This window comes from Diospyros lotus, chromosome 14 (genome assembly GCF_014633365.1).
Source record: "Diospyros lotus cultivar Yz01 chromosome 14, ASM1463336v1, whole genome shotgun sequence".
In the NCBI taxonomy this organism is placed as follows: Eukaryota; Viridiplantae; Streptophyta; class Magnoliopsida; order Ericales; family Ebenaceae; genus Diospyros; species Diospyros lotus.
Window position 1 is genome coordinate 6,181,322 of NC_068351.1, and position 58,312 is coordinate 6,239,633.

General features: G+C 36.1%; 3 protein-coding genes across 4 annotated transcripts; 1 reads left to right on the forward strand and 2 right to left on the reverse strand.

Moving 5' to 3' along the window:
• Positions 1-16,503: 16,503 nt before the first annotated feature.
• Positions 16,504-19,359, reverse strand: LOC127790164 (uncharacterized). The gene is made up of 2 exons (XM_052319461.1): positions 19,002-19,359; positions 16,504-17,051 (listed from the first exon to the last, which is right to left on the reverse strand). Exons 1-2 carry the CDS (start codon positions 19,357-19,359, stop codon positions 16,561-16,563), a joined length of 849 nt encoding a protein of 282 aa, XP_052175421.1. The 3' UTR covers positions 16,504-16,560.
• Positions 19,360-24,742: 5,383 nt separating this feature from the next.
• Positions 24,743-31,609, reverse strand: LOC127790165 (uncharacterized). The gene is made up of 3 exons (XM_052319462.1): positions 31,552-31,609; positions 26,920-27,099; positions 24,743-26,832 (listed from the first exon to the last, which is right to left on the reverse strand). Exons 1-3 carry the CDS (start codon positions 31,607-31,609, stop codon positions 24,743-24,745), a joined length of 2,328 nt encoding a protein of 775 aa, XP_052175422.1.
• Positions 31,610-39,795: 8,186 nt separating this feature from the next.
• LOC127790744 (biotin carboxylase 2, chloroplastic) lies at positions 39,796-53,027 on the forward strand. Of its 2 annotated transcripts, none has more exons than XM_052320396.1 (17): positions 39,796-40,029; positions 40,165-40,226; positions 41,186-41,511; positions 43,011-43,152; positions 43,483-43,581; positions 43,687-43,743; positions 44,354-44,425; positions 44,972-45,061; positions 46,675-46,734; positions 47,836-48,021; positions 48,122-48,214; positions 48,292-48,373; positions 49,780-49,886; positions 51,001-51,076; positions 51,960-52,006; positions 52,098-52,160; positions 52,304-52,681. In XM_052320396.1, exons 2-17 carry the CDS (start codon positions 40,182-40,184, stop codon positions 52,307-52,309), a joined length of 1,551 nt encoding a protein of 516 aa, XP_052176356.1. In that variant the 5' UTR covers positions 39,796-40,029; positions 40,165-40,181; the 3' UTR covers positions 52,310-52,681. The 2 variants fall into 2 exon arrangements, with proteins under 2 accessions (XP_052176356.1, XP_052176355.1); XM_052320395.1 differs by lacking the exon at positions 52,304-52,681 and adding an exon at positions 52,688-53,027 and having other exon boundaries at positions 39,797-40,029.
• Positions 53,028-58,312: the final 5,285 nt, after the last annotated feature.

Genomic DNA, 58,312 nt, shown 5'->3' on the forward strand with positions numbered 1-58,312 from the left:
CGGATCAAAATTGGGTCAATAATCCAACCCATTTCAAAATATGTGAATTATGAGAAACATTTATAATTTGAAATTTATATTAGGAATAATTTCTTAGTCACCAAAGTTGTCAATTTTAAAGTAAATAAATTTTAGATTATAAATTATTTTCAATTACCCTCAAACTTTATGTTTGATGATAATATTAAGATTATGCAATGATATTTGTTTATGGGTAAATTGAAGTATGTTTTATAAGACACTTCACGATTAATCTAAAGGTTAATTATCTATTATTATAATAACTAAACATAAATGTAGTGATTAGTATATTTTATTAGTTTTACTTCGCATATCCAAAGATGACAAAATAGTTCTAATTAGTGTATATATGATTATCAATGATTGTTTTTATTTTTGTACATCTTAATATCACTCAAAGGAGAATTTTGATATATTTTATGTTTATTTATGTTACATTTCGGAATCTGAATATTCATGTAAAAAATTTGTGACTCAAAACATTAATATAAGTACTTTAATTTTATTTGCAGTATTTGTACCTATTTCACTGCATTCGCATATTTTATATGTTCCTCTGTTTAATTGATTGAACTTATCTGATCAGAGTGAACAAGTCCAATTTCACTTAGGTGTTCTGGATCTTGATTTGGCTTTCAAAGCTAAGAAACCCGTTGTTATTATTGTTGAAAGTAGCGATGATGAAAAGACTTTTCATAAAACACTAGAAATAGCGAACAGATTAAGGTTAATGTTTATGCAAATAATAGTTGCGAATAACAGTTACAAACAACTTAAAGACAACTTTTCCTAAAATTGATAATACTAAGGAGCTTAGGAAACTTGTGGAAGAGCATTCTTAAACTACTGATAAATCATTTGTTGGTACATTAATGAGTAGTTTGATATCATGAAATATGATAGTTCATATACCATGCATGAGTTCATTTTTGAAATGATGACTTTACTAGAAAAGTTAAAGGCATTGGGAACGAATGTGGACAAGTACTTCTTAATATAGTTCATACTTAATTCTTTACCTCCTGAACAATATGGGTAATTTCAAATAAATTTATTTTAACACAAATTTTTGTAACACTCCGCATCGAATGATAAAAAGGTCCAGGACAACTTACCCTGATGGGCCTATACGAACTTTCCAAAGGGGTCACCCATCCTTGAATTACCCTAGGTCAAGTACACTTAACTTGGGAGTTTTTTGCTTACATTCAGCCCTAAAGGTATCCAGCTAGTATTGTTTCATTCTTTACTTATTCTCGATATATACTACCCTTATCTGGGCTCTTTGGGGTATTACACACATCGTGTCATCATCATGGAGCCCACAGCTATGGGTTAGCTCTCAATTATCGTTCTTCAACGACCAGGAGGCCCACCGCACTTATGAGCCCCTCAGTGGTTTCCCTTTGGGCAACCGATGTAGGATTCATGCCTAGGGGCCAATCAGCCCCCTAACTCCCCCCCCCAATGCGGGGGGGTGATGGGCGGTACCCTTGAAGGGTTCCCATAGACGGCGCCAAATGTTGATACACATTTTTGTAACACCCCGCATCGAGCGATAGGAAGGTCTGTGACAACTTACCCTGATGGGCCTACGCAAACTTTCCAGGGGGGTCACCCATCATTGGATTACCCAAGTCAAGCACGCTTAAGTTGGAGTTCTTTGCCTACATTCAGCCCAAAAGGTATCCAGCTGGTGTTGTTTCATTCCTTACTTATTCTCGATATATACTAACCTCATCTGGGCTTTTTGGGGTATTACACATCGTGTCATCATCATGGGGCCCACAGCTGCGCGTTAGCTCTCAACTATCGTTCTTCAACGACCAGGAAGCCCACCGCACTTATGAGCCCCTCAATGGTTGCCCTTTGGGCAACCGATGTAGGATTCATACCTAGGGGCCAATGGCCCCCTAGCCCCCCTAGTGCGGGGGGGTGATGGGCGATACCCTTGAAGGGTTCCCATAGATGGTGCCAAATGTTGACACATATTTTTGTAACATCCCGCATCGAGCGATAGGAAGGTCCGTGACAAATTACCCTGATAGACCTACGCAAACTTCCTAGGGGGGTCACCCATCCTTGGATTACCCTAGGTCAAGCACACTTAAGTTGGAGTTCTTTGCCTACATTTAGCCCAAAAGGTATGTAGCTGGTGTTGTTTCATTCCTTATTTATTCTCGATATATACTACCCTCCTCTAGGCTCTTGGGGTATTACATAGATCGTGTCATCATGGGCCCACAACCATGGGTTAGCTCAAGCTATCGCCCTTCGACGACCAAGAGTCTCGCAGCATTTGTGAGCCTCTCAGTCACCTTCTGGGCAGCCGATGTGGGATTTATACCTAGGGGCCAATCGGCCCCCTAGCCGATGTAGGGGGCCGATTGGCCCCTAGGCATGAATCCCACATCGGTTGCCTAGAAAGCAGCCATTGAGGGGCTCATAAGTGCGGTGTGCCTCCTAGTCGTTGAAGAGCGATAGCTAAGAGCTAACCCGCAGCTCTGGGCCTCATGATGATGACACGATGTGTATAATACCTCAAAGAGCCCAGATAAGGGTAGTATATATCGAGAATAAGTAGGAAAAGAAACAATATCAGCTGAATACCTTTTGGGCTAAATGTAGGCAAAGAACTCCCAAGTTAAGCGTGCTTGACTTGGGGTAATCCAAGGATGGGTGACCCCTTTGGGAAGTTCGCGTAAGCCCATCAGGATAAGTTGTCTCAAACCTTCTTATTGCTCGATGCGGGGGGTTACAAAAATGTGTGTCAACATTTGGCGCCGTTTGTGGGAACCCTTCGAAGGTACCGCCCATCACCCCCCCCCCCCGGCACTAGGGGGCCGATTGGCCCCTAGGCATGAATCCCACGTTGGTTGCCCAAAGGGCAACCACTGAGGGGCTCATAGGTGCTATGGGCCTCTTGGTTGTTGAAGAGCGATAGCTAAGAGCTAATCCGTAGCTGTGGGTCCCATGATGATGACACGATATGTGTAATACCCCAAAGAGCCCAGATGAGGATAGTATATAGCGAGAATAAGTAAGGAAGAAAATGACACCAGTTAGATACCTTTTGGGCTGAATGTAGGCAAAGAACTCCCAAGTTAAGCGTGTTTGACCTGAGGTAATCCAAGGATGGGTGACCCTTATGTAAAGTTTGCGTAGGCCCATCAGGGTAAGTTGTCCCGGACCTTCCTATCGCTCGATACGAAGTGTTACAAAAATGTGTGTCAACAATTATAATAGTATAAAAAATAAATAAAATATAAATGAATTGACCAACATGTTTGTTCAAGAGGAAACAAGATTAAAGAATCAAAAAGTTCATTATATTCACCTTCTAAGTCAGCAAGAGAACTTGGAAAGAACTCTAAAAAGAAAAAAGAACGTGAGATCATTATGTGTTACTTTTGTATTGAAATTGGACACTACAAAAAAGATTGTTTGAAATGTAAATCTTTGTTTGAAAAGAAATGTAAATCTTGTGCATTATTATATTTTGAATCAAGCTTTATTAAAGTTCATCGTAATACTTGATGAATTGATTCTAGTTTCACTATTCATACTTCTCATACGATATAGGAATTCCTTATGATCTAAACTATAAAGACAAATGAAAATTTTGTTTTCATGGAGAATAAAACCAAAGCTTCCATTGGAAGCATTGGCACTTATTGTTTAATTTTAGACACTAGATATTATTTAGATTTGTTTAATATTTTTTATGTGTCTATATTTTCTCGCAATTTAGTTTCTTTACAAAAATTTAATGTAACAAGATTTTCTTTTAAATTTAGTTCTAGATCTTTTAGTTTTTTTTTAAGAATAATAATAGTTTTATTAGTTTTAGAATGTTATGTGATGGCCTTTACAAATTTAAACTTGATAATATTTTTGTTGAGGCCTTAATGGACTTGCATCATAATGTTGGCATTAACCGCAATTTAGTTGAATAGAATTCTGTTTACTTGTGACATAAATGCTTGGGTCACATATTTAAAGAAATGATACAAAGATTAGAAAATGACTACCACCTAAAACATTTAATAAACATGGTGAAAGGATGGATATTTTTGAATTTCATTAGTTATATTGTATTATGATTCTATTAAATTTATACATTTAATACTTTGAGCTTATTCATGTGTTTCTGATATTTCCTATTTTCTATTTGTATACATAATTGTTTGGAGTGACATTGACAGAAATAGTTTTATAAGAAATATGTTAAAGTTGGATTGTTATGATTATTTTCATTAAAAGTTATATTAAGTGGAAAGTTGGACTGTTATGATTATTTTCATTAAAGGTCATAGCAATTGAAATATTAATGCCAGTCATGGCAGTTGTATATTCCTTCCATACAATTGCCATGACTTGCAAGCTCCCTATTAAAGCATCGCCACTGTGAAACCACCAATTGTCTCTGTCACCTACCTTTCCCTCTCCAATAACTATCTGTGGATTCATCTCAAGTGGCCACCAATGCCTTTTTTCGAACGACACCACAAGGCCATCGTTGCTTGAGGATTCAAATTTTCCTTCCTCTTATCATTGTTTTTGGATACAAGTCTTGTATTGCAATCAAAATTATTTTTACATTGTTCTTTAAATTTTTAGATTGAAAATAGCTTCATGTTCTTCAATATTATTTTTTCAGCAAAAAAAAGAAAATAGCTCCTTTTTTGTTGTCCATTTCTTTTTCTTGATCTTTTCACTTATTAGGAATTTGTTTATCAAATTTGGTGTCTTCACGGATGCACTCAAAATTTAGGAATAATTAAGTTGATTTAGGGTATATTTATGCAGAGATAAGTATTCCCTTAAGAGGAGATTAAAGATTCGAACATTGCAATTTGAAAGTTGGAACTGCTAAATATTAATGAACTTTATGACAGTGTTAATCAGTGATTTATAGAGGTCTTTTTGAGAAAGTGAAAGAGGAAAAGATATTAAATTAGGCGTTCTGCAGATTTTTTTTTTTTTTTTTGGGGGGGGGGCGGGGGGGAGAGAAGTGGGGGAATAGTCAATTTCGCACAGGGGCAAAATGGTTAATTTCTCTCTCAATAAATCAATATGTAAAAACTCTTCTGTATAAATAGCATAATTCTTAATTAATAAGCCACAATATACTGTACCGAAGCTTAATTTCATATGAAGCTTCTGCTAATAAAAAGAATTAAAAAGAATATTTTCATTTAATTCTTTAGCGTTTGAGAATTAGGAAAATGTCATCAAGTGGGTACAAATTCAAGTAAAATATTTGAGAAAAGAACAATACAAATTTTGACTAATTTATTAATTTTACATTAAATTATAAAATTATCAGTTATATATATATATATATAGTACACGAGATCTCCTCTCTCTCTAAGTTAGTGGACACTGGGGATTATGTTTGTGGCTCGACAGAGATGGCCTTGTTTGCTGTCAAAAAGTATTTTTAAGACTAACTTAGAGATTAAAAAAAAAAAGGTCTTTACAAAATACTTTATTGTGTTAACAACGAATGGTTTGTAGCTTCCCGCTCATTAAAGTATATATTGGCTAGATAATTAAGATTGGTTTAAGAGAGCTATATATGGAGACATTCATTATTTGATGATTGCACGAAAGGCGGGTGTGTGTGTGGGCCAAACGCATGCAGCTGGCACTGTTGTTTTCACTTTTACTAACTCAAATAATATAATTATTATGTTAACGGAAGTGAGAGTTCTGACTTCTGTCATTCAATGTGTTAACTTAATATTTAAGTCTAATATATTTAGTGTGATATTGTCATATTATTTATTTATTTATTTTACTATAATATATTAATATAAAATTATCACAGTAAATGTCATCTTTAAATGTTTAACTAAAATTTCTGTCATGTTAATAAGTTCCCAAAAATACCGCACTTACCAGGTTGTTTTTGTTAAAATATATTTAATTTTTAATCTTTAAATAAGTTGAAATATTTTATAGTACAATATATTTATTATCATTTAATAAAATATTAAATATAACTTAATGAGTACTGTGTTAGCAAAAATCATTTTTAAAATTAAAAAATAAAACATATTTATTGTACTTTTACACTTGTTAATGCAAAAATATTATTTGAACTATTTATGTTTCTTTACATTTATATTAACACAATATATAATATATATGAGACATTAATATAAAATATTATTATAATTATCAAATTTAAATATATAAATAATATTTATGTAATTAATACTACTGGATATTATAAACAACTGGGGCGAGAGATGCATATGTGGAACCATCCATCTGAATATTTTGGATAACCTTAGATCTGATTGGAATCCTGTCGGGCCTCAAAAAACGTGAGAATATTGAAAAATTAATTCCAAACTGCACAATTTGGGCCAACATGTATACATAAGAATAATTGTGGGACCGCTCCTGAATAGAACAATTTTATTTAAAGACGAATCGTTGATGCATATTTCCCAAAATAACAAAAACCTGCTACCTTAATTACAGGCTAGCTAATGGGCTTGAGGGATTTATCTCGTTTTCAGCAACAAGCTTACTAAAGCTAGCTATCTGACTCCACTCCAAGAGCGGCGCCGCCGCCCCCAGCAATAAACTATCATTAATATATTCCCGTTGGGCGGTTGAGATGAAGAGAGAAGGCAAGTTCATGGCAGTTTCGGGGCTAACCAAAGGGATTTGAGGTATGAAACTCATTCTAAATATATATATATTTATTTATTTATTTATTTATTATACTTTAATTTTTATTTTCTTGTAATAATTAACACATTACTTTTAGTCTTAATATATTTACAAAAATATACTAACATGAATCTTTATGACGTTTTCACGCGTCTTAAGGACACAAAATATAAAAGATATACACCCCTTGCTTTATTATAAATTCACCAAAAAAATAAGTCTATAATTATACAATACTCGTCCACCGAGCACTTGAGAATTCTGTAACAAATGAATTTGACTTTATTGGTCATTTGCCGAGACGTCAATAAGGTCTCTTGCCTGTTGGCCGCACAAAAACTATGAATTAGCCGCCGTAATGGGGAATCCTAGCTTTCTTGCAAAGTGAGCCACCTTTCTTAGCTTTTCAATGGAAAGATACTAACCCTACTGAATCAATAGGGATCCAATCAATCTGATTTTTTATTTTTTTTTTAATAACGTGACAGATTCACGTTAGATTCTAACTTCACCTGCTAATGGACGGCGAGGGTATATATGTATGAAATGAAACTCCTCGTGCATGATGATAAGTAATAAAAAGTAATTAGCTTTCTACTCATAAATATTTCAACAATAATTTCTTAATCATGCATGTTGAGAGAGTCAGAAGAGAGTACTTTATGGATCTTTCATTGTTTCGACCATCTAATTAATGCAAAAATAAGAGTCAAAGCCATGGGATTCTGCTTGATCATCATGACCCTATGTTCAGTTGTATCTGTCTTCTTCTCTTCTGGATTTGAGTTTCCTTTTTAATTTTGATTGATACTTAATTTATTTATCTGTCTCCGTCCTTGAATGTGCTTGATTTTGCAAACGACGTTAATTATTAATTTTAAAGTAATTATTAAAATTACCCTTTTGTTAAAGAGTCAAAAGAAGTTGCAATGGTGAATTTATAATCGAATTTAATTAGAAGATTGGAAGTCGTTGCGTGATATTCCTGCAGGGTAGGGCCAGACAGGAGCATCTTCTATATTCTATATTAATTAATATCGTTTTTATCGACGTACCTTTCCATGAGTCATAATAAAATGCTAAAATCGTGGTAACAACCTGCTCTCTCTCATCCTTTAAATATCAGCCAATCTCATACGTTTGTCTCTGTATTTTTTTTTTTGGTTCTTTAAATTTTTTATTATTTTAATTATATCCTTATATTTATATTTTTTAATTAATGTAATCTCTTAACTTATAAAAAAATAAAATAAAATGAGATGAATCAATTTAATCTTTTTTTTTACACATCAAAATACAGAGATTAAATTGACTCACAAATATTAGTATAGAGATGTAATTAAAATAATAAAAAATTTAAATTATCACACGAAAATAATATCAAAATATAAAAAATAAATTCATTCAAAAATACATGTAAGAAATATAATTAAAATAACAAAAAAAATTAAATAATTACATTAAAAAAAATAAAAATATAAATTTGACTTTAAACATGCAAGTCGGATGCTTACATCGCATATACGTCATATATAAATATACGGAAGTGGAAGGTAGAACAATTAACTTATCTGATCTGAAATCAAAGGAATATTATTTATAGGAAAAAAATCCACACAGACTCCAACTGAGACTAAAACGCCGACAAAACCATTCCGAAATAAAATGAACATTATTTATACGAAAAAAGCAAACACAGAGACTCCAACTGACTAAAACGCCGATAAAACCATTCCAACTCGCCGGAAAAGGCTAGTCGTGGACGGCGCCGAAATACATAGGTACGTAGAGCAAGCGATACATACAGCAGGGATTAGGAAACCAGACACAGCGGCAACGTTAACGTATTGATCGATCACAGAATACTAATAGCGGCCCGCGTGGTGGCAATGAAGCCAAGTGAACTCGTGAACCTCATGAGCCGTCTCGCTTCAGTTGTCACCTTGGCTGGAAAGAATCAATTAGCTAGGCCGAGGCCGCGCCCTGTAAGCGAGACCCAGAAAACGAACGATGCTAACAAACATACGCCGTTTGATGGATCCTCTCACCGGTATCACATACCGCCGGTAACTGTGATTCATCATTTTAATTGCCCCCCACTCTCCTTCAATAACAACGACAACGAGAGAGAGAGAGAGATTTGGTTTTCGATTTTGGGGAGAAGGTTTGGTGTTTATATACATTATAAGCAGTTCACAGCGACATACATGTATGTATGTATGCATGCGTGCGTGCGTGTGTGTGTGTGGGGAAGCTGCTTAGGCAACTTCATGGCAGCTTCTGTGAAGAGCTATCAGCCTATCACCGGGGAACAGCGTCGGCTAGCTGCCGTGCACTGAAAATGGTATGCCAAACAATTTTAACGTAAAATTAAATATAATTACCAAAACAATTTTTAATTTGTACATTTAAGACCATTTTAAAACGATTTTTGTTTTCAATATATATGATTACTAAATAATAGGTTGTATTATACTGTAAAAAGGTTTCATATAAAATTTCTGTTCATAAATAGTTTTTCTCATATATATATGATTAATTACTAATATATATGAGCACTTCTATTTAATTTCTTGGGACGATGATTTTTAATACCAGTGATGAGAATTTACAATGATTATTTATTAGACATCAATGAATTGAGTAGATTCGCTGAAGCACGTAACTTACAAATCAGAATCAAGACTTAAAATTAAAAAATAAGAACATATGTCCAAGTAAACGACGATAATTCTGAAGACAAATTAAAAAGGTCAACGACCGTAACGTCAAACACATTATTTTATGACTACCAGAAAGATGTCAACGAGGACAAAAAAAGAAAAAAAGAAAAAAGAAAAAAGGATGCCGCGTGAGGTGAAACGTAAACGTGGGCCAAACGCAAACGCAAAGCTAGAATTGTCACTATTCCATTTGAGGGGTTTTTATCCGTCTGTCTATCTATTGCATAGAATATGGGAATTCTTATTTACTAAGAAATGGCAATCTTTTATGAGGTCTAATCAATATAATGTATTTTTACATAAATTATCTTTATTAAATTCTAATTTTTAAATCCTAAACAGTAAACACTTTCGATGATTGATAAAAAGTTTTAATTAATAGAATTTTTGTACTTATCCCGGGTTAATGGATTTGGATTTAGTAACTAATCCAGCAGTCGAGGTAAGGTTGATTTATTCAACCATCTTGCCTCGGGATGAAGAAAAGTTCTTTAGGCAAGCTCCTAAGGACATCGACTAAGCCAAACGCATGTTAATTAAGGTAAGAGCTTTGCACCCTTTGATTCTTGAGACTCATTTTTGGGGAGTTTACTTTTAACGCGACTACTTGCGTTTTGCAGGGGTTTCAAGCCATTGTAGTCGACTGTTGTCTTGTGCAAGAGGACGGTAGTTGTCATAATATAAATGAAAGCATAGAGTATCCACGGATACCTTTGGGATTTATACCATGAGGGCTTTCTCGATTTTTTGTTTTTGTAATTTGGGTTGCCCTACATTCGCAACATAATACTTGAGAAGATTTTCTTAAGGTAGTTCGATGTGTGATGCCTATCTCTACAACCAAAATGCCGTGAAGAAACCATAATTTTGTTTCCGCAATTCAACCTTGTCTATATCCAAGAGTAGAATGCCAAACATTTTGTCCTGTCGATTTAGTGTATAGTGTCCACTTCTGCAACCAGATTTTGTTAAGGCGATTTAACTCTATGCCTATTTCCATAACCAAAAGACTAGAGTTTGGTTCAAGCAATTCGACGTGTGGTGTCTACTTTCGCAATCTGGGAGATTTTGGGTGATACGGTTCGGACAAATCCTATATCTACCAGAGACTGCTTTTGGTAACACGATTTTCATCTCTAAATTCACTCCACAATTTTGTCATCGTGGTTCAAAAGAACCCTACATTTGTGGCCGGAGGCATTTTTTGGGTAATGCAGTTTGGATGAATCCTACATCTATTAAAGGCAATCTTGGCAACATAGTTCTGCAAAAACCATCCTAGTTCGTGCTTTTGGTGGCGTAATTCGAGGTTACTTGCATCTGCGGAGAGGCTTATCCCGATGTGGAGTGAAATTTTGATATGCAGTTCGACCCCCTCATCATACATTAGCGATAAGGTTTTGATGTTGCGATTCAATGAAAACCAAGCCTATATGTTCGTGTAGAGAACCAGAAAAGTGAATGAAATCCCCAAATTCCATATTGTTATCGCGGTTATGAGGTCAGTAATGTGCCAAAGTTTCAAGATTTTGTTATTGTAGTTTGGATTGCTCTATGTTCGCAAATTTGGCGTTTTGTTTATCATGATTTAGCAAAAAGCTAGCCTAGATTCACATAAGATTTTGGTAACGTGGTTTGGTGCATGCCAACCTATGTCTGCAAGAAAGAATTTTGATTGGTGGTTTGACATTATGGCTACATCTACGAAACAGGATTGTTGAGATGGCTCGACCCACGTAGGGGCGGATGCAGAAGAGGGCCTGGGGCTGGGCTGTGCTTGGGCTTTTATATATTTATATATATATATATTACTGTTTAGTATATATATATTACTGTTTAGTTGGGGTTTCATCCCGTGCCAGCCCCCCTACATCCGCCCCTAGACCCATATGAGATTTTGATTGGTGGTTTGGCTTTGTATTTATGTCCATGATACGAGATTGTTTTCATGGCTTGGTTCGTGGGTTATAAGAACTCGATACAGCAATGTTGATGCTGAGCATGATGAAGATGATGATGATACCGATAATCATGGTAAGAGCTATAATTTTGTTGACACGGTCTAGCCATGTGCCTACATCTACAACTGGAAATTTTTGTTTAGGCGATTAAGTATTGCACCTACATCCTCAATTGGAGATTTTTGTTTCGACACTACATTGCACCTACATTCACAATTGGAGGTTTTTGTTTGGGTGATTCAATATTGCACTTACGTTCGCAACTAGATTAGAACACTAAGTTGTTGTCCAAGAAAATCATCATGTACAGGTGCCGAGAATGGACATGCAGGACTACTTTGTAAGGATCGCACGGGCAACACGAAACGTCATCTCTATGAAGCTTCTTGGAGAAGCACATTTATTAGAGGGAGTTCGATGGCTCCACAACATCATATATGTAACGGCCAGCCTCTCGGAGCCCCCGCTAGTATAAAAGATCCGTGAGAGGGTCATCATTTTAGTGATATAGAACAAAAACACCATTAAAACTCACACATAACCTTTATCTAAACCATATCTTTTTAATCATATAATATCTTATAATCATCCTTACATAACCATTCACCCTCTGGGCCCACCGAGGCTTACATAACCTGCACCTACCTTAAAAGCATAAAAGCATTATTCTGACCAAACAGTCGACACCCAGGATTTAATCTCGGGAGAGCTTTACACTTGTTATCCTGGCTCGATGAATTGAACCCAACCCCGTCGAACGTACCTGTTCCCTTGGACAACTCTCTTACCTGGAATGATGGAAAACAAAGATGAGTCGCGAGACTCAGTAAGCTCATGAAAGAAAGGCAACTGGTTACGGATAGGACTCTTCCCAACATCCCACGCAATTCATGCCAATGCAATCGTACCATGTCATGATCCATACGTGCCTTACTTCTAAATGCATAACATACAATCAACTGTCCATAAAAGGTCCTTAGGGCCCACATAAGCCACACATTGGCACCCAAGTCCTCATACAAACCTGTTGACAGTCTTTTTATAGGCTACCATATCATCACTATTCCAAACATGCTATCTCCTGTCATCATATTATCTTATCCTACCGTTGTCGTGGGACTCTAACCCCCGGTCTTGTTGATGTCGTGGGACTCTAACCCCCGGTCTTGCTATTGTCGTGGGTCTTATCCCAAGGTCCTTCCCTCGGGCTTCCCCCGAGCTAATCTCTAAACCAAGCCGAAGCTCTCTCGGGCCAGTACTCCCGACACCCGGACTGGCACGATACTCCCGCCAAGAATAACAGTAACAATAGAACCATGCAATGTAACACATAAGAAATGCAATGGCTTCTGCAGCATAAACGTGATGGCAAGGCCCCCATAAACCAAGCATCAGGCCATGCTATACCTACATAGGAATACACACATGCCGCATGTTCTAAATGCATATGTTCACCTAGGGTACCAAAATTGGCTCTTAGACCAACCGGGTCATGCAAATACTCACACATCCCATCAAACACAATGCATGTCCCACCAATGAGTGCAACTCAGTCCCTATACAGCACACACATCATGATATGCACAAACCAAGGTGGAAATCTGGCAGTACTAGCTCTTCTAGTCCGTCTAGAGCTTATCGTAACAGCCGATGACTGGTGCCCATACATCCAGCCATCAATTGCCACGACCTACAGTCGACAGTCAATTGTTTTGTACCTTATACCCTTAAGACACACATTAAACTTAGTCACTTAAACCCATCATTTCGCACACTTTACTCATGACAACATAAACACCATTATGTCATTCACGTTCTCATCTATTATCATACGAAAGAAACCATCTCCACATTCATGATAACTTATTAACAGAACCCCATAATCTTGACCATAGTCACTTTCTAAGAACTTAGCCCCACAAGTTCGACATCATTCTTAAGGGAAACGGAGCGATACGAAGCTCCGTGACGGTCAAAATGAAAGACACCAAGACATCATTGCTTAGCTCATTCCATTAACAATAAACTCATTCATAAAATATAAGTTATAGGGTGGTTACCACGCAGATTATTATTATTATTGCGTGAAACCGATTCACGGTGAGGGAGGGAATAAAATACGAAAAATCACAGAGACTTTTATGAGAAATAAAGAACACGAGAAGGGGGTTAGGATCTTACCTGAAAATGGTTGATTCTTGACTTTTACGCACTCCTGTTGCGAAGTAATACAATTAAAGTAGATAATAAGTTCTCGGGTCCTAATTAATTAATTTCGACCGTATAAGATTAATATCTCTATGTGTATAATCTTCTAATAATTTATTTAACTTATCTGGACACTTAAAACGTGGATTAAACCAAATTTTCTCCGCTTTTTCTTCAATTTTTCACCCATGCGAGCTGCTGGCCGATCCCTTCCTTCACTGCTCGCGGCCTTCCTTTCTCCGAGCTCTTTCTTACAGATTTTCATCCCAATTTATACTCTTTAGAGTGCCTTAGGCACTAAGCTTTTCCCCAACCCCAATGACTTGTTGAACCAATTTCACACTAAGCTTTTCCCCAACCCCAATGACTTGTTGAACCAATTTCAACCACATTTAAGCTCCAAGACACACGATTTTATCCCATTTTACTTAATTAGAAAGAGATTGGATTCCAAATTACAGAGGCTGAACGTGGCTCCACATTACCCATATGATAATATTATATATATACATATATATGTGTATAGTTTACTTATTGATTTTGAGAGTAAATTATGCACAGTAACTTGTCCCAATTTGCAATCTCTTTTTTTATTTAATTATTTAGTTATTTTATTTTTTATATATTCATATTAATTTTTATAATATTTATTTACCTTAAACACTTAATAATCTAAATCTTAGAAATTCTACAAACTTCTTATCACTTCCTCATTTAGAAATACAATAAATTTAATATTCTCTTTTAAATTTCTTTAACTCACAAATATTTCATAAGTCATCAATCACTCTAAATATTGAAATTAATAATTATTATTTATCTTCAAAATTTCGAATGTTACAATGTAGGTGCCTTTGTTGACACAGCTCGTTTTGACCTACACTCGCGGTTGATGATTTTGTTCAAGCAGTTAAGCTTCATGCCTACATCCACAACTAAACATCCAATGAAGAAGGGAGGGCCATGCGTTGGCTTAGTAACTGAATCCACCAAGCATTATGGGATGGTGCCTTTGAGAAAAAATGTGGTCATTCAGGGGAATGCATATTGCATCCATGGCGAAAAAGCAACTTTGCTTGTAGTCATTTGAATTGTGGTCTTGGACAGGGGTAAGTGCTTTTATGTAGATAGTTTGTATGTTTTAAGAGGGTTGGAACTCCAGGATCTATGATAGTTGATGATGGTGCCGGGAAATGGCTATACCTGGGAGGATAATTGTTGTCCATCTTAGGAGAGTCGAACCATCCTTGAACTTTTACATCCATGAGAGGGAATTAAGTTACAAGCCCAAGGTTGTTTGAGGATGTTAATGGCCATGAAAACAATTTATATGGGCAATCTAAGTCTTGTGGTGAGATGTTGTCATAGTTGTAACGATATGATATTTTGAGAAAAAAATAATTTTTTGTATTTCTACAATTTATTAGAGATTTGTGATTTTAAAGAATTTAAAACAGGACATTAAATTTATTATATCTTTAATTGAGGTAGTGATCCAAAATTTGTGAAATTTTCAAGATCTAAATTATAATTAAGTGTTTAAGGTGAATAAATTAAATATTATAATAATTGATGTATAATAAATAATAAAATAAGAAAATAAGGAAAGTGAACACAGTTCTGAAGTAAAGTGGCCGTATATATATATTATGATAAGTTATATTAATAACATATATTAATTATAGTAATTTAATAAATATGTTGTGTGTAAGCAAGGAAAGGGGGAGGATGCTCCCACGTGTTGCCATCTCAAACATTATATATATATATATATATATATTGGTGAGTGTGTGGGGGGGGGTCATAGTACACGAAAGTCAATAATACTGGTTGAAAATTAAGCAAAAGAGACAATGGGAAATGAAATTGGCAGGCGTAATCATGCGCTGGGAAACCTCAATTGGAGACCTAATCTCTAGGATTCTAAGGACAATGTTATATATGTATGTAAATATATATATATATATATAAATTATAATATAATAAGGTGATACATAGAGAGATAGAAGGAGAGTTATTAATGTAGAATTCTCGTCTTACACACGACCTATCCTACCTTTATTGTCTACGTCCATCTCAGCCCTATCTATAGCTCATCTGTCAATAGGGAAGGCCAGCGTTCCATGCAAAGGAATGTCCATATCGTCATTCAATAACAAACAAAATCTATTATTCATCAACGACCGCACCTCAGTTGTCTAAATAGGAACGACCTTAAAAGTGCCATCAACAATCGCAATTGGGGACACATAAAAGGGATCCTTTAGCACATTGTGCTGTCTAAATAGGAACGACCTTAAAAGTGCCATCAATAATCACAATTGGGGACATAGAAACTGGATCCTTTAGCACATTGTGTCAAAACCTCTTTGGGTAATCTCAACCCCCTTTCCTTTATTATTTGTAGGAGTAGACTTATCCTTTTGGGCATTGCTCATCTCATCTTGAATTAGATGATAAATCTTAAGATAATTGAATAGACTATGGCAAAACACATGACAATGAGAGCACACAAAAGGAAATCGTTGATACTCTACCAGCAAATATGCAGCCTTGGGATACCTCGTGAACTCATCAAAGCCAAAGTAATGAACTTAGGGTGCCTTTGATTGGTATTATTTTTGAAAAATATCTATTTTTTTTACCTAAATTTCTATTTTTGACATGTTTAATTGATATTATTTTTCATGAAAAATATTTTCTAGCTTTTGCGCACATGACCTCATTTTCCTCCAAAAGCTAGAAAACATTTTCTTTGCAGGAGTGTAGATTTTATTTTTCAGGTAATTCTTTTCTCATTTTTCATGTCTTCTCCCATGGCTCGCCTCTCCCTCTCTCTCCACCAGCAAAATCTCGAATACAATCGAAATTGTCTCTTCTCTTTCTAGATAAATTCTCTCTCCTACAGAAATTGCCTCTTCCCTCTCTTTGCAAAAATCGCCCAAACAGGTAAATATTCATAAATTTTTCCTCTTTATTGTGATTGGTGAGAAGAGTTCAGAGATAAAAAAACACTGTAAAAGCCTCTCAAGATCTTCGGCTCCATACATCTCTTTCTCCACTATCATCTCCACCATTGATTCTCTGAAGTCGCTGTACGGATCGGGCGAATTTTTCACCACCGCATAGCTCTCTAAGTCAACTTTCCCGCTTCGGCCCTCAGCCGAACTGCCCCCTTTCCGGCTGATGTTTCCGGTTCTCCAGCGAGGCCTCCGCAGCGGTTTCCTGAGGGAAACGGTGATTCCCTGGCGAGATGAGTCGAGAGAATCGAAGCTAGAAAACGCGTTGCTTTTGGCGTCAATTTCGGCTTCTCCGTCGTCGGTGCTAAACCGCGAAGAACTTGCGTTCTTGGCAAAGAACAAGTTCCTGGTTTCGGAAGCAGCTTTCCGCGTACTCCGTTTTGGGGTTCTTGGCCATGGAAGGACGATGATGGATTCGGACGGTGGTTAGAGGATTGATAATGGAGTTTTTGATTTCTGTAGCAACAATGTATATATTTTCAGTAATATTGATGATAATGTATATATTCCTGATACTCCGGTTAACTGAGAACAAAAAATAGCTCTAAAAATTCATAAATCCTTGTAAACCATATCTAGAGCGTGAAAAAATAAAATAATAATAATAAATAAATAAATTACCTCTTACCATTTTTCGTGATGAAAGGCAAATTAGAATTGCAGCCGCATGAAGCTACACACACCCTAGCAAACCCCAACCTAATTTTAACCTTAGTCGTAGGGTAGAGATGGCAAAAGGGCTGGCCCGGCCCGGCCCGCCACTAAGTGACTCGTGGGCCAAGCGGGCCGGGCCAAATCGGCCCGCTTAAAAACGGGCCAACAGATTGTTGGCCCTAGCCCGACCCTACACGAGCCCGCGGGCCAAATGGGTAGCAGGCAGTGAGCGAGAGAGGGCAAGGGGCGAGATTGAGAGCGAGGGGCGCGGGCGACAGAGGACGAGCGAGGACAAGCGAAGGCAACTGAGGGGTGAGGGCGGCGAGACGAGGACGAGGGTGAGACAGAGGGCGAGACGAGGGCGAGGGTGAGACAGAGGGCGGGCGAGGGTGAGACAGAGTGAGGGGCACGGGCGAGGGCGAGGGGGAGGGCGAGGGAGAGGTGAGGGCGAGGGCGAGACGAGGGTGAGGGCGACAGAGGGCGAGACAGAGGACGACTGAGGGGCGAGGGCGAAGGCGAGGGCGAGACAGAGGGCGAGAGCGAGGGGAGCGAGCAAGGGCGAGACAGAGGGTGAGGGCGAGGGTGAGACGAGGGGGAGGGCGAGATTAGCGGGCCAGGCCAAATCGGCCCGGCCTTAAATGGGCCAGCAAAATGCTGGCCCTAGCCCGATGCCAGGCCGGGCCCCAACGGACCAGCCCGTCGAGCCAAGCCCATTTTGCCATCTCTATCGTAAGGTCTGCATAAAGTGATTTTCCTAGCCCACTAGTGATAACAAGACCCTTTATGGACCATCCCTTCGGAGACACGTTATGAATTTTGACCTTCATGAGAATAGAAGAGTGAGACCCTAGTGAAAGAATAACCCAAGTTCACGACATTTCAAAATTAACAGCCTACCCACAAAGTGCCACAACCAACATCAAAGGCACCCAACATATGGTATGCGTATCAAAACAAAAAAGGTAAAATCCATCATTGACCATTGGAAGACTGAACCATTGGAAAGGGTAACCTTTTTTCAATAAAGTAACCTACCAGAGTGTCGTGTTCTCCTCAATGATATCTAGTGGTACTTTCACTTTTGGGAACCCGTTCTCCAAACCGTGAGGGGGGATATGTACAAGCTTTGGCTGGGATTTAGGGATCACTGGATTCCAACATACCAGCTCAATATGGTTTCGAAGTAGCCTTATTGCTATGCGAAGGCGCCATATTAGCCCTTGGGGTATGCTTAGTAGCCTCGGCCTGAGCTGCCCCGCCAGTATTCGAATTGTTCCACCAATTAACATGCCTATCTGCTCGATTACCCGAATGTTTTAGACGAGCATTCCTTCCTTCAACGCAAGGGATTGAAAACTGCATCTTTTGGGCATCGTGATGATTTTTGGCATGCCCAGCTTCTTTCAAGGCATCCTTCATAACGAGATCTTGGCTACCAACCACCCCACCTCCCCAAATCTAACCAACAGGGGCCTGAGCAGGAATGATCTCATCCCTCCTGTGTAGTAGATTAATGGGATCCTAAAGTTGACTAGAATCTTCAGTTGCCCGGTGAATCGGAGAAAGACAAGTCCAATCGTGGCCTTCCCCAACACACGGCACTTGATTAATGGCCGGATTCAATCCAAAATTGCCACTGCCTGACGACTTACCCAAACCAGGAAATCAATGACTAGCCTCCCTCTCTTGATTAATCGGTTGCGATGAGGCTAACTCCAACGCACCTGCAGCTACCTCAGGCACCCATTCTTGTCGGCCATCATCGTGCTCGGCCAAATCTGCCCAACTTGTCACGAAAGTTCCAGATTCAGTTAGCAGACCACAAGTAAGCCGGCGACTGGAAAACCCCTCCCCATGACCCAAGTTATCCACCCGGCCATCATCAACCAAATCTCCCATTCCCAAACTTCCATCGAGATCATCAACCTTCACACTCCTCGAATCAATCCAGCCATCTGAGATAGCCAAGTGTCTTACCTTCCAAAGCCCATATCGCGCCTCGTCATAGGAGAGTTCCAGACCTGTAGCCGTCAACAAATAACCTGACCCTGAGACCTTCAATTGAGTTCGCAGAGACGCCATATTCGGACTCGTCGTCACAATCTAGTCTTCATCTGGCCCTTTGGGCCGCGATTTCGACCTTGCTCTTGCCTTGAGACTTCCAACCGTGACTCCCCCCGTCGGGGCAGAGCCCCTAGACGTCTATCTCGCTGGCGAGACCGGCCGAGACCTCATTTTCATTTTAATATAAAATATTTAATTTTACCACTTTACTAATTTTAATCTTTATTTTGTGCTTCCACCCATTACTTGTGTTTTTTATTTTAACAGAATAAATAAATTACAAACAAGCATTTGACCATTATTTAAGTCGAGTATCAAATTTGTAATTTATTAGTATTAATTCTAACGAATCACTTTCTCATCACTTGACTTTTGATATGGGGGCAATTTTAATCTTTATCTAAATTTTATTTTAAAAAATATAAAAATTGGACCATAATTAAAGACTACCATCTAATAAATTTTTATTTTTTATTTACACTTTTTATATAAATTTAACTATAAATACCTCTTAGACAAGTATAAAAATTCACACAATAATATCTAATTTATTGTTTTAGGTGTTGAATGTATAGTTCATGCGCCAAAGAGATTTCCTCAATTATACTTCTTTCTCTTATTTAATAATATAAATTATCTTAGTAAATACTAGCAATAAGAAGAAGAAAATAAATATATAATAAAAGATCGGAAATGAAAATGAAAATAAAACAAAATTATCAAATAAATGTTAAGTTCATATTTGTTCTAATAATAAAAATAGAACGGGTAATATCAAGAATAATTGTTAAGGTTTAATAAATATATTTTATTTTTAGATAATGTGTATTATTTTTAGTTAAAATAATTTTATTAATTAATAAAATATTACAAAATATGATATATTTATTATGAACTGATAAAATTATTTTGAAATTAATAATAATATACTTTAGATATTGAAATTGAAATTTTATTATTTTTAAAATAATAATAATTAACAATATTCATAGATATAAAAGAATCAAACAAAAAAGAAAATGCGGACACAACCATCAAGCATACAACGTCTAAATCATTAAAGGCATTACTTTAAGGTAACATGATTTTATAGTAGAATAAAAATGATTTAACACCCCAACCTTTTGGTGTAGTATTTATGGGGGTGTTTGTTAACTAAGATAAGAGGGAGAAAAGGTCAGATATGGGAAGCATTTCGGATGTTTGGTCTTTCCAACGTGTTTGTTAAGCTTATCTGGCCATTTCTGAAAAAGGCATCACGTGACCTCTTATCTCCCCCTTTCAAGATAAATTTATCCGACCTCCCCCATCGGATAAATTTATCTAGCTCTTTCAAGATAAACCTCAATTACTTATCTACCTCTTGTAAGATAGTTAATGCCATTTAATGCATTTTAAAGATTTAAATTTATTAAAAAGCTTATTTATTTATCTCTTATAATTAATATTATTTAATATATTTTTAAATTATTATATGTTTTGACAATTTTTAAAATTTAAATGACATTATTCATTTCATTAATTTTTAAAATTTAAATTTCTCTCTCTCTATATATATTTTATTAACTAATATAATTCATTTCATCAATGTTTAAATTATTTTATTTAATTTTATATTTTATTATCTATTATGAAAATATGTTTTGGCTATTTTTAATTATGTAGGTGGAATTATTGTAATCCTAACAATTATTATTTATACTTTTCAACTCTTTTTAAATTTATTTTTAAACTTGAATTTAGAAAATAAAATATTATTTTTAATTTTAATCTTAATTTTTTTGACAATTCATATTAATCATAAAATACTATTTTAATCCTAAATTTGGTAGTAGGGATATTTTGGTAAAAAAACCCTTATCTTGGTACTTATCATATATATTAACAAACACGTGAAAAGAAAAAATACAATTACTAATGAATTCTAAAAAATTTAACAAACAATCTGATAGAAATCTTGAAATGCTTCCCGGCCTTATCTTGATCATTCCATATCTTGGTCCGAAAAGTATTCCAATCTTATATTGATATCACCTTATCTTGCTCATTTTAACAAACACCCCTTATAATAATACCGAAATCTAAAAGATAAATGAGATATACTAATTAGAGATATAATTTGCGCACGCATCCCTTGTGGCCAAAAGCCCAAGTATTCGGGCTGACTGACGACGACTTGTGCAATAAATAAATAAGTAAATAAATAATATCATTTTCTCTGATGGAGACTGCTGCTGGCGGCTGGCGGCTGGCGGCTGGGGGCGCGTCCGACCTTGGAATTTGGATGGATGCAAATGGATATAAAGGTCCTCCAACTCCAATCGGCTGCCCCTATCTGAGCCCAAATGCTATTTTTAACATTCTGTTATAATATTTTTTTTTTGTTATAATTATGTAGCCACGTATTGATATTTTATATTATATTAGTATAAATGTTATATATCAGTACAGCGTTATAACAAAGGGTCTGAATAGCATTTATATTAAAATAAATGTTTTGCTAATGAGCGTGTTTAAGTTCCAAAATGCTATAAAAAATACTTTTTATTGTTTATTTTCGATTTTAGGCTACAGCATATTTATGTTCTTGACTGAACTTGTGTTGTGGCGGTAGTTGTTGACCAAATTATTTTATTAAAATAAGCTATAAGGGACATAAGTAATTTAATTTTTGTTTTTTTAAGGTTAATTATTAAAAAAATCAAAATTTGAGATAGCAAGCGTGCCATTCCCCCTTTCTCCCCTCTTCTTCTCCTCCCTTCTCCCTTTGCCGGCCTGAAACCGCCATTGTCGCCGATCAAATAGCTCCCCGGCTCTCTCCCTGTCTCTCTGTTTGATTACTCATCCATGGCCGCCGAGAAACCGCATGAGATTTGAAGCCCATAGTCGGGTTTCAGCTTCGAAGTCTGGGTCCGGCTCGCTGAACCCACCGAGAGAAAGAGAGAGACAGAGAGCTGATTGTTGGCCACGAATTTGGAGTCCAAGTCTGAGGAATAGATGGGTTCGCCTTGCTGGTTTCTTTCTCTTTCGTTCAAACACTTTCTCGGTGACGGGATTCCTCTACAAAAATTTCACCGGTGAGTGAAGAACGGACACACGTTCGATTGAAGACTCCGGTATAGGTTCTGGCCGCTTGAAGAACAAATCATGAAACGGGTCGAATTTCCTTTCATTCGAGTGGATCGAAGAAGAGTGGTAATTATAACGTCTTATACATTAAAAAAAAAAAATTAAATTAAAGCGAGCACCATAAGATCGGATATCATGGATAGAATTAACGTATATATATCTGAGGATTCTGAACAGAATCATCAAAAGACAAAAGTGCATCGATCCTTTTATTGGAAACATTAATGATCCGCGCATAGAGACTCAAACGGACTCAAACGTCGATAAAACCATTCTAACTGGAGGGCCGGAGAGGTTTTGTCGACCCGGTCGATATATATTTATGTAGAATTTACGTAGCGAAACAATCGGGATTTTGATATATATATCAAACACAACGGAGGGGGCAACAAGAGAAGTACTCTACTGTTTGTCATGATCACGGCAGAAAAGAAGCAAGCGAATGCTGCGAATGAAGCCGGCAAACATGCGTCTTTTGATAGATCCTCTTACCGGAGTCACAAAGCAGTAGCCTTCCCTCACTATTTTCGCGCCATTCTCCGGAAACTCTAGCTTCCCGTCGTTATAGAAGTAGTAGAGCTCCATGTTTCTTGAGAGAGAGAGAGAGATGAAATTTGAGAGGTAAGTTGGTTGTAATTTGAGCTTCAATTAGCGAGATGATCTATTTAAGAAGTGGGGGAGGACTGTGGGAAAGACTCGTCGAATGTCGGTTGGGAGGAAATGTAGAGGAAGCTTCAAATAAATGAAACTACGCCGTCTTTCTGGTCGTCTTATGACATATGTATTCTCTCAGTCACACTTGAAGCTTTATGAGGAATTTTCGTCACACAAATTGACTCCATAAATTTGACACATAAATAAAATAAAAGTAATTTGTTTGAATGTTTAAAGTTAAATATTTAAAAAAAAATTATAAAAATTAAGACTACATTCTCTTTGCTATTTTAAAATTATTTTTAATTTTTAATTTTCTAAAATAATGAAAATGCCTTCTCTTTATTGTTTTTAAAAATATATTTTTTTAAAAAAAATTATAAAGAAAACTCAAAACAACAAAAAATTATTTTGAGTGTTTTTATCTAAAATAAACTCAAAATTCAAAACATATTTATTTATTTATTTATTCATATTTTATTATTGTAATGGAAAAAAATATTACAAAATTCATTAACTTGAAAATGTATATATTTTTTTAATAATATATTAACATTAAATATTTCTAATTTATTGAATAATCAAATTCATTGAATAAAATATCTTTAAAAATTATTTTCAAAATTTCAAAGAGAACACTTTTTCTAATTTTCTGTTTTGAAAAATAATTTTTTAAAATGACAAAAAAAATGAGTTTTTAATTTTCTAAAAATAGACTATCAAAATAGAAAATTAAAAATAAATTCAAAACTCAAAACTGAAAATTAAAAAGTAAAGAGAACACAATCTAAGTAAATTATAGTAATCAATCTTAAAATTTTATTTGCTTGTAAAAAATAATCCTCATATTTTAAGAATAACAAACATCACTCTTATCTAATTCTAAACAAAATATATTTTTTAAAAAATACATCTAAATAAATTTTATGTAAAAAATATTATATGTATTATATTTATATAAAATTGTTAAAAGTATATACAAAATAAAAATTTAATAACCAAACCAAAACTATATGAAAGGCTAATAAGGGAATAGACCTCGAAACCCAAATCAAATTGAATCTCTAAATAGAAGAGTCTACACCCTCCTTAAATCTCTCTCATTCTTGAAGTAATTTTAAAATGACCTATTATTTGTATTTTAACAAAAAGTCATATTATATATATTCTTATATTATACCACATCTACGTTATTTCAAAGTTGTATTATAGATTATATAATAGATATCTCTAATTGCACCAAAGTTGTATCGTAAGTACCCCTATACTATATTATAATTAATTACTCTTAGCTGTAGAAAAATTATATCGTAGATATCATGTTATACTATGAATATTCTTACATTTTATTATAAATATTTTCATGTTATAAAAAAGTCATATTATAGATGTCATTATCTTATATTGCGTATGATATGGGTCGCACTTCGGCGGTAAAAGAAGATTGAGGAAGGAGAGATGAAGCAAAGGAGGAAAAAAAGAAAGCCAAAATCGGAAGAAAACAAGGATCCCAGGCCAGGGGCGGAGTCAGAAAAAATATTCAGCGAGGGCGCAACTTACTAAAGAAACAATATAATAATATAAATATGCTAAAGATTAACATTATTTATTCAATACCTTACAATAGTTCTTTGCGATGTTTCATATTTTGATAACGTTGTATAATAACTTCATTATCAATGTTCGAAAATATCTTTTTCTCAACATAAACAACTAGGCTATCATTCATCCACTGATCTCCCATTCGATTGCGCAATCTATCATTCACAATGTTCATTGTAGAAAATACTCTCTCAACAGTAGCAGTAGCAATCGGAAGAACTAGTACCAAAGTCAGAATTTTGTACACCAATGGATATATTATGTTTTTTTTCGTCATAACCAACTTCTCTGCAAGATCACCAAGGCCTTTCAATCCTTCAAACTCTTTGTTAGAGCGCATATTAAAAATAAAAGTTTCTAGTTGATCATCAAGTGTTAGGAGATTTACTGATGAAAAATCTTTTGGATAAAACTCAGCAAGTTGAATCAATCTTTTCTTGTCAAGAGCAGATAATGAATCTTTTGGACATAGACATGCTACACAAAGAAGCAACTCGGTATTTGCCTCCGAGAAACGATCATTCAACTCTTGAAGTTGCATATCAATGACAGCATAGAATAAATCTACATAAAAATGATGCAAATATGTTATTTCTGGAGCTTGACATTGTGGGCGACCATGAGCTGCACGGCGTATAAACATATCATCCATGTTTGGAACATCAATGTAGTGCACCTGACAAACAGAATAGACTTGTTGCACAAACGAATCCCACCCATCATTTCTAAAAGACTGGAGTCGTTGTTTGCATAGTTTCACCAATTCCATTGCATTTACAATATCTTGATCTTTTCTTTGTAATGCCTTTGATAATTCATTTGTCATCGCCAAAACAGTTCTCATCAAATGTAGATTAAATGCAAAATCAAATGATAATATTGACTCCAACAAATTATATGCTTCACCTTTTTTATCAGAATTTGATCCATCAACACTAATCATTTCAAGCACATCAATAACAACTAAGAACATGGCAAGCAAGCTGATCAAAGAATTATAATGTGAACCCCAACGCGTATCACCAGAACGCTGAAGGGTAGTTTTTTTATTAAGTCCCCTTCCACTTAAAATCTCACCATTCTCCAATGCTTTTGCAACAATATTTGCTTGTTTCTCTCGAAGATGATCACAACGTTTAGACGATGCTCCAACAATATTGACCACATCAGCAACCAAACGAAAAAAGTTAAAAATTGGAGTATTCTTCTTTGCCACGGCTACAAGAACTAGCTGAAACTGGTGAGCAAAACAATGAATGTAAAAGGCGCAAGGATTCTCTTTTAAAATAAGTGATTTGAGACCATTGAACTCACCCTGCATATTACTTGCCCCATCATAACCTTGTCTTCTCAATCTAGATAAGCTTAAGTTATATTTAGAAAATGTCTTGTCTATTGCAGCTTTAAGTGAGAGAGTTGTAATACTAGAAACATGCTTAAGACCAATGAAACGTTCATTTACTTGTCCACTATTGTTCACATAACGTAAAACAATTGACATTTGCTCTTTTGTTGACACATCACAAGATTCATCAACTAGAATAGAGAAAAATGAATCCTCAATGTCTTTGATAATAGCATTGATCGTTTCAGCAGTACAAGCACTTACAATATCCTTCTGAACATTGGGAGATGTTAATTTGCAATTTAAAGGAGCTTTGTTCATTGTAACTGCCTTAATCTCATCATTATGATCACCTAGAAACTGCAATAGGACTAAAAAGTTACCTGAATTCTCTGAATTCTCAGATTCATCATGACCTCGAAACGAAAGCCCTTGTCGCAACAAAAGTCTAATACAATCAATTGATGCAGTAAGACGAATACGATAGTCACTTCGTACTTGTTTTGACTGCTTGAAGAAAGCTGACTGAATGTGTTGCTCTTGATTCATCAAAGCCTCACACTTGATACGAGCTTTATTGTGTGCACTATCATGATCCCCAACATGAATATTAAGCCTGTCTTTACTTTTCCAATACGAGAATTCTTCACTAACAAAAGCATCGCCTCTTCCTTGTTTACCCACATTTGTTTTGAATAGATAACAATACAAGCAAAAAGCAGTATCTTTTGATACACTATACTTCAACCAACTACCAAACTCTTTAAACCAAGCAGAATTGAATCATCTAGTTTGTGTCTGTCCAAATGGTCTATATGGAAAGTCATGATCTAGAGGCCGACACGGACCTTTTTGCATATCAGCTCTCCGAACTTGATCTCGAATATTAACATCGTAATCCAAAATTGGAATCCTTAGTCCAGGATCGGTGGGAAGTTGTGTAATATCAAAAGTAACACTATTTGATTTTTCCCTATCAACATCTTCTACAATCGACGGAGATTTTCGTTTAAAAAATCTATCAATAACTGTTTCAAATTCAAGATAACAAATGATAATTAGAGAATGCACAAATTCATAAATTTATCAAGTGCATATGTGTAAATTATAATTGATCAATATCTAAATTACGTGCGCCTGTGCAATTGATCTAACAATCAAAATATAAAATTACGTACCCCTGTACAATTGATATCAAATTACGTGCGCCTGTTCAAGTGATCCAACAATCAAAATATTACATTACGTGCGCCTGTGCAATTGATCCAACAATCAAAATATCAAATTACGTGCGCCTGTGCAATTGATTCAACAATCAAAATATCACATTACGTGCGCCTGTGCAATTGATCCAACAATCAAAATATCAAATTACGTGCACTTGTGCAATTGATCCAACAATCAATTAACCCAACATTAACATCACATTAACAATCAACATTAACAATCAATTAACATTACATTAACAAATTTATTTTCAAAAACAAAACCCAAACATCAATTAACCCAAACATCAGTTAACAAAATTTAACTTCACCTAATTTTAAAAATGGGATAAAAAATTTTACCTTCTTGGATAAAAAAAAATGATCAACGACAGTACAGACAGGGGGTCGGGTCGCCTGTCGCCGGGTCGGAGCCGGAGCCCGGAAAGGCAAGCCAGCGACGAGGGCAATTGGGCTAGGGCCGAGCCTCCGAGGCAGAGGCGGTGAGCGACGGAGACAGAGGCGAGCGAGTCGGGTTAGCGAGAGCGAGGCGAGCGATTGAGCGAGGGCGACCGACCGGCGACCGGGGAGGGTTAGCGAGAGTGAGGCGAGCGAGGGCGAGGCAAGCGAGTCAGCGGCGCCGGCGACCTAGGTCCTCAGCGATGGTTCCAGTTGTCCGATCCGACGCAGGCACGGAGGAAGGCCGGAGCAACCGAGCAAGTGAGGGCAAGTCGGCGAGAGCTGGTGCGAGCGCGACCGTGCGAGAGAGGGAGAAGAACATAGGGCATGGGCGGCGAGCGAGCGAGAAATGGTTTGATTGTGAGGGAGCCTAGGGTTTGATTGATTTAGGGTTTGATTTGAGAGAGCCTAGCGGGCCTGAGTGCAGGCCAAACTCAATGGTGGACCAAGGCCCAGTGAGGGCCAAGGCTCCTCACTGGGCCTTCATTGGCTTCGCCCCTTCCTAGCGATCAGATAATGACTAGAAAAATGAAAGAGACGATCGGCGTGTGGCACGTGGAACGGCAACGACAAATGCATGTCCCTAGGCCACCGTTAAAAGTTGGATAAATTACAGAAATAGTCATTAAACTTTTCATTAATATATAAAAAGATCACATAAATTTAATTTGCAATAAAGAAACTATTAAATTTTTTATTAAGATACAAAAAGATTACTAAATTTTAGTTTAGTATACAATTATATAATTATCATCAGTTATAGTTTAAAGAAACTAATGAATTGTTGACATAGTTAACAACGTAAACTCATATATAATATTAAAATGTCACGTTATATAAAGATCAATAATCTTTTTATATTTTAGTATAAAATTTAGTAATCTTTTTATATTTTAATACAAAGTTTAGTGATTGTTTAATTCTTGAATTAGATTTAATTCTTAACGGTAAGTGATGGTAGTTATGGGCTTATATATAAAATTAAAGTTTAGTGACATTTTTATATTTTAGGAAAAAATTCAGTGATATTTTTGTTATAAATTGAAGTTTAATAATTTTTTTTATAACTTAGTGCAAGGTTCAATTACTATTTTTTTTAATTTAGTCGTAAAAATTAAAATAAAAAATAAAACAAAAATAGAAAATAAAATTCAATAATAATAATAATAAATGATAATAAAATAAATTGTTTGACACGCAATTAAATTCTCGCTAAAATTTTGTGCTGGTACGCAACTTTCCTACCAAACCACCATCAAAATTAAAATCTTGAAGACAATAAGGCTGTGTTTTCTTTATTTTTTAATTTTTAGTTTTAAATTTTGAATTCATTTTTTATTTTCTATTTTGGTAGTCTATTTTTATAAAATTGAAAACGTGTTCTCTTTGAAATTTTAAAAATAAATTTTTAATAATATTTTATTTAACAAATTTGATTATTCAGTAAATTAAAAATATTTAATGTTAATATATTATTAAAAAATATATATATTTTAAAGTTAATGAATTTTATAATATTTTTTTCTCATTATAATAATAGAATATATGTAAGCACCCCCGCTCGGATATCCCAAGCACCCGGACTACCCGAACGGAAGCGCCTACGGGAGGAGAAAAATAAAGAAACACGAGACAAAAACCACCCCGGCATGCATACTCAAAGATGAGAGCAACGGAAGCGAAGAAAAACACATGCATGCACTACGAGTACCCCGCTAACACAGCGGTCACAAGATAAATAAACAAACACAAACTCCTGTGCCGAAATACACAAGACTCGAGAAAACACCTGGCACAGTAGAAAATAATAGAGTAGACCCTACACAATTATCAGAGTTGACAGGGATTGACGAGACTGCCTGTACACCACACCGACTCTGCCGTTAAAGTTGACTCCCTTGCTATGGCCCACGCCGCCACTACCTGGAATGATGAAAAGCAAGGTGAGTCGAGAGACTCAGCAAGCATAAGGAAAAGAAAGGCTGTAGGCTGAGTATAACCAAAAAACTCTTCCCAAAATAAACCCCCAGGTACACACAAGCCATGAGACGCTACAACACAACAGCTCAATAGCATAACAAAATAAAAGCACATACCGGTCCTTGGGGCCCACATAAGACACTTGGCACCCAAGTCCCATACCAACCTGCCGCTGCCCTGAAAGGCAACAAATGTCTCCACAAACCTGCGCGCGCAATCCCGGGTTGGTACTCCCGTCACCCGTATCCGTCGGTACTCCCGACAATCGAGCCATAGGCTCCCTCGGAACGGTACTCCCGTCCGAGAACTAATAACTATCAGTAGCCATGCAATGCACATAAAATGCAATGGCGTAGTGAGCATCAACGTGATACAAGGCGCCCATACATCCAGGCATCAGGCCATGCTCCGCCCACATAGTAAACCACACGCCATGCATATGCTCGCGTTGGATGCAACCTAACCAAACTAGAATGACCGTGTCCAAGCATTCTCAATAAATGGATATCCCAATATGCATCCCGTACCCATGTGCATATCAAATCATGAACAGTAATACAATGTATCTAATCATGCAATAAATCACATACCGGCAGAGCTAGTCAGCAGTGCCCGGCACCGGTCAACGGCCAGTGACTAAGGGTGTCCACCCGACGGTCCACATCAGGGCCGTACCATAGTCTACTCCAACGTCACCAACAACCGACCCCTGCCTTACTGCTCGATAGCTCTAACCGAACCATAAATAAATCCGAGAAAAAGCTATAAATAAACCCGATAAAATCATAAATAAATCCGCCCGTCTAGGAACCTAATTCTCAGGTTGGTTCGGCATCATTCCCAAAGGGAGTGGGGGCGGTACAAACCCCCATAGGCTCACAACAAATAAAATGCTAGAAGTCTCGGATTTAATTTAAATTGAAACAGATGAATAATAATTTAACAAATAAGGTTAGGAGCCGAATTAAAGTAAGGGAGGTGATAAAATACAGGAAATCACAGGGTCTTTCACGGGAATTGAAGAACACGAAGAGAGAGTTAGGAGCTTGCCTTTACACGGCCGTTCCTTGCTTTTCTTGCACACCCGCTGCGAAGTAAAACGTTCGCTGGCAATAAATAAAATCGCAGCTTTAATTAAATAAATCTACCGTGTAATATAATTAATTTAGCCGTCTAAAATCCCACGTAAGCGCACCACAATTAATATCTCAACGAGTCTCATATTTATTTTAAATTAAATCACGCTAATAAAGCCAACTTAATAAATTAAATTTAAATCAAACGACTCCAAATTCCATAATTAATAAACGAGTCGAAACAGACGAATAGAGGGTATAAAATACGAGAAATCACAGGGTTTCTCACGGGAATTAAAGAACACGAGGAAAGGATTAGGAACTTGCCTGAAACTAGCTGATTCCGACCTCTCTCAGGCTCCCGAGGCAAATTAAATCATTTCCTAGCAAATAACACAACCGGGACCCAAATTAATTAATTTTAATCGCGAAAAATTTATAATTTAAACATGACATGCTTCGACTAATTTTTACCCACGTACCTGATCACTTCCTCTGCCGAAAAATTCCAAAATCCCTTTATTTTTCATATTTTTCCTCTTCTTTTATTTTCTTCTTCTTCTTCTTCTTCTTCTTCTTCTTCCGCGCCCACTGCTCCAGCGCCTTCTCCTTCTCCTTCTCCTTCTCTTTCTTCTCTTCTTCTTTCCTTTCTTCTACCTTTTCTTCTTTCTTTTCTTCTTCTTCCTTTCTTCTTCTCCTTCTTCTTTCTTTCTTCCCCGCGGCTGCTGCCTCCTTCTTCTTCTTCCTGCAACCAGCACACCAGTGGCGCAGCTGAGCTCCACCGGCCGCCGCCTCGACCAGCGCCGCCTTGCTGCCATGGCCGAGCAAAGCTCGGCCAGCTTCTCTCCCTCTCGAGCTCTCTCTCTCCATCTCAATCTCTCAGCTCCCCCTGCTCTCTCACAAATCCTCTCTCTCTCTGTTTAGATTTCAAATATCAAAGTAATGGAGGAAGCTTCCTGAAAGCTCACGAGCACCGCCATACTTATTAAACAAATTAATTCAATTTAATTTATTATTATGGTTATATAATTATCTCTATTATTTTTATTATCATTTTCAATTTCTTTTTTTCTTGGGATATTACAATTCTCCCCTCCTTATTAGAATTTCGTCCTCGAAATTCGCGCTCAATCCATATCCTCAAGATACGCTCACATCTCTCGTGATATTACCCAACATTACCTCCCGGACATTCCATATCATCATTTTCCAGTTCTCCCAAGTCAAAATCTACTATACATCCGATTTGACTTAATATACTAGCATATCTTCCCAATTGGAACACGATATGACCCTTAATACCTTAACCCACTTAAGGAACTTCATCAATCATATTACCTACAACAACAAGGTTCGCCTATTACAACATCATAATCCAATCATTCCTCAAGGCTATCTCACCTATCAATCTAAAGGCAAACTCAAAAGTCAGAGATATTAAATCTCAATGATTAACTAATTTGCAACACAAACCCCAATGCAACTGCAGCTAACTTCAAGTGCGTTCGGTAACGATAGGAGTGGGGCCATCCTCGAGAAGCTAATATTCGATAACGTGACCTAGACCTGTCACATACTTACGACGCATCGGAACACGAAAACGATACGACATCCTCAATCAAGAATTCAGCAGCAATATCCTTTAGTCTGACTTTTTCCAACTGATTCTTAACCAGATACACAACATTTTCTCGACAGTACTTTCTCCCACAATTTGCCGCGAATACTCGGGGTTTCATCAATAAGTAGGGGTAATCATTTAATTAGGACTATCAAAAATAGACGTTCTCCACTCAATACATCTCGTGATCTAAAATGTCACCCGATAGTCTCCCCTCCTTAAAGGAATCGGCACATCCAATTAGGGGTTCCTATTATAACTCATTCGGTGATCGCCAACCCTTAATCTTGTCCTTGCTACTGATCTTAACTCCCAATAGCTAATTGGGCCGTACCCAATCTTGATCGTTAATTACTAACCCTGACCTCCTCAAAGACTTTCTACGCTAGCCAGAACACGATCTTTAGTACTAGTGTTATCTACTCTATAGTCTGCGCGACTGAAAGCACTTCACCGTATCAGTAGCCGTTCTAATCCACATGACGTCTCATAGGTTTCCTCACAACGAAAAGTAATTGACGAGGGTAAAACATGTCGGGCTGGCATAACAAGCCATCTCATGTTTCTGCCGATGTACCACTTGACCAGCACCTAGAGGAGTCTCATCTTCTCACCCGATCAATAATCGACCCTAGGGCATGTGGTCCTTGATCAGTACCGCGCGTACTCATAGCAACCATTACCCTTACAGCAAAACCCAACAGTTACTTAACCCTATATCCAATTTCGGCCTTGGCCATACACCTGGGTATCTCCCATAACAATAATCTTAGAGGGGTCTTCTTATTCCTAATTCACTTTATCACCAATGTTCTACAGCAGTGCAAAACGTCTATTACCACATTTGCTTAATCATATTTATTACAGAACCTCACAGCCTTAGTCATTTGCCACGCCAATCGCGGCGTCACCTGAACTCCGCTCCACCTGTGAGAACTAAACACCTACACTCTAGCCAGGTTGTAATGCCAAATCTCCAAACAGCATAACTGTTGTAAAAGCCAAGTCCTCAATTCCATAATAGTCTTTCAGTGAATTCTCATCACAGATCTCTCTTGGGACTTCGTATTAGTGTTCCGAGTTATCCATCCAAATTCGATTAAAACTTAGGGTTGCTGCCCTAAACCTCCAAGAAAATGCAAACCCCTCAGAACCTCAATTTACCTTCACACTTCCTTACGATACATATCTCCAGTCTGAATATGTACAGACACTTTAAACCATCAACTACCACATTAACCAACCTTCAGTTTTCCATCTCAGTACACCCTATACACATCTCGGTACCTACGGATCTACTAGTAACCATTGGACTCCTATAGCACATTTTCCACCATGTGGTACCTTCCCGTACCACTCCTGGCAAAATTCAATCATGAACCTCCAGATCACATTCTACCACGACCTCATCTCTCATGAGATTGACGCAAGCCTTTTGTCGGGCGTCGACAACGCCTGGCGAGACCAAGGAAATCTCCAAACATCTATTTTTGTCGCCAATAGACAATAGTTAGAGACCCAATAAATCCACCACAAAACAAGTGTCAGATCCACTCGGCCTTAGCCGACACAGTTCACAACCAAATGTCTATCGTAGATTTGACCGGTGACTTCCTAGGTGCATACTATTCGTCATATCAGATCACTAGGACACTCTTTGCTAATAGCAATGACTACTCGATTTCTAAGGATCCCAAGGTACATAAATTTACTAAATACCTCTCATCACATAATACCCTCAAATATTGCACCTGATGTTTCTCACATAATTCTCATCCTTACAAAACTCGTAATTTACAACTTTACATTTTCATTACAGCCCTTTAATAACCATACTGATTAGAACTCCTCTTATCACCTCTGGCAACCGAGGTAACTTCATCTACCAGGTACGCTAAATCCTCATTGCTAGCTATGCTAGAACTGGGTCCAACGGGTCCCTCTAGTGGCTATGACGACACCCTCACAGTAGCTTGGATTGACTGAGTGCCAGGTAGTGCTTCAATCCCGAGCACATCCTATATCGCCCCCTGATAAGGTTCCCAAATGACAACTTGTTACCTTACAGCCCTAGCAAAATATCATAATGAAAACAAAGGCTCCCATCATTCATCATTACTTCAGTCAGCTGCCTTCACGCATCATTCATGTGCTCACGAGCGAATAGGACTTGTCTTTCTGACAATCCCCAAAAGATCTCGTGAATCGACTCTTGAAACAATTCATCAAGCTAATACATATAACTCACTAGGTACTCCTCTTCGTCTTGCCCGCCTCCCCATCTAGAAGCAAACTCCTGTTCCCACTGACACCATAAACAATGCAATTCTGAGAGCACATCCGAGTTGGGTAAGGGTACATTGGGAATCTAGGCCTTCGGGTCCTATTGGGAATACTCAAAATCTGCATACAACACTAAACATCCGACAACTTTATGAAGGCGAAATCACCATCTGACCCAAACACCTAGGGATAGGCACACGTCCTAAAGAAATCCCATTCATGCCACTTCACGGTCCCTTCCTAACATGCATTTATCACCCCTGCACGAGTATAAATTGGGACACGATCTCTGGCTCAAATAAGCAAAACTCAACTTAACGCAGCCTGACCCTATTTAATTAGCCTAAACCTCCCTAACTCTACCCGACAACCTTGGTGTACAGGAACTCGTCCCCGAAAACTGACTCAAACTACGCTCTGATACCAACATTGTAAGCACCCCCGCCCGGATATCCCAAGCACCCGGACTACCCGAACGGAAGCGCCTACGGGAGGAGAAAAATAAAGAAACACGAGACAAAAACCACCCCGGCATGCATACTCAAAGATGAGAGCAACGGAAGCGAAGAAAAACACATGCATGCACTACGAGTACCCCGCTAACACAGCGGTCACAAGATAAATAAACAAACACAAACTCCTGTGCCGAAATACACAAGACTCGAGAAAACACCTGGCACAGTAGAAAATAATAGAGTAGACCCTACACAATCATCAGAGTTGACAGGGATTGACGAGACTGCCTGTACACCACACCGACTCTGCCGTTAAAGTTGACTCCCTTGCTATGGCCCACGCCGCCACTACCTGGAATGATGAAAAGCAAGGTGAGTCGAGAGACTCAGCAAGCATAAGGAAAAGAAAGGCTGTAGGCTGAGTATAACCAAAAAACTCTTCCCAAAATAAACCCCCAGGTACACACAAGCCATGAGACGCTACAACACAACAGTTCAATAGCATAACAAAATAAAAGCACATACCGGTCCTTGGGGCCCACATAAGACACTTGGCACCCAAGTCCCATACCAACCTGCCGCTGCCCTGAAAGGCAACAAATGTCTCCACAAACCTGCGCGCGCAATCCCGGGTTGGTACTCCCGTCACCCGTATCCGTCGGTACTCCCGACAATCGAGCCATAGGCTCCCTCGGAACGGTACTCCCGTCCGAGAACTAATAACTATCAGTAGCCATGCAATGCACATAAAATGCAATGGCGTAGTGAGCATCAACGTGATACAAGGCGCCCATACATCCAGGCATCAGGCCATGCTCCGCCCACATAGTAAACCACACGCCATGCATATGCTCGCGTTGGATGCAACCTAACCAAACTAGAATGACCGTGTCCAAGCATTCTCAATAAATGGATATCCCAATATGCATCCCGTACCCATGTGCATATCAAATCATGAACAGTAATACAATGTATCTAATCATGCAATAAATCACATACCGGCAGAGCTAGTCAGCAGTGCCCGGCACCGGTCAACGGCCAGTGACTAAGGGTGTCCACCCGACGGTCCACATCAGGGCCGTACCATAGTCTACTCCAACGTCACCAACAACCGACCCCTGCCTTACTGCTCGATAGCTCTAACCGAACCATAAATAAATCCGAGAAAAAGCTATAAATAAACCCGATAAAATCATAAATAAATCCGCCCGTCTAGGAACCTAATTCTCAGGTTGGTTCGGCATCATTCCCAAAGGGAGTGGGGGCGGTACAAACCCCCATAGGCTCACAACAAATAAAATGCTAGAAGTCTCGGATTTAATTTAAATTGAAACAGATGAATAATAATTTAACAAATAAGGTTAGGAGCCGAATTAAAGTAAGGGAGGTGATAAAATACAGGAAATCACAGGGTCTTTCACGGGAATTGAAGAACACGAAGAGAGAGTTAGGAGCTTGCCTTTACACGGCCGTTCCTTGCTTTTCTTGCACACCCGCTGCGAAGTAAAACGTTCGCTGGCAATAAATAAAATCGCAGCTTTAATTAAATAAATCTACCGTGTAATATAATTAATTTAGCCGTCTAAAATCCCACGTAAGCGCACCACAATTAATATCTCAACGAGTCTCATATTTATTTTAAATTAAATCACGCTAATAAAGCCAACTTAATAAATTAAATTTAAATCAAACGACTCCAAATTCCATAATTAATAAACGAGTCGAAACAGACGAATAGAGGGTATAAAATACGAGAAATCACAGGGTTTCTCACGGGAATTAAAGAACACGAGGAAAGGATTAGGAACTTGCCTGAAACTAGCTGATTCCGACCTCTCTCAGGCTCCCGAGGCAAATTAAATCATTTCCTAGCAAATAACACAACCGGGACCCAAATTAATTAATTTTAATCGCGAAAAATTTATAATTTAAACATGACATGCTTCGACTAATTTTTACCCACGTACCTGATCACTTCCTCTGCCGAAAAATTCCAAAATCCCTTTATTTTTCATATTTTTCCTCTTCTTTTATTTTCTTCTCTTCTTCTTCTTCTTCTTCTTCTTCTTCTTCTTCTTCTTCTTCTTCTTCTTCCGCGCCCACTGCTCCAGCGCCTTCTCCTTCTCCTTCTCCTTCTCTTTCTTCTCTTCTTCTTTCCTTTCTTCTACCTTTTCTTCTTTCTTTTCTTCTTCTCCTTCTTCTTTCTTTCTTCCCCGCGGCTGCTGCCTCCTTCTTCTTCTTCCTGCAACCAGCACACCAGTGGCGCAGCTGAGCTCCACCGGCCGCCGCCTCGACCAGCGCCGCCTTGCTGCCATGGCCGAGCAAAGCTCGGCCAGCTTCTCTCCCTCTCGAGCTCTCTCTCTCCATCTCAATCTCTCAGCTCCCCCTGCTCTCTCACAAATCCTCTCTCTCTCTGTTTAGATTTCAAATATCAAAGTAATGGAGGAAGCTTCCTGAAAGCTCACGAGCACCGCCATACTTATTAAACAAATTAATTCAATTTAATTTATTATTATGGTTATATAATTATCTCTATTATTTTTATTATCATTTTCAATTTCTTTTTTTCTTGGGATATTACAATATAAATAAATAAATGTGTTTTGAATTTAAAGTTTATTTTGGATGAAAACACTCAAAACAACTTTTTGTTGTTTTGAGTTTTCTTTATAATAAAGAGAATGCAACCTAAGTGTTTTTTTTTAAAAGACTTAATTTCTTTCGTATTGGTTATATATGTGTTCTTGATATGCAATTTTACATTCTAAGACATTGTGACACATTGTTTATTCATATTTATGTAGGTCTTGGGATGCATTTGATGATGATGAGTGACATATATAGTTGGTCGTTATATTATTTAAATAAATTTAATATTTCTTCATTTTGACTCACTTATAAAAGGTTAAAAAGAAAAAAATAATTTAACAATGACGTTAACTTGTCTTTACATGATCATATAAAAATACCTGTTATACTATTGAAATTACTTAAATTAAGGAGTTTTTCATCACTTTAATAATCATGGGATTCTAATAGCATCGGAATTCCTCGTTTAACTTTTGTTTTGGAATTCATGGTTTTCTTTCTATCTAATCCCATTGGAATTCTTTCGGCAATTTCTAATCTAATCTTGTCACGTGGTATTCTGATAGCATTGAAAATTCTTGTTTGACCCTTGTTCTTGAATTCATGGTATTCTGATACCATTTTTGTTCTTGTTCCATGGGATTCTAATAGCATTAGAAATCTTTTATTGATCTCTGTCCTAATTTCATGGTATTTGGATGAAATCTCTATGATTTCATCCACCCATTTTATTCTCCACAAGTACCTTTTAATATACTTGAAATATCTTATTTTAAAAATTCATTTTTACCCTTACTCCACTTTCTCCCTCAATGAATTGTCCGCCAACCATATGTGGCCGCCCATTTACGACGGAGATGATGCGATAAAAAATGCTTGATATGATGTGGCGAAAACAAAAAATGGATGAAAATATAGGAGTAAAATAATACATACACAGACACACATATATACACATATATACATACATGTATATATATATTTATACATAGACACTGGAAAACGGTCGTGATGGTAGCGGCCGTGATGTCGTCTCTGATTTTGCAGAGGCGACCCATACCCACACTCACACAATCGGCCGATGATTCGAGTTGTTGGGGTACGAGGATGTGTTTCAAGGATGACTATGTGGGAATGGTTACGGCTATGTGCGATGGTGATAAAAAAGGATGTTTTTGAAAAAAATTAACTACAAAGAGTTATTAACATGGTTGTAAAGAATAAAACGGAAAAATGAGTTTCTAAGAGCAAAAAAACTGGCTGCAAATAGAATTTTTTCCAAGTCTATTAGTTATATTTTTATTTTTGCCTTTTGGAGGACTACTTATTTATGCATCATGGTGCATAAATATATTTCGATAACTCAGTTGTGGCCGGTGATTCTATTTTCTACAATTCTTGTTGCAAACTCAAGTTATTTGAATGAACTCCAGTTTGGGAAAGAAAGGATGTTAAGATAATAATTAGATTAGTTAGATTTAGCGGTAAATTATCTAGATTAGGTTTATCTTTATTATTGTTTTGATTAATGATTAATCAGGTGCGGAGTGCGACATATCTGAAAAATATAGTTGGCTAGTGTAATTTTAAATACCTTAAAAACGGTTCTGTAATTTCTACTAACCTCAAGGGTGGTGGCAAATGGCGATAAGTGCGTTGGCAATGGCTAGTCGGGAAACCCGGCCCAGTTAAATTTAGCCCACCATCCGAACCGTCCGGTCCATTAGGGCTTGCCTTAGTTGGACAACTAAATCTACTTTTTTCTCTGTCCGATCGAACGGAAACATCCAACTCCAACCTACTCAAATCAACACCCAATAAATAAAATAAAATAAAATACACTTAACAATATTTTTTGGACTGATCAAATTTATATAATAATTAATAACATTATAATTATTTTTTCAAAATTTTAGTGAAACACTAAACTATTTAATGAAACGCAAAAAATGTTTAAAAATACTTCTCGTTGAATTTTAGGCAAAAAAAAAAAAAAAACTAAAGCTAGAACTAAAAAGGAGTAGAAAAATAAAAATAAAAAAGATGTAGGCTAACTTGGAAGTTCCAACATAATTGACGGAGCATTCAATCTGTGAGCTCCGAGCACCGCCTCGGTTTCGTCGTCGCCTTCTTCCCCTCAATTTGCTTATATTTCTCCGTTTCCATTCCAATCCACTGCGCTCTCTCTTTCGTCTCGCCTTCTTCCCCTGAATTTGCTTATATTTCTCCATTTCCATTCCAATCCACTGCGCTCTCTCTCTCTCTCTCTCTCTCTCTCTCTACTCGAAGGGTAAGCTTGCTGAAACCTACATTCTGTTGATCTGAGTTGAGAGAATCAGATCTAGCAACCACGGTGACTTCCCTACCGTCTCGATTAGTATGATTTTTTTCTAAATTGAAGAAGATGTGTGTTTCTTCTTTGTAGGCCTGCTTGATTCGGAAATGGATTCTGCCATGACATTCTGCAAATCTGTCCAGTCATCTCCTGTAAGTTCCACTTCCTCGTCTTCCTCTTTATGGTTATTTTGCTTCTAATTGTTGTCTCCGCTTGCAATTTTCAAGTTTACTGTAACTGTGTTCGCAAGCTTCTTTCGTTATGAGATCGAATTGTTCTGCCTAGTCCTTTTAAGTTTTGACCATGGACACTAGAATGCTCAAATTTATCTTAGCGTGCATCTTCGTGATAGTCCGGCGTACCTTCCGTTGTTTCATGAAGTATCTGAGTGATTTATTGTGCATCGACAAATTCGTTCAATTAGATAGAATTTGAACTTTTGACGTTGGGACCGGAGCTAGGCTTTGTTTGAGGGACAATAAATGGAAATGGGAAAAGATGGAAAACCAAAATGAAGGTACTGAAGATGAATTTTTCGTCTACTTTTATTTTTTGGTAGGGTTAGAAAATAATAAAGAAAATGTCCTGATATTTTTCAAAAAAGTTCAATTAATATTTATTATTATCGTTTCTTTTATGATTGAGTTGGTGGATAATGTATGTGTATAATTGCTTTTGTTTTTAATCGATGCAGCCTAGTTCCAGCTTCCAACTATAGCATAGTAGTGTCACCGACATGGATGTGTTGTCGCTTTCTTCAAAGTATATATTTGAATTTGATATGATGGAATTTGTAATCTCATCCACTGTGTATATCCTGGTTTATTGTGAAGTAATCATGAAAATGCAAAATCCGTTTTAGCTCATTGGTGAAGTGCGATCTGATGTGGCATTAAGGGAGATGGATGAGCATTAAGTTCAAATTGATGAAATGACTAGATGACATAGTGATAGTGCAATTCTTAATGAATATGTCTAATTGCACCTGTAATACTTGGCAAGGTTTGATGTATTTGTGATGTTCAAAAGCCTCATTGTTTTTAGTCTTTCTTTGGCTCTTCCCAATTTATGCAACTGAGCTAAACATGTATATAAAATTTTATAATTCAAGGGTTTATTTATGGGGAGAGCTAGAGGAACTAGAAGCCTCCAATGTAGCGTTACGGTGGGAAGCAGGGTGAACTTTCCTCGGCAGAGAGCTCGAGCTGCTCAAGTTAGTCGTAAGTCAGGAAAACGTGGAGGTGCCCTTTATGCCACATGTCGTGATGAAAAAATTCTGGTAGCAAACAGAGGTGAAATTGCTGTGCGTGTAATTCGAACTGCTCATGAGATGGGGATACCTTGTGTTGCCGTTTACTCAACCATAGACAAGGATGCACTTCATGTGAAACTGGCTGATGAATCAGTTTGCATAGGTGAAGCACCAAGCAACCAATCGTGAGTTCACCTATTTCTTTTAGCTTATTTATTCTGCTTCTTGAATTATTGGAGTCTATTATCAATATTTTGGTGCTAGATAACTAGTGTGTTTATTTCTCTTGAGAATGATGACGATAGAATTGCAAATGTGAGGAAATAGTTGCTTTAACAATATTACCATCATTGAGAATATAAAATTTTTGTTTATCAAAAACAGTATGTAATTTTTACCTTTGAAGGCTATATTTATCTTATTTCGTAATTGGTTTTTCTTGGGCTTAAATTACCCCATCATTTATCATCATCTTATGTTCATATAATGATTATCTTTGTGCCAGATTCAGGCGTGATCATCTTGGTTTTCTATGTTGTAATGGGGTGAAAAAATGTTTAGAATCCTCTACAACTAATTCTCACTAGTTATTGAGGATTTGCTCCAAATATCTATCACAGCTTTAGAGCATCACTCCTTTGGAACCCTTTTTGTGTCCTGGGCGAGTAATGACATGATAACTAGATTGAATGGGTTGCAAGAACATGTGAAAAACAGGGTGTGCACCACAATGTACATTGGAAAAATGATACATATGAGGTAGTTGAATCTAGGACCCTTTGAATCTAAAATTTGAAGCATTGCTTGACAATCAATTGCCATATAAAAGGGTAAACACTGTTTACCAAGCTCCCATTCTGAGGAAGTGATGTAGGAGATGAGACACAAGGAATTTGCAATGCTCCAGCTGCAGTGAGCAATCTCTGCTGCTGATTCAAAGTCACACTTGCATAAAAAGTGTTGCTGTTGTTTGCACAGGCTGTTTTATTTTTGCCCTTGGATTTCTCTGGTGCCCATATTTTTTACCCTCGGATGAAACTTTGAATATTTCATCATTGGACAATTTACCTAACTATAATCTGGCATCCATCAGGGGGAGCAATGTTAGACCCTACCTGAATTTCACCACCCTAACTTATGACATGAAAATACTTTTATTTCACAATACTAGGAAAGTCTCTATTTATTGGTTATGATAAGGATGGAAGGACTTAGGAGTGTTGTAATTAGGTCCATGGATCATTTTGCTCCTACCAATGTTATGTATGAATGTAAGTTAGCTTCTTGGTTTTCTTCTTTAGTCTTGCTTCAGGGACGGTTTCATAAGCTGCTGAGGAAACCTATTTAGTGTCGTTTCCATTGCCTCTATCTATACTTGAAGTGCCTCTTTTTGCATTTTTTTCCCTACCACTCATTTCTATATCAATATTCTGTGACTTACCACTTATATCTGTTTGTAACCATCACTTGTAAATTGTATGGTGTTTCAAACTCTATAGCAATATGAAACATATAAACTAAATTATAAGAAAGAACAAGCTGTTATTTTAAATTTTGTTATAAGTTCATTTCTATGGTATGTTTTTCTGATTATGCAACTGTTAAACATTATTCTTTATTTCTTTTCCCCGCCTCCATCTGGTTCCTGGCATGAGTGGTTAAGAGATGTTTCTTTTTCTTACAGGTACTTATTGATCCCCAATGTCCTTTCTGCTGCTATCAGCCGTGGGTGTACGATGTTGCATCCTGGTTATGGTTTCCTTGCTGAGAATGCAGTTTTTGTTGAAATGTGCAGAGAGCATGGCATAAATTTTATAGGGCCAAATGTAAGTACTTCAAATGAAAGTTTTCATTTTAAGAAGTGCAGCAATTTTTCCCCCCATAATGTGAAGCAAGTATGTTTATCTGGCACTTACATTTTACCTTATGTAATTCAAATTCAGTTAGCTTGGTTGCTAAACCACAGTCCTTTTCTGCATATTTGCTAAACTGGTTTTAGTCAGAATTCTATGTGCTGCTTTTCCCTTTGTTGCATCTGATAAATAATGAATATTATGTTGGTTACCTTTTGGATTGCTAACTGCAATTTCAGGAAATGAATTGTTATTTCCTATAAAATCCTTCAAAGGAATTGAAGCCTGGTTGTGATTTTGCAGCCAGATAGTATCCGTGTCATGGGTGACAAATCAACTGCCAGGGAAACAATGAAGAATGCTGGTGTTCCAACTGTCCCAGGAAGTGATGGATTATTGCAGGTATCAGTTTGACCAGTGTTTCAAGCATCACTCACAGATCATCTATTAATTAGCGATCTATTTGCTTCCATTTGATTTTCTTTCTAATAATTATGGTCTTTGTAGAGTACAGAAGAAGCTGTCAGGCTTGCAGATGAGATTGGATTTCCTGTCATGATTAAGGTAAAATTAACTTCATGTTGTTTGTATAGGACCCGTGTGGATTATCCTGTAGACATTCCTTCGACCCAATTTCTTGTCTTATAATGAAAATTAACAATGTAGACTTGTTGATGAAGATGCATTGTGGAAGTGTGAGCAGATCTAAGAGTCTAATCAATTACTGTATCATGCACTTTAGACATAAATAAATTTCTGAAGTATTGATTTCAGATACCAGGCACTTACCTTATAGCATAATGGTTCAATATACCCAGTTGGACATGTACCTGAACTATCAAGGTCCTCTATAACCATTCATTAATTTTCCATTTTATTTTATAGTTACTGTTATAAACTTCATTTTGTACAAAAGCAACAGAAGTATTTGAGAGAAATGGTAAATGCATCCACACACTGTTGAGATATTGGACTAATACATCCCCCTGTTGAGCTATGGGAAATGATGTTGACATCCTAATATTAATTTTTTTTGCAAATCAGCCTCTCCTTTAGCCAATTGTCAATTGATGAAACAAAATATGATAATGTTGCCATATAACTAATTATTCAATTCATAATCAAAATTATCATGAAAAAGAACTTCCATCTCTAACTACTACTGTTTCAAAAGGCAACAGCAGGCGGTGGAGGGCGTGGAATGCGTCTTGCTAAAGAACCTGATGAGTTTGTGAAGTTGTTGCAGGTATTTCTCTTTCTGCAAGAGGCCCTTAAGTTCTGATAATGCATAACCTAAAGTGCTTTTTATATGCAGTATTATGCCCCTACACTGGATATTGCTGAAGTACGCTAACTGGATTATTAATAAGTTTCAAAATTTCCAGCTTTCTTTGAGAGTTGTACTTAAATGAGTTGTACTGCAAAAAGGAATATAAAATCATCTTGCTTGTGTCTAAACAATTTGTTTCTAATTTCTGCTGCTGCAACCGTTTAATCACTTGGTCACTCAGGGGCTGCATTTTTATTGTTTATTATTCCTGTATTTTGCAGTCTATGTACATTAATGCAGTGTATGCGAGACAAGTATTTGTGCTTTGTCAGAGTTAAAAAAGAAAATAATAAAGAGAGGAAAAAATGAAATCTACGCAGGCCCATTATAATAAGTGTTCTTTTTCCTCTCTTTTACATGTGCAATGAAAAATGATGAGATGATAAATTGTTTCTTTGCAAGCATTTATATGAAAGGTTGTAAAAAGTTTGTCTTTAAGTATTTACATTCTTATTCTAACAGCAAGCTAAGAGTGAGGCCGCAGCTGCATTTGGAAATGATGGTGTTTATTTGGAGAAGTACATTCAAAATCCAAGACATATTGAGTTCCAGGTAATTATTTTCTCTTTATTTTTTTCATAAAATCCAAGAAATTATATTGTGGTTTTCCTAATTCCTTGGGTTGCATGCATGAAAAACTATAACTAGCCCTATCAATAGAAAAAAGGAAGTAGAAATGAGAAAGAATTTAGATTAATCTGGAACCATGGGGAAGAGAACACTGGATCATAATAAGGAACCATCTATGCAAGAACTTAGATTAATCTGACATCTGAGCCGTTTTTTTCTATTTATATACTTCTCACACTATCCACTAAAGTTATTTCTGTGACTGGATGTTGCATGATTACTGCCATTTGCTTGAAGTGAAGTTACATTTTGTGGAATTATCGCTTAGCTAATATCAGCTGACCAAGAATGTTAACTTGAAAATTCCTCTTTGCTGGGCTATTGGCTTTCCTCATATAACTTACTGTATCTTCTGAATGTGGGACTAATTTTAGGCACTGCCAAAAGTATCATGAAAATGATTAAACCATTTAGGACAGTGAATCAAACAATTCATTCTATTATTAAATAAATTTCATTGGGCAATCATGCTATTGTAGGAAGTGGTATCTAAGTTCCCACCTATTTTTGTGCGTAAATCTTATATGTAAGGATCAAATTTCTTGCCATTGTGCTGTTTCCATATTAGTCTAATATTTTTTTTGAAGAAAAAAGGTAAATATAAAAATGTTAAATATTCTTAATAAGTGTCAAAAGTTACACAAAAAATGCCTTAAAGGGAGCAAACCCTGTAGAAAAGAAATAGAGAACCAGAGATTCATACTATCCACTAGCAAGAACTAGAAGATCATCATGTTGCTTTAGAAATGTTTAATAGAGTTCCAGTGGTTCCTGTAATATCCCTAAAGAAGCGTTTAAATTTGGTTTTCTACTAGCATTTTGCATTGGTCTTCTCAGACATGGAAATGCGAAATAAACAACATTTTGTTCCCTGTATAGATGCTCACCAGACTTGTCCAAATCTCCATCAGTTTAGGGTACATAGGTAATGTTTATTTAGTTGGTTATAGGATTGACAAAGGTTCCCATTTTTTTTTTTTTTTTGCCATTAAAAAAAAGGAGCCTTGCAGGAGGCCTGTGTTAAATTTCTTTCCATATAAAATTTAATTGAATTTTGGCGTTGGTTATCTGGGAAATTCTTCAATCCAGTTTGACGTCTGAAATTGGTTTAAGAGCCTTACAGGAGGCTTGTGCTGCTGTTAGTGGATTCCGGATACTAAACTCTTAGTGCATCCCAGCAAATTTTCTAGTCATACCATTTGTCATGCATCTGTTGATATGCAATAGACACGTGGATGGTGATAGACTAAAATAAGCCTTGGGTTTCAGAGAGCTGGTCCTTAGAAAAAAAGCATACTGAATTTTCAGATTGTACCATAGGGAGTCACTTGTTTACCTTTACGTGAAAAATTGAAGTGTCTCAATGCATTTTCATCCTGACACATGATATGATATATTCCAAAAATTAAAAAACAAGAAAAATGCCAATAAGTTTAGATGGGGATGAGAGTGTATTTGCTGGCATTGTTTTCTTTGAAAACTAAATCCTGTTGCAATCTTTTAATTCACCACTACCAAATCATTGGGCTTTACAGGTTCTTGCTGACAAGTTTGGAAATGTTGTCCACTTTGGAGAGCGTGATTGCAGTATTCAGGTATAAATAACTAATCTGGTATATTTACTTTTTATGTATGAGCCATCAATGAAGCTGAATGAAAACTTATCTTTAGCATTTGAATTCTAAAAAATACCCATTTGCATTAGGCTTGAACTAGTCATATGGGAGTGAGATTTATTCCTTATTGAAAAGGGAAACACGTAAAATGTGCGTTTTTTTTAAAATTGCACTCTTGAAGTTCAGAAATGCTACCCACTTGATTTCGAGATGTTCCTCATAAGAAAGATCTTGTGAGGAAGTTGGAAATGATAAAAAGTCCTAGTACCAAGGAAGAAAAATCTGTTCCCGTGTAGTCAGGGTTGACCAAAGTTTCCTATTTAAGAGATAGAATCTCACTAATTGGAAGGAAAGGAAGGGTTCTGATCCGTTATTTATTTGGTTCCTTGGGATGGAAAGAGACAAGGTTTGTTTGAGCTACATATCCACAACTGGGTTTTCTATGAAATGATTGGGTTTTCTGTTGTCTCCTGAAGGTCTCATTAAAGATATTCAAGGCACATGCCTCAAACTTGCTTTTGTTGAACTGGATATCAATTGGTGGGGTAGGGATGATTGCAAATTGAGGATATACAATTATATTCATGTTTGACATCTGATATTATCAATTCATGGTTGGTTCCTGCCTAAATTAGTATTTTGAACTCAAATTCATCTCCCACCTGTTATGTTGGTGAATTGAGTCAAAACAAAACTAGAAAAAAAGGATAAACAAAATAATGTATTAGGCTCACATAATTTTTGCACAGAAGACAAGGAAACTTCATTTGCATAGAATATCCCCAAGAGATCAATCCTGCCATCTGCTTTCTGAGGCCAAGTTATGGATTGTGTTGTGCTCAAGGTTAAGAATTCTCCTGCATTGTACTTTATGAATTCATTAAGTGGAGCTTGTTTCAGTTGTATGTGAAAATGTTCTATTAAAATAGAGTCAATAGACTTACCTAGGAAAAAGAAGAAAATTTCACTTTGGAATAAGCACAGTGATGAATCAGGGAACATGTGTAGGTTTCTCTTTTATTTATCAGGAATATTACTTTTTAAAGCATCATGTTTTACTGAAATGACTTGGTTCTACAGAGAAGGAATCAGAAGTTGCTGGAAGAAGCACCGTCACCTGCATTAACCCCTGAGTTGCGGAAGGCCATGGGTGATGCTGCAGTTGCCGCAGCAGCATCTATAGGTTACATTGGCGTGGGTACAGTTGAGTTCCTTTTGGATGAAAGAGGTTCATTTTACTTCATGGAAATGAACACGCGGATCCAGGTAAAAAGAAGGTGCCATGGAAGATTGATGAGTTTTCTGAATATACTTGATTTCAGCATTAATGACAGTTTGTATAATGTTTGCCTCACAAAAAACTTAGGTTGAACATCCTGTAACAGAGATGATTTCCTCTGTTGACCTGATTGAAGAACAGATCCGTGTTGCCATGGGTGAAAAACTCCATTACAAACAGGTACTGGAGATTCCATTTAATACTCTGGGTATTAAAAACAATGTTCTGATGGTGCTTTACTGGTCTCTTATTGGCAGGAAGATATTGTTCTTAGAGGACATTCCATTGAGTGCCGCATTAATGCTGAAGATGCTTTTAAAAATTTCAGGCCCGGTCCAGGTAATGCTTACATTGTGTGTACTTTTACTCTGCAACATTTCATAGATACACATGTTCTCTTGATGCGTGCAAAGAATTGGACATTTTTCTTCTTGTCTAGAATCATCTTGTTAGCCAGAATTAATTATGCAACAGTTGCACATAGTGGACCTGCTCCTTTGTCTTCAATAAAAACACCCCGTTTCCCAGAAATTTGTTTCATTGCATTAAAGTGGACTGGAGTCACAACCTCAAAGCATGAACATGTAGGAACCTTCAGAGCAAAAAAAACTTGGTGTTAGTTTAGTACTTTCCTTTGTGGTTCATACATTTCACTATTGTTGCTATATTTATTTTTTTGAATAATGAATGCTGATTTTTTTTCCCTTTCGTGTGTGCTCATATCCAAATAAATAAATAAATAACAAGTCCTTTTTCATGTCCTCTGCTTTACTATTAATTTTGTGGGCAATAAGATTTCATTTAAAAGGTGGAAAAATTGCAAAAATGGTTATTTCAAGAAAGCAGCAGCCTGATATAGCTATTTCTGAGTTGAATTGCATCTTATTTTGCGTCCTCTTTAAGTTTGTTTAGTGTTTGTTTGCTTTGAGTAAAGCTTAGAGCACCTTAATATTTCTAGTTTTGCCAGATATGCATTGGTATTAGGGTCAATGGCTCATCATTCTCATTGAGTGATGTAATTGGTCTATATCATATGAGTTTTAGTTGATTTATATGGGTTTTACCAGTTTGAGTCCTCAGTTTCTATACTTGGATATAGTACTAGTTGGTGTAGCAGGTTACAATAAGACATTCCTAACTTCTAACTTAATAGGACAAATTCAATAGTTCAGTTTTGAATTGCCTTTGAGACAGTTAAATGCAATTATTCTGTTTTGCATGATGTCTCAGCAGTTCTCCTGATGACTCTTTCAGTATTGTTTTTCTTCAACTCTGCATTTTCAACTCCTTATGCCCAGGATCATATCTCATTCTTTTACACTTAAAATTCATTGGAGAAGCCTAGTTTGGCTGCCTTTGTCCAATTTACAGCACATAGACCAACTATATGTTACTTCTGCCTTCTTTGTCTAACTGAAATGCAGAGATGCTCTTTGTTATCATAAAATTTATATTACAATCAGTCTCTTAACCACCGAAGAGACTGATTATGCTCATGTAGCCTGAGGTTCTTTGGCTATCTTCTATCTTTTCTTTTTGTGAAAGGTAATTGGAGTATGCCTCTTCATGCCTGTGATAATTCCTCACATGCCTGCTCCACCATTCTATAATAAGATTTGCGAAAAGTGGTAATAAAATAAAAAGGAGGAGAAGAAATAGATGATAATAATATTTTTCAGACTCTACAAACTCATCTTATGTTTATTTTTTATCTCTTATTTATTTAATCTTCTTGTGGACATCAGGGAGAATAACAGCTTACTTGCCATCTGGAGGACCATTTGTCAGAATGGACAGCCATGTATATCCTGATTACGTAGTTCCCCCAAGCTATGATTCCCTACTTGGAAAGGTTTGTCAATTAGTTTTGTGCATGCAATATATAATGTTGTGCACTTATTTGTTTTCTGTTGTTCTTATTCTTTTGTAAAAGGCAATCCATGGTGCACCTATCAGATGTAGGCATCTGGATATATGAACCCCTTGCATGATCATATGCTTAGATCTAGTTATGGATGCATGATAGAACATGTGGCTGCTATGTTTCACTGAGCCTGTGAACGTCTATATTTATCATGTACCAGTTGCTTGGTTTTAGATATACATTGGCATGCACACTAATTTTCTTGATAACTACAGTTTTATAAAAGCACCAAGGAGCCTCTGCTTCCTACACCATAAGACCAAGAGAACAGTGCACCTTTAAATCCCTAATCTGAGAACTGATTACTGTTCCTGTGGCAAAATTTTTAGGTGCAGGAATTTCTTGTTCAGAGCTCCAGTTCTTTTTTTCCCTATTTTTAGGGAGACCATAATGAAGTTTTTATGTTTGTCAATTTAATCAAAGGAAATGAAAACTTGATCAACATGAGGAAATAGGAATCTCTTGGAAGTAGCATGCCATGCCCTGGGGTGAGGGGAACTGCTTTCCCTGGAAGTTCTCTGAATATTTAAGTGTCGCCATCTTTTCTTTTCCAAAATAAGATTGTAAATCTAGGAATTATCAAGTTCTTCTTTACCCTTGCTTACTACTTTGTTTTGATGTAATTGAAATAAAAAAGAAAAAACTAACTTAAATAAAATTTACCAATTAAAGTAATGACAGGTTAGGTTGGCTTTTCCGAAGGATAGATCAGTAATTCAAATGAATTTAGTTGTGACAATACCTTATGATATTGTTTGTCCTTTAAATGAATTTTATTGTTAAGTTTTCCAAATTTAATTTAGTCTTGTAGGCATATTACAATAACTTATCATTCCTTGCTGCATAGGCGTTAGCTTGGGTACAGTTGGGTGCCTCAACTGGTTTAAGAATTTGATTCACTGAGTCTATTGTGTTTTACATCTTTTGTGCACATCATTTATTTTTTATTTATATTATTACTTGTTATTATTTTCTTTTGTTGACATTGAACATCATAACGTTTTGGGCTTTTCTCCTAATGATTTTGGCATATTATCTTAAGCTTGTTGTATGGGCTCCAACAAGGGAGAAGGCAATTGAACGCATGAAAAGGGCTCTTGATGACACTGTAATTACAGGTAATGTGATAATATTCAATTAAGGTCATGCCCTAAACTTACAAACTTGATTATTTTATTTTTTATTTATTGACCTTCTCCAAATCATCACTCCTGGATGGATCAAGTGGTGTTCCAAAAGAAGAATCTGCCTTTTTTGACTTTTTCCTTGTCATTTCATTGAAGAGATATCTCTAGATGAATACCAAACTTTAAATGAGTTAGTGTATGACTCGATCAGAAGTGTAACTAGATAAGAGATATCCTTGTATGGTTCAATGAGTGATGGAACCAACAAGGTGATTCTTCTGGATTTAACTCTTTGAACTTACTTCATTTAATTGCTACATCTCATTAATCAAAACAAACAGCATATCAAGCCTTAATCCCACCATGTGGGGTCAGCTTTATAAATCAAATTAGGATATGAATTCTATCTCAGCTTTATGCAGGGATCCTTGTGTGGATGTGGCTCTGATACTCTCCAGCTTATATAAATGACCTGTCTGGCTCCTCTTTTGTACAAGTAGTACCATGAAACTCAAACAAGTTCTACCTTGTTGGTGATTTTGATGGTTTTCCTTGTGTTATAGCTGACTTTCTCCATCTTGTCCTTAATTGTTTACATCTACCTCTTTGTCTTCACCCATGTGTTCCTCATGTCACCTTTCTTTTACTGCCACTTATCAAAATTCTCATGTACAATTTACGTATCTTGGTCCCCAAACATCCTGCGCACCCTCCTAGTCCCCATTAATTTTTAATGCTTTACACGTGTTTATATGTACTTGGCATATATTATTCATGTCTTCTAAAAATCGTTCTACTATGATCTTGAATTCTTCAGTTCTATTTTTTGTTGCCTTATTAACTATAAGCTGAAATTAATTTTCTCATCTGGCAGGTGTTCCAACAACAATTGAATACCATAAACTTATCCTTGACATTGAGGTGTGGACCAGAACTACTAATATGTTTTTATTTTTGGAATTCCTTGTATTGGGAGTGGTAAGATTTTCATTTAATGCTATCTGTATTGCAGGACTTCAAAAATGGAAAAGTTGATACTGCTTTTATCCCAAAGCATGAACAAGAGCTTGCTGCGGTAAGGAGCTGAAATGATCCTTACATATTGAACTCAAAACTTTAAAAGTTTCTTTATTTCATAGTAACTGCACATGGGCGAGTAAATGAGGTCAACTATACGTCAATGTTGCTGAACCTTGTTCTTGTTCTGTTTTGGCGTAGAAATGACAGGCCCTCTCTCCACTCCACCCTTCAAAACACAAAATCCCATATGAAAGGTGCCCCCATGCCCCCTTGGTTTACATGTTCAGAGGCTTGAGGGTTATCCTGTTATGCCCCTAAACCTACTGGAAGTCTAAATAGCAATATTGCTTATAGTGAATCATGGAGCTTCTAGAGTGGGTTCTTAGCCCAGTCAAATTGGTTGCTCCATAGTCTAAATTCGTATTTTCTGTCCCTACTCTCCCCACACCCTGCCTCCTTCCAGCCCGACAAAGTGTTCCCGAAAGTGTGGTATTGGTTATTCTGCAGATAGACCTTGCGCCACATGCACTTATTTCAGTGTGTTTCTGAAATAACTGATCCTCCGTTTCCATGCGCCTGCAGCCCCAGAAGATGGTAGCGGCCACTCCTGCTAAACAGTTGGCATAGGCGTAGTACCAACAGGTAGAAGGGATCGTTTTCTTCTTCTTCTTCGTCTGTCTCCTTGGTCGTCTTCAGCAATTGGAGCTGGCTTTCATACTTTCCAATAGTTTTCCTTAGGACTTTGCTATGCCTGTTCCTCCTCCTTGTTCTTTGACGTGTCCGAATATTTTAGAAAATAAAACCATTCTTGTTTTCCGGTATCAAATGTAGTTAAACGAAACAATTTTGATTTATTGTGAGTTAGTCATGAATCCTCTGAATGAATGAGATAATAGATTGTGGCCGTATTTTTGATTGCTCAGTGCCGTGCCATTTTAGCATGAAAGACGAAGAAACATGGCATGATGGTTTATGGTCTTGGGATGGAGTAGCCACCAATAACATGAACTATCGATTTTGTTTGTGCAAATGCGATGAGACTTGATTTAACTCAGCAGTTTGTCGAACTATATGATATTCTCTTAACTAGTAACAAAAAGGTCGCATAAAGACAAAATATTAACATCTGTTTATAAAATGCATAAAATTTAAGCTTACAAAAAGGAATAAAGACAAAGATTTAATTCTATTGTCAAAATACATATTATGGTATTACAAGCACAGTAGATGCGTGACCTAAAGCGCTGCAATGATGGCACACACCAACGTTCTTGGATTCACCCATCGCCCCCTTTGTGGTGAAAACGAGTGTCGCAGTCGACTGAATTGGTTTTAAATTCAAAGAGAATTTATTTTATGGCCATTTAACAATGATTGTTTATGAATTAATGAAACGATCTCTTCACTGTTGTCAAAAATTATTGCAGGAAATATGTATGAAATTAAAAGTATTTTATCAAAGCTTTTAGAATTTTTGGCCCTAACATTATAAAATTAAAAAGAAATTAAAAACGAAAATCGTGCCCTGTTATATCGTGCACCAAATCTACTCCGCTCTTATGTGCATGAGAAAATCAAAAACAAAATCAAGAAAAGTAGTTGATAATTATTAATCTTTTCGTAATCAGGTTGGACATCGAATTGAAAAAGAGAGTGATTTACTTCGGGATAAAATCGTTTTATTTTTTTATTAAATAAATAAATATTTAATAATAATAATTAAAATTAAAAAATAAAATCCATAGCATATTTTCATGACAAACTATGAATTTGTCACCCTTTAATTTTAGTGACATGTTTTCAAAAACATATGCTAATCTGCTACAAATACTAATACTAAGATTACAAATTAAATTTAGCACAAATAAAAGTTCATGTTCCAAATTCCCTATAACACAAATAAAAGTTAATAATTCAAACTCCATATACAGCCATACATCAACCAATAACATCTAAATTAAAATTTATCTTCAAGACAATCATCATCTAAGTCCTTCCAAATTGTTGAAATGTCATCTTGTGCTACATCATCTATAAAAATAAAACATAAAGTCATAAATAAAATATAAAACAACATATGCCACAAATGAGTAATACATTCATAATTTTATATACCATTTATTAAATATAAAAAATTAGAAATTTAAAATGCATGTACCTTGACAAAAGGGCGAACCCATATGCTCTTCTTTATCAATTGAGAATGTATTATCTTCATAAATTGTATTATCAAGTTTTTTAAAATCAAGATCAAGTTATATTATTCCCTTTTAAAATTCGTCAATTTAATATATTCATAATCAATCAGATCATATGATTTCTTCTTGAGAAAAGTTTTAACATAAAAAAAAATGAATAATTTACTAGTTTACTATAAAAAAAACTTTAAAAAAATCAAACATGATTACATAAAAAGGGGGAAAACATATATATTCTTCATTTTTAAATTGTAAAATACAAGATTATTTAACCTTTGATGCTCCGAACATGCTCCAATTTCATTCACAACCTGAAGTAGAAGCTATTTGGCTAAAGATATAAGTAGCAACACATTGTAAAATTGGAGTAGCACCTCCAAACATCCTCCACCATTGAGTTAAAGATTACTCAATTAATTTATATTGTATTTAATATTCATTATTCAACATTAATTAGAAATAAATACCAACAATAACTTACCAAGATACAATTGAATAGCAAAAAGTTTAATACTTACTAGGTTGACTTGTCCTGTGTCATTGAATAGCAAATTTACTTCCAAAGTTTTCTTGTTATTCTTGATATATTTGTATCTCTTTTATTATTCAAATAACATTATAATTAACGTAATAATGTTCGTGATTAAGGACATCAAAAAGATCATTCATAATTTCAACTCTTTTGTAGACATTATCACTATAAAGTGTTACATGATGTGTCTAACTTAAATGTTTATCCCATCACTACTCAATAATGTGTAAAGCTTGTACAATTATTTTTTATTTTTAAAAATTTTCATAATTGTCATCCGTGCTTTATACATGCACTAATATATACATAGCTCAAAGAAAATTTTTCATCAAAATCTACTATTTGCAACAATCTCACAATAGGGGTTATGACTTTCACAATCATCATAAAATCATCCCATAATTTGTTATCTAAAAAAATGAGTTACGACTTTTCCATTTGATGTCTTTGTCCTATGAGTTAAAAAGTGTTTTCTCATCACAAATATCCGCAAAACATCTTTATGTTCAAATATATTTTCTTCAATGTGATAAAAGTGACAAATCAAGTCATCGAGAGGAGTATAATCTCCTTTCAATCATCTTGTTTCCTCAACCAAGATATAAGAGATAAAATATGTGACATATTGTTGATATTTTTTAACACACAAAATTTCACGATTGTCATCTGTGCCTTATTCATACCATCATATATGCATGGCTCAAAGAAGTCATTTCATCATAATTTATTGTACACAACAATCTCACAATAGGGGTAATAACTTTCACAATCATCCTAAAATTTATTATTCAAAACAACCCGAAGTAGTTACAACTTTTTCATTTGTAGTCTTTATCAACCTATGAGTTAAAAAGTGTTTGCTTGTCACAAATATCTACAAAATATCTTTATGTTTAAAGATACTCTTCAATGTGATAGAAGTGGTAGCAAATCCACTTACTGAAGGCGTATAATCTCCTTCCAATTATCTTGTTTTCTCAATCATCTTGTTTTCTCAACCAAGATGTAAGAGTTAAAATATGTGACATATTGCTGATATCTTTTAACACAATTTGAGTAGTGGACAACACAAGATGACCAATAAATGTTTTCTTTCAATAACTTCTCAACCAACACATAATTAGTAGCATTATCAGTAACTATATGCACTCCATTCTTTGATGCAACCCACTATATTATCTCAGAAATTTAATAAATGTAATTCCAGTGGGACAATATACCAAAACATTAATTAAAGTCCAATTCCTTTGGTCTGTTGTTCAACCATCATAAATAACTATGCACCCATCAACTTTTCAATTACTTTTATACCCGTTAATAAGTATATGACATGCTTTCTTACAGTCCTTGAGCAAGTTAACATGCAAGTCATGGTAAGATGGTCCTTTATATCCAAGACCAATAGCAACAGTGGCATCTAATGCAGGTTGAAAGTACTGAGAATTTAAAGCATTGAATGGGATGCAAGCATTGAATGTGAGCTTTCCAAACTGCTTCCTTACCAGCTAGGGCACTTTTATTGAACGTTGAGTCCCACGAGTTGTCCTAGAGGCAAAGAGATATTCTAAATCAATTTTTTTTTTCTCTTCCCCTTGTGTTGCACCCCCCCTTTGTCTTTATACCTCCCTTCGTTCAATTTCTTCTTCTCTAATGATATTTCCCTCTCATATATAGGATTTTCATCAAATGAAAGTTCACGTGCCTCTCTAGCATTTTTCTTTTTATGACCAATTTCCTTAGAGTTTTCTTCTATTTTTACATGAAACTACTTAATCCTTAACATGAGCAAGATGTAATTTAATTCTATGTATGCCACCACTCTTAAGTTTCTTAGTATGATAAAGACAAGTGTAATACATTTTATTATTACTTAAATATGATGAACTCATATATATTTGTTAGGAAGGGTTATGTCCCCCTTTTATTTTATTTGTATTGGACAAAGATTATGTTACTTGACGCGGACAATATAACATTCTCATGAATTTATGGAGAGGGTCACATCCCTCTCTCATTTTGCCCTAACGTGAATAACATAATATTTTCGTGAACTTATATGATCCCATGTTGGATTAATTTTTATGCATAATGTTGGCATAGATTTTGTTGTTGAATTCTTATATGAAGAGTGAAGCGTACATTTAGAGCATTCATTCCTTTTAACAAATAAAACAAATGCACGTTATTTATTTATTAAACTAAACAATTGATGACCTTAATCCCAAAATTAAAACTTTGAAGCTTTGAATTTGACGTTAACAATAAATTAATAATTAATATATTTTATTTATTTACATACTTGAGAGGTGAAGACGATCGTTGAAGAAAGACCGGCAGGTCGTAAGAAGAAGAAAACGGAGATGAATAGGGAAGAAGAAGATAAATGAAAAAGGAAGAATAGTGGAAAGGAAGATCGAAGAGCAAGAAAATGAGGAAAGATAGAAAAAAAGAAAGAAGAAGGAAAGATCAAGAAAGAAAGGAAGATTAGAGAGTAGGAAGAAAAATGGAAGATTAGAGAAGAAGAAGGAAAGATAAGGGAGTAGGATGAAGCACGAAAGATCACAGAGCAAGAAGAGGAAGAGAAGATTGGAGAAGAAAAAGAGCCATGGAAGATTAGAGAGGAAGAAGAAGAGGGGAATGATGATCGACGGAGGAGGCAATCGAGAGTATCGAACTAAGCCGGTGGCAACCAGTTAAACCGCGCCAATTCATTCAGCCAGGGATTCGACTAGCAGTTCAATTCAAACTCGGTCGATTTTTGAAAATTACTCTTTTTGGGATTATCGTTCTTACGTGGTCTCCCGTCACTTATATTTTCGATTTCAGCAGAAGAGATAAATTATAAGTAAATATTTTGTCTCACTGTATAGGGCAAGAAATCGAACTTATGACTTATTATTATGAATTCTAACTTATTATATTCCAATCACTTAATCTTTTGTACCTTAAGAGATAAAAAAAATAAAAAGCTAATCTTTTTAATAAACTTAGTCTCTTTAATAGGAGTAGAACCAGTTTTCTCTCTAGCTCATGGTTTGACAAGTGGGATGGCAGGTCCAGTCCCATTTTAAGAACATTGATAATTATAAAAATATCTATAACATATATTCTAAATTAGTTTTTATACAAAAATCAAAAGAAAGAATGCCGTTTCTATTTCTTTTCTTTTTTTTTTAAGTCAAAGGATATAAAGGGACTTAGACCGCCTTATCAATATGACTGATTTTATGTTGATCGATTTCTAGATCTACCTTAATCACTTTTAATATCTTATTAGAATTATTCTTAATTTAAAATAGTTTAATTGTATGAACAGAAAAATTAATAAAAGAAGATAAAATAAACTCAGTAAAAGATACAAGTTATAAGTGTTTTGTAAAAAAATATAAAAATTATTAACGAGTTAGTATTCATGTTATTAACCATTTAGTGTGTTAAAACGTGCTCTCCCTCTTAATTAGACAGTGAAATTAAGAC

Coding starts and splice junctions, on each gene's coding strand:
- LOC127790744 (XM_052320395.1), top strand. CDS start 40,182: ATGGATTCTGCCATGACATTCTGCAAATCTGTCCAGTCATCTCCT. Junction 43,582..43,686: donor GAAGTGATGGATTATTGCAG/GTATCAGTTTGA, acceptor TGGTCTTTGTAG/AGTACAGAAGAAGCTGTCAG. Junction 43,744..44,353: donor GATTTCCTGTCATGATTAAG/GTAAAATTAACT, acceptor CTGTTTCAAAAG/GCAACAGCAGGCGGTGGAGG.
- LOC127790165 (XM_052319462.1), bottom strand. CDS start 31,609: ATGGCAGCAAGGCGGCGCTGGTCGAGGCGGCGGCCGGTGGAGCTCAGC. Junction 27,100..31,551: donor GGAGCTCAGCTGCGCCACTG/GTGTGCTGGTTG, acceptor AATTTGAAACAG/TTATTGATAGATTTTTTAAA. Junction 26,833..26,919: donor GAGAGCTGATATGCAAAAAG/GTCCGTGTCGGC, acceptor CTTGGTTTAAAG/AGTTTGGTAGTTGGTTGAAG.
- LOC127790164 (XM_052319461.1), bottom strand. CDS start 19,359: ATGGCGTCTCTGCGAACTCAATTGAAGGTCTCAGGGTCAGGTTATTTG. Junction 17,052..19,001: donor GGTGCCTGAGGTAGCTGCAG/GTGCGTTGGAGT, acceptor TATCAATCCTCT/AACCACCGTCCGAATCCATC.